The sequence below is a fragment of the Camellia sinensis genome, chromosome 9, assembly GCF_055761805.1.
Source record: "Camellia sinensis isolate YWXY chromosome 9, ASM5576180v1, whole genome shotgun sequence".
NCBI classification, from domain to species: Eukaryota; Viridiplantae; Streptophyta; class Magnoliopsida; order Ericales; family Theaceae; genus Camellia; species Camellia sinensis.
The window spans coordinates 30,087,109-30,159,197 of NC_138969.1; the positions used below are offsets into that span (position 1 = coordinate 30,087,109).

Genomic DNA, 72,089 nt, shown 5'->3' on the forward strand with positions numbered 1-72,089 from the left:
TCTTCAAAAATATAGTCAAACTTTGAGACCATGCTAGGTAGTTTTGACCATTAAATAGAGAGGTGGTGATTTTTAGACTAAGGTTGGGGTTCTCAGTCATGGTAGTAGGTATGATAGGACTCTCACTCCTCGGTGTTTGAGAAGTACGGGACACACTGGTGGAATCTTTCATGGATACTATACTACTGAACCTACAACAAAACTAGTGGCAATCACAAACTCGGAAGGTGGTGGTGAAAGAACAGGCACAATGACCACTATAAAAGCATAACAAAATTAAGAAACCATTTTGTTTTTTTTTAATTTATTTATTTAGTTATTCATTTATATGTATTGGTATGGTGTTTATACACAACATAGGTATACCGAATAGAGATGAGAGTATGCTAGAGCTAGAGAAGGAGATCAATGAACTGAGGAAGGTCGACGAGTTGAAGAGATCGACTAAGGAAGGCGGCTGAGTGACGAAGGCGATAGAGGAAGGCGGCTGAGTGACGATCGATAGAGGAAGGCGAGATAGAGACGACGGCGACTGAGTGATGAAGACGAAGCAGAGATCGACGATGAGAGACGGCTGAGTGACGATCGACAGAGGAAGGCGAAGTAGAGACGACGACGACTGAGTGATGAAGACGAAGCAGAGATCGACGAGCTGCTGATCGACGTAACAGATGATCAACCTAGGTAAGTTTTCGAACCCTAGAGTGTAGTTGGTGCAAAGGTCGACCAACAAGGGTGAGCCGAAACCCTAGAGGTTCTGCTCTGATACCATGAAGCTTGAGTAATCAGCTTAGGGTTTGATAAGATATCATCCCCTATTTATATAGATGAAGATTAGGGTTTGTAACAATTACAAGATGAGACAATTACAAGATGAGCCCTGAGGGCATAGATTACAAACCAATAACTCAGATAATAATATAATATGCTAACATGCTAACAGTATATTAAATGTTAATGGTCAGAGTTATCTATTAGTTTATGATGGAAGGGATATTTTGATATTGTTGTGTGTATTTATAGTCAGAATAATGTCCTGTTTGGATATAGGATGTGCATTTTGTTGTTGTGCTAGTTTATACATGTGGGTGTTGTTAACATCATCCATCCAATGCAGGCAACGGGGTTTTGTGTCCTGACATTAGTTATGTATGTTGGTTTAGAGTGAGATCGACAGATACGTGATTATGTTTCTTGTGTGTTGTACCAATATGTTCAATGTGGAAATATGTTGTGTATTGTAAGTGTGTGTCTTGTAGTATGGTATTTCATTTCGTAATGTTTCTGATTTATATTAGACACGTCGTAATATGCTTAGTGTGTGATGTGGTATGTCGTGATGTTTCACAGAAAAAGAAAATTGATTCTCACATTACAAGAAAACAATATCAGCAATTGAAACTCATCCACTGTATATCACTCTACAGAAATCAAACACACAAAAATGAAAAATGTAAAACGTTACCCTCGCAATCATTAGCCACAAATGAGCAAAAAAGAATCTACCAAAATCATAACAAGGGTAAATGTGTAAACTCGATCCATGTCAAATAAATAAAAAAAAATATTCCTTACCAATTAAATAGGACTAAATGGTTTATAAAAAAAAAAATATAAGACTAAATAGATCATCATTTCTTAATTTAGAATTTACCGATAATTTCCCCAATATACTATTATATATAAATAATTACATAAATATATTATTTATCTATTAAATAATATAAATAATAAAAAAATATTATCAAGAGGTGAGTTGAAGCTCAATTAATTACTGAATCGGGTTCGAGTTCAGCAAACGAGAGCAAACAAGCGAATCTCAAGCTCCGTGAAACTCGGCTCGGCCCGTTGGTAGCGGTTTTGGTTTTGGATCAACCCATAAAAAGAGTATTCCTGGTTTGGGTCGGTCCATAAGCATAGGTGAAACGGAAAAGCGGCCAAATGTCAGAACAAAACTGACAGCACCGCAAGAGTTTCATCCATCGATCGTCGTTCTTGAAATCCCTAACCTCAATAAGAGAGAGAGAGAGAGAGAGAGAGAGAGATGAGTGAAGGAGGGAAGAGCAGAGGCTTCGCCGCCGTAGTCGGCGGTCAGCAGCCGTCGGCGCCGCCGCCGCAGTATTACTACGGGACGTTTCAAGGCGTCGCGAACTACTATCCTCCGCCGCCTCACGCTGTCATGGGTTTTCCTCAGCCCGCCCCTCCTGCCGGCTCCTCCGCGATTCCTCATCCTCCTTATTATTCTCTCGGTTACCAAACCGTTCCAGGTTCTCTCTCTCTCTCTCTGAAAAATTTACATTCATATATAAATATGTATTTACTTTCCTTTGATCAGATTTTAGATTTTCATGTAAAATTTGTATCCTGTTCTTTGAAATGTTACTAGCGGATGGTTGATTTTGTGGGCAATCACTTTAAGAAGATAGTGGAATCGAATTGAATAAGATATTTCATATATGCATGTATATGGAATTATATATTTATATGACGCGTGTGTGTATAAAATATGTGAAATGAATTCGAAATCGAATAAGATATATCATATATGCATGTATATGCAATTATATATTTGTATGACGCGTGTGTATAAAATATATGAAATGAATTAGCTACCTGGATTAAATGGCAGTTTGGCAATCCAAGTGGAAGACTTGTCGTTAGTGCCTCTGAAAAAAGGGGGGAAAGGCTACATACATTTTGCCGGCGTGCGCGTTTGGGGGAGTCTTGCTTACTTGGCTTACCCTGATTGACTTATATGTGTGTTCTCTCCTTTTGTTGTTTCTTGGTTTTTACTGGGCAGTGAATTCGCTCTTTGGCCAACGATAGTGACTAATGGGTTTTGGTGATTATTTTAAGTGATATATTTTAATTTAATCTATGGAGTATTTAATGGTAACTGGCTGACTTTATATTTCAGTTAGACTGGCAGGATTTTTTGAGGGGGCAATCACTTTGCCTGATGTCGCTACTCATGGATTATCTTGTGTGCAATGTATTTGCCAGGTTTGGTCAATTCTGCATATTTTGGCTGGCCCCCTTTTGGGGAAATTTGGATTTATTTAATTATCCAACTTATTCTAACAGCCTCTGAATAGGTTGGTTTGCTCTTTTAGATTATGGGCAGAGCAAAAAATTTCCTTACAGGCTAAGTGACATCCTGTTTTACTAGAGATATGGGAACTAACACAATGAGTGGAATCTCTGTAACAATAACGAAGATAGCTGCCTAGTGGCCTGATACATACAAAATCGATGTGGCACAACTATATGACCTTTGAGGTATTTAGGAGGCATGTCTATGAGCCCAATGCCCATAATATCCTATCAACTAGCAAGGCCATTATTATGCACAAATTAGTCTTGGATACACTTTTTTTTTTTCTGTTTTTTTTTATTTTTAAATACAGGGTATCTCCGGCCCAACATAGCCCAATTGGGGCTTGAGTTACCTCGTAACTAGATAGCCGAGAACTAATCCTTGGAGGCCTTCAAGTTAACGACCAGGCAAACTTCCAATGGCTCATTGGAAGACTCGAACTCGAGACCTTGGATCTTATCCTTCAGTTTTTACCGCTCAACCAACCTCTTAGGGTTAACTAGTTTTGGATTCTAACAGAAGCACTTCATATATATATATATATATATATTTTTGTTCTTAACTTGGAAAGATTAGTATAATATTGAAAGATCAAAGAACATTACAAAGGAGCCTTTTTGTTACCTTGTACACGAGGCCCGATCTTACAATCGATGATGAAGAAGTAATTATACTTTGCATTTGGCAATCTTTTGGGCGGGGGATTTTAACTGATATCTCTCACCATATATAATGTAATTAAGTGGTCCATATTTGGAGCAACTACATTAGTGATAGACATGCTTTCATTTTTCGACATTGTTGGTGTAAGTTGTAACTACGAAGTCCCCATGTATAGGACTGATTTTTGGAAGTTTGAGAAAATGGTTTTGATTGATCTCGTCAGCCTTATTGTACACCAATTATATTCTGGACATTGGTTGTCATGACCTGAACCCGCTCCTTGAGGTTTGGATCATAACTAACTAGTAATCATGAGATTATCTACGGCCTCAGATAGAATTCAAATCATAATTAAGTATATGAGGCTAGAAGCGGAAGCAAATAATAGAACATTGTCCAATGAGCTATGTATATATGGAACAAACAAATACATTTATACGTCAATAACTCACATCCAATTATGTACATATATCCAGAAGTCATTCACAAGTACAAGTTATTGTCTTACAAAACCTAAACAATAAATATGAAGCGAGGTCAAACATGACCATCAAAAACAAAAAGATAAAAGCCTCTTCCGAGAGGTGCTCCATGGTTGACATCACAAAATCTGGGTAATCACTGGACTTCTCTAATGCTGGACATCCCGTTGCTCACCAACATATATATATACAATGAAGTGGGTTAAATCCCAGTGAATAGCATCGGAGTAAAAAGGTTACATGAATGAGTTTTGATATTTAATATAATTATGGGTAAACTTCACTTTACCCTTTTGTGGTTTGGGTTGGGTGCGGATTACCTCCCTGACATTTAGAAATTACCACTTAAACCCCATTTGGTTACTGGATTGAAGTGCACAGTTAGCATTTCCATCTAACATAACAGCCTGTGCATGACATGCGCGTAGTGTGCAAATGGGTATGAAAAGATAGTTTTCCCTCAGAAGTAAATGACTAAAATGCTCTCATCTTTATTATCATCATCAATTTTCAAAGTCTTCCATCATCTTCATCATCAATATCAAGATCTGTAAACCTCTACTCAAAAAAAAAAAAAAAAAAAAAAAAAAGAGAGGTAAAAGGAGGAGATAAAAAGGATTATTAGATCTATAAAAATTAGAAAAGAAACTACACAATCTTTTCAACTTATTTTTCATATAATTATATTTTACAAATACATACATAAACATAGATACTGTAATTTATATATATATATATCTTTGCTAATTGTCCAGTCGCTAAGGTCATGGCCGATCGTTAAAGCCTGGCCATGACCCAAAGTAGGTCTCAACAGCCCCAACTACCTTCCCACCCATATCAATTTTTCATAAAGTTGTTAAATCCTTCTGAACTACAACATCATCATCAAGGAAGAGAATTCGGTGCAACTTTGGGTACATCTTTGGCAAGTAGAACCAGAGGTGATTCAACATGGACAAGTACTTGGGTTTCTTGAATTTCATGTTATTTACATCTTTAGTAGCATTCTTTGTCCTATTCTCAAAGTAAAACTTCTGCATTTTCACAAATTCAAGTTGCCAAAGTACCGACACATAAGAGGAATTCAAGAATGTGAAATCGTCCACAAATTTCACCTCAACATAGGTATGCATATAGATACATGCAAGTAAGTTCATGTGTAGGTGTTGGCAAATCCATATATTTTGGGGGTTTGTGGTTCTGGATAGTTATTCCTTGAAGTGCTTGCAGTTCTAATTAACAATTTCCTCTTGGAAAGAGTAAGCTTTTGAACTTGTCACTATGTTTCTTTACATGTTTTGATGGAAATTATGTTGTTTAAATTAATTTGTTAAATCAAAACCCTAATTTCATACGTGGAAACCATGGTTATTAGAATCCCGATCCGAATTTTACGATTCATTTGAGTACAATCGACCCGGATCGTCTAAAAAATGCCTTATAAGTAGGATCTTTCGATCCTGGTAATGGGATCTTATAGGACTGTGGAATCCCAATCTGAATCCGATTCAATTTACAAGTCTTGTTTTGTATTGCATGATATATTTTATTGTAAATTTTATGTTTGCTGTCTAAATATCAATTTATGTGGTCAAAATAAATAATAAAAATTAAGTAGTATTGAATCAAATAGACTAAGAAAAATAAATTAGGAAACAAACCTTCAAATATTGTGGTAATTTAAGAAAATTAACCAGTCAGAAAAACAAACTTAGCTTTAGCGGAGTTTAAAGAGGGTAAGATAATTGCAACTTTATCCCAATTTTTAGAGAGATTATTTTTGTAATTCGAATCCGCTCCACCAGGGATGCCCACGACAAATCTTATCATTCGGTTAAGCTACTCGTTTGAGTTCTTGATCTATTTTCCTATTCAATTTTGTTAAATATTTTTTCTTTACTTTTTATGCATTATTGTAGATTGTAAAGTATTTTGTTATAGAATTCTTCACATTTTTTGATGAAATACAAAATTTTTATCATCGAGTTTTCTATTGTATAATATTATATGTACATTTTACATGGAGTATTATATTTTTCACAATATTTTCACTTCTTTTCAATAGAATATAGGCTCATTTTGTGTATACTTTTTAAGAAATATTAATTTAAATTAAATTATTATGTAATTTGTCTTTTTTGGTAGGATCTTACGATTCTCGATCCGATTCTACGATCCGATCCTATAAACATCTCCAACGATCCAACGTAAGATCTCGATTTTAACAACCCTGGTGGCAACCCTAAGTTCTCTCCAGATAACCTTTACTCTTCTCAAATGCACGACTGTTGAATGAGGAATGGTAAATGAGGGTTATATATATAAGGGCAAAATAGCCTTTTTACTTCTGCAATTAACGGTGTTAATTGTGCACTTCAATTTAGTGTGATTTCCAAATGTCAGGGAGGTGATCCGCACGCAGTCCAAATCATAAGGGGGTAAAGTGAAGTTTGCCTTATAATTATTCTCATACTCAATTTCTTGTCATGGCAAAATGACCTCAGGTCCAAAACTTGCTAGAACGATCTCTGGTTCAACATATATAGAAGTACATAACATAACACATTACACTTAGCGGAATGACCTTGGATCCAATCAATTATAGCTGTATAATAACCATTTGGTTAACACATAACAGATATTTCAAACTTAGTAGATGATTAAAACAACCTTGGGTTCATCTTATTAGGTACACAGAACGACCTTGGGTCCATTTCACATATTCGCACTTATTCATTCCCATTAACAGATATCATGTTGATCGAACAGGTAGAATTTCATTCATACCACAAAATCATAAGTTCAGAAAAGCTTACCACATTGGAAATATTTAGAAAATAACATATATAAAATTATTTTTACTAAGATATTACTCACAGCGATTAATTTGTTGTCACTTTTTCGTAGATCAACCTAGATAACACACAAACATATACACACATTGAAGCACATTGTCTAATCGAATCATTCCTTTCTTAATCAATTTCTTTATGTCCAATTCTTACTTATTAAGTCAATCATGAGACTTATTTCATAGCTAAGAATGCTCAGAAGGAAGTGAGGATGAAGATATGAACTGAATATAACTTTTCAAAATATGCTAAAACAGGATAGTTCGCTCGAGCAGTCTGCATAGTCTGCAAAAGTACTGGATGCTCGAATTTTAGGCTTGATGGTCGCTCGAGCCAAGTTCAATGAAAGTTGAAGTCACTCGAGCGATGTGCAATGCTTTGCAAAAATACTAGAAGCCCTCTTTGTGTGCTCAAGCAATGACTTTGATGGGGCCGAATTCGGAATTTTCAAACATGAAGAAAAATGCTTCAAACTTGATTTTAAAGCCAAAAACTCTTGCATGACATGTTCTAAACCATGAATATACCTCCAAAACATGAACACAAGACTAATTTTAAACCCTATACTCAAAACTTCATAAATTCTTCATAATTGGAACTCAAATCTTCATGCATGAATGAACTTGTTTCAAATTCTACTTCTACTACCTTAAAAACATGAAATTGACTTCGAAACTCTTTAAACCATGGGTGCATGCATGATATAACTTCTAATTCAAACATAGATAAATAAAATCATGCTCAACATGTTGAAATTACACAGAATTATTCATGTATGTATGTTCTAGCTCCCAATTCATCGACTTCTAACTCAATTCTTGAGCTTAAGCTCATTATCTTCTTGAATTCACATGTTAGGTGACTCTAATTCATGAATTAAGAGCCAAACACTTATCTAGAGTCTTGTAATTAGCTCAATTAAGCAAAATTTTGAGTTCCTCTCCTTAGTTAATCAATCTCCTAGCAAAATCTTCAAGAACAAGCTCACGCTCTCTCTAAAATGGAGTCTCTCTATCTAAAGCTCTCCTCTAGCAGATTTTGAGCTCAAGAATGTGTCTAAACTCTTCTATTATCATATATATACACGTTGATTAACTTAATATACTAATTAGGGATTAAGCTAATTAATTAGAACTTAAGGCTAACTAAACAAAACTTAATTTAATTAAATTGAATCAAATTTTAATCAAACTTCTCAAAAAGTTCTAAAAATTATGCCGTCCTAATTAAACTTGTCCATTTTGGTTTCTAAAGTCATTAAGGCCTTCAATTTTAGATCTAAAGCAGAAATCACAACAGATACTTCATCAATGAACATATATGCATACAAATTACACATCAAACACATAATTAACTTTCAAAATTAAATAGATAAAGGTATACTACGTGATGGGGCTATCACACTGGGCTTCGTTTGTTAGCAGTGTAATTTGTTTTGATTATTTGGTGTGATTGGATTAGATTGGAGTCATGTTTTCTTCTTTCTTGAATAGTATTCATAATCATAAGGGGGATGTTGGTTGTGGTTGTGAAAGATGAAATGAACATAAAATGATCAAAATTCAAACTTTCGTCCTCTGAGAAAGTAATTGTAACACAAGTCGTGGAGCTATTTTTTGCATGACACATTGAAGACTAGTTCATTTCTCCATCTACTGAAATCTTTTGAAAAGTAAACATAACAAGTGCTCTTCTTTATATGCAAAGCTGCTCTAACTAAGATGTAAAACCATTGTTTAGTAGGTCGGAGCATTCCAAATGACATAGCCTTCTTTTCCAGAAAAAGAAATAGTCACTATTAACTAGCTTCTGCTGCTTTTTTACTTTTATATTTTGAGACGTAATGTTTGAAATTTGACTATTCTTTTAAGCTTGTTATGTAATTTTCTATAGAATGGTACTAAAATACTCGTAAACCTGCCAACATGATTCATGCAGGGTGGTTCCTTTTAGCAGTCTATTGGCATTATGAAAAAAATTTATGAAAGATAGAACTTTCAGAGTTTATATTGGAAGGAATAGTATTAGAAGTTTCTAGGGTTAGGGTTTTCTACAAAAAAATTCTAGGCATTGACAGGACTTGGTGTAAGAAGCGTTTGAGAATTGGAAAAGGATTATAGTTTAAGGAATTTGATTTAGAAACATTTTAGTATGACTATTATTGTGAATGCACTACGAAAATTTTGAGGACAGAGTGAACTTGTTTTGGTGCATATGTACATGATGTATATGTGTGAACATGATGTATATGTGTATATAAAAATGTGTTCTATATGTAATGTTTTCCGTCCTCTATATTCTTTATATTGGTTTGGTGTTGCTCTAGGTTATGCTGTTGCTGATGGGAGACCCATGGGAGAGCATCGCCTTCCTTGCTGTGGGATTGGGATTGGCTGGTTCTTGTAAGTTCAAAGTGATTTAATACCAACTGATTTCATTTTTTTTTTTTTAACCAAGACTTTCCTTTGTTTGTCCACAATAATGATAATAACTATCCTCGATGTAGCAACCCCTACCAAGATGTTGAGATGGAGGAATATATACACTCTGACAATTAGCCACTGTGACATGCACTCTCTACCCTGATATTGAGATGACGGGGAATTGAATACTCTGATAATTGAACCATGTATTGCGTCAAAAGATTTGGAAATTAGATGAATCTAACACCTCACACTTGCATTTGGCCTTTGTACCCGAGTCGTCGTAGTTAGGGGTGTGCACGGGTCGGTTCGGCTCAGGTATACCCTTAGCCCGTCATCCAAACCGATGTCATCGGTTCAATAAAGCAACCATCCATCATCGACTGACTCACGTTTCGGAATCGACCGAATTAAAGACCTCGGTTTAGCGGTCGGTTCAATCGATTTCGAACACCCGGTAGAGAAAGAGATGGAAAAAAATATGAAAAATAAAATTGGGATTTCATAATAAAGAAACCTTGAACTCACATATTTATATATATATATACAGAGCTAAGAAAGTAAAAATAGAGAGGTGAAAAATACGAGAGAGGGAACTTCCATCGCCATCATCACCTTTACTCATCACTCATCGGCGCCGTTGTTGCCGCTCATGGAAGCCACCCCATCAATCATCGTCACCATTGCCACATCAAAGATGGAAGAAAAAGAGAGAAACGATATAAGGGAGAGTGAGAGATCAGTATGTGTTTAAATTTCAAAGAGAGAAAAAGAGGAGAAAAATGAAGAGACCAAATCTGAGAATAAAGAGAGATAGCAGTGTCTCTTCATTTTTCAGAGTTATTAGGGTTTATGGAAAATGGGACTTTGAATATATATATATATATATAGAGAGAGAGAGAGGCGAGTGTAAATGCTTCTGGACAATAACACACCTAGAATGAAGAGAGACATAGAGAGAGAGAGAGAGAGAGAGAGAGAGAGAGAGAGAGAGAGAGAGAGAGAGTATTACTGTGGGAAGTGGGATGAAGTGGAATAGTGTGTGTGACAGAGACAGACTGTGAACTGATAAGACCAAGGCAATAAAAAATTAATATACATCAATATTTATTCGGTCAGGTCGGATTTTTTCGGGTGTGAATTGCTTATATCCGTTTCCGACTGTGAAATCGTGAAATTGAATAGCAAAAAGCCGCAGCCGACCATACTGGTTGTTGAAATCATCCATAAGAGCTCAGGTCGGCCGGGTGGGCCAGTTTGGATGGGTTGGCGGATTACAAGCACAACCCTAGTCCTAGTTTACATTTAAATGGAAAGGTGCTAGAAAAATATTTCCATGTGCCTATGCTTCCAGCATGCATGCCATGTGTCGATTATAAGCATGGAGAGGAGGTGGGGAAAAAGAATGGATTGAAGTAATTATCCTTTAGTTACTTTTTATTTGTTGAATTATTTTTTCTAATTCCAGTAATTTAGGATACACAAGTCTACATCAGCAGTGCCGTCTTCAGTGATTGGCAGTAGCTTTCCTCTTGCTATTTTTTCCTTCATTGAATTTTTACTTTGAATTATTTTAATCAAGTCTAACCATTTAAGTTATGTAAGTCCACGTTATTGCTGTCTTTGCTGATTGGAGACAGATTATCTTCTACAATTCAAGCCTAACGAGAGCAATGTGTGATTTTTTAAGTGGTCTATATTGATTGAAACCTGGAGTTTGGTTGAATTATGTTGATGACAATGATAACGCTCTTGGAGTCATTGTTTGGTGAGCACGAGGACATGGGTTCACTCTAAGGCAGCCAGTTCGTGCAAATAATGCTAGACGGTATATTTGTATTTATTATAACGAAAGGTGGCCTATAATTTACTTAGCATGGAACAAGATTAAATTAAACATGAAATGGTAGTAATATGACTAATGATTTTTCCAGGTCAAAATGTCTAACAAAGTTTTAATATATTATTATTATAATGAGAAATATATTACTGGAGAGAGAAAAGAAAATACAGAAATTCAATCATAAAGATAAACCCTGAAACAGATACTGATTGTTGGAAATCAATCGTATGAGGTTTAGAAAATTATTCCAATTGATAAAATTTGTTAGTTTTATGTTCTGTTTAAGAATGTTTGATCTTACATGTATAGTTAGATGTGTTTGTTAATTGGTGTGATTGATTGTATTGTTTTGAATTTTTTTTTCAAGGTTTATAATTGGTTTCTTTTTGGGTGCCATTCCCTGGTACATTGGAGCTTTTATTCTACTTTGTGTCCGGGCTGATTACCGAGAAAAACCAGGACTTATCGCATGCACGTTAGCTGTAAGTGTTTCATTATCCACCAATTCGTTTATGTTATGTTAATGCTGTGCTCTGATCATACTTCTGTTTGTTTTAGTTCATAGTTCTAAGTTCTCAACGGTGATTTTGGACCTCCTTCTATAGCTCCAGTGTTTGTTATTTCCTTTCAAAAGCTGCTATTGTGTGTAGGAGACTTGGGCAATGTGTCTTCTAGAGCAATGTGTCTTGGATTTAACTTACATTGTACCATATTATCTAATTTATTGTACAATTTATGATTTAGAGATGCACTGGATGGTTGATTATCACCTTCACAGGTAAAGGGGAATAAAAAAGAAGAAAAAGAAAAAAAATGTAATAATCATTGTTGGGGGGAAAAAAAGAAGAAAAAAAAAAGACGTAATAATCATTGTTGTGTGCATGTGGCTTGCATACTTGGCAAGGCGTTCATGAGCTGAATGACTTTTTAAAAGATTTTTCAAATTAGAGTTTTGGATGTCAATAACAGTTAAATGCCTTTTAATTATAGAAATTGTTAAGGAAATTGTTGCAATTCTCATTTCTTATGCGCTTTGCAAACTATATGCAGCAATCTCTCTCTCTTGTTTTGGTTGTCCTCTTTGTTTCACCTGCAATATTCGGCCCATAAGCACCTCCAAATAATGTGGATTTACTTCCAAGTTGTATATGTAGACTTTGAAATCAAGTGGTCATTACTGGCCACCAAATGATTAAATTTTGGTGGTATGTTGTGTCCTATCCTATGAGGTAGTGCTGCCCTAGTGATTGAAATTGTATTGTATTTTTGTATATCGATAGTAATTTGATAGCTTCTGTTTTCCTTCATTAGATCTATCAATTCGATCCCTGAATTTTACCTCATGGAATTGCTTGATCTCTTCCTTGCACAAATGAAATAAATTCTTTTCTTCTTTATTTTGTTATTGAAAGTGGAAAACTTTTAAGCTTGTTCATTGAATTTTATGTTTAAATACATGCAGGCTTTTCTTGCTATGATTGCAGTTAGTCTTGGTGTGACAAAGGCAACTCATTCTTGGTGAGTTGGATCCAGACTGCTAAGGTGGTTGTATATTCCCGGTCAAAATCTCAAAAACATCTGTTTTATTGTAAATTTTAAAAAAAATTCTTGGGGAGATGTTTCATTTAACTGTGAAGGCAATCTTGAAGTTTAAGTGGTGTTCACATTGATTTCATCATCACAGTCACTATGTGTTTCTGATTAATAAATAAAATACTATGAGGTAGTGCTGCCCTGGTGATTGAAATAGTATTGTATTTTTGTATATCGATAGTAATTTGATAGCTTCTGTTTTTCCTTCATTAGATCTATCAATTCGATCCCTGATTTTTACCTCATGGAATTGCTTGATCTCTTCCTTTAACTAATGAAATAAATTCTTTTTTCTTTATTTTGTTATTAAAAGTGGAAAACTTTTAAGCGTGTTCATTGAATTTTATGTTTAAATACATGCAGGCTTTTCTTGCTATGATTGCGGTTAGTCTTGGTGTGACAAAGGCAACTCATTCCTGGTGAGTTGGATCCAGACTGCTAAGGTGGTTGTATATTCCCGGTCAAAATCTCAAAAATATCTGTTTTATTGTAAAATTTAAAAAAAAAAAATTCTTGGGGAGATGTTTCATTTAACTGTGAAGGCAATCTTGAAGTTTAAGTGGTGTTCACATTGATGCATCATCACAGTCACTGTGTTTCTGATTAATAAATAAAATAAATGCAGAACCACATTTTTTTCGTTTTTAGTCGAATATTAATCCAAATGATTGGTGTTATTGGTTGTTTCTACTATGTACTTTCGTTCCCGTGTATCGACACTCTAGGAAGGCTAGGGTTTTGTTCTATGGAAAAATTCTTGTACATGTGGGTGTAGAGGGGTATTTATTGTGTTCGTTTAGAACATCTTTACTAATTTTTATTTATTTTGGAGAAATATCTGTATTTTTTTACTTTGGACCCCTCATTTCTTTGAACTCCCACTTATGAAATTCAAATTATTTAAAATTTCTTTAAACCTCCAACTTAATACCAAAATTATCCCTATTGCAGTTACCTCTACTCCAAAGGCATGCGCCGCCCCCCCCCCCTCCCCAATTCCACCAACTGCGTTATCCCAACCCACCGACGGTCTCTTGATCAAGATTATTTTCAAAACACATTCTCCAACTACTACTTCAAATGTTCTTGGGTCTTTTTTTTTTTTTTGAGGGGGGAGGGAGGGGGAGAAATTGTTTTAGAAAGAGTAGTGCTAAATGTCCCTACATTTTTACTTTGGATCCCTCCCTATAAAATTCAAATTATTTAAAATGTCTTTAAACCCCCAACTTAATACCAAAATTATCCCTATTGCAATTATCTCTACTCCAAAGGCATGCACACCCACTGCCCCTCTCCCCCCCCCCCCTCCACTGACTGCATTATCCCAACCCACCGACGGTCTCTTGAACAAGATTAAAGTTTTACAGTGCCAACCCACCAAAGATATATATATATATTACCACATCTACATTCCGACCAACAACATCATCCCACCGATGAGATTGAAGTTGCGTGGTCCTTTTCACAAGACATGTGAAGGTTATTTTCAATTTTTTGGCTTTATTTCGATCATCATGTATTTTATGTACCAAAGCCGATAATGTCTGTTCGGTACTCCAGTATCAAACATTGTGACAAAACACAAAACCTTCTTTCCAAACAACAATCATATACCCAGTAGGGTGTTGCCGAACATTATCACCATGATGGGTTTGGTCTTGAAGGAAGTTAATGGATGAAATGTATTAAAATGGAACTGTTTTTCAACACTTGGAAACAACTAATCGAACAAATAAATTTTGTTCGGGATCCTATTGCTGAATTATTTAGTGTTTGGAACTTGGTTGCCGAACAATCTATATTTGTTCGGTAATCCAGAACCGAACTGAACACGTCAACTACGCAAAACCTGATTTCTGTTCAAAAAAACTTACCAATACATGGCAAACCTCGACGATAGTGTTGCTGTCATGCTCCATTGCTCACTTGTCACTGTCTCTTACCTCCTTCATCGCCTAGGTTACTGTCAATATGTGAAGAAGAACTAACACTATAAGCAATGATGGATTGAATGAGAATGGATTATGATTATGGTCAGGCGATAAGTTTTTTGGTGGGGAGTGGGTGTTCAATATCAGTGTGAGTGTGGTGAGAGTGGGCGTTTTAGGTAGGGGTGGGTGTTTTAAGTTGTCCTAGAAAGTAATTTTACTTAAGATCATAGTTGCCATTAAGAGAAAAATAAATAGGCGGGGGGTCCAAAGTGAAAAGGCGGGGCATTTAGCAGCACTCTTTAGAAATTTTTTAATGTAAAGAGCCACTGTAGATGCTTCAAAATGTGAACTTATTTTTTTATGATTATATCCAAACAAGTTATAAGATTTTTATATTCTATGCATAAAACATTTAAAAAAAATAAATTAGTTGTTCCTTTTAGAAGCTCCCATGTTATATGGATACAATGAAGATTGAGGCAATGGGATCAGACTTGTACTCAGCCAACTATATGCCAAAGGTTTTTGGAAGGCAAGGTCTAGAGCTCGAGTCAACGTAAGGGATCAAATCAATCTAAGGGAGTCAATCTAAGGGATCAGTGAAGTTTGTTCGATTGTTAATTTTATATTCTCGAGATTAGTCAAGATGTATGCAAATTGATTCAAACACTGAGATACAGAAGCTCTTATTCACAAATAAGCGAACTATACATAGAAATAAGCTCTTACTGGGATACCATACCAGCAACAAAATTTTGTATAACAATTATCCATTAACCAGGGAGTTAGATACTTGTTCATGAGAATTTTTTTTTTTATTTAAAAAAAGAGGTCTTAGAATGCCTTTTTTTTTTTTTGTTATTTATTAATGGCTTTTATATTAAGGGGAAAATGTTGTGATAGTCAAATGTATTTTTTGTCACATTTGGTCATTCCAAGGTGGCAAATTCAAGTATAGCTTAAAGAAAAAGCAATATTCATAATTTGAAGAGGGTTCAATTTAGATGATTTTGTGCCATTTTGAATTTATTTTGTTGATTTGAAGCATTTATTAAATATTTGAAGTGGGTTCGATTTAGATGATTTTGTGCCCATTCTGCATTTATTTTGTTGATTTGAAGCATTTATTATTTAATATCTCTCGAATAGATCATGAATAAAATAAATAAAAAGTTAATTGAATATTAATAACTACATATATGATGATCACATGTATCTTTAAAAATTTGATAATTTATATTTAAAATTATACTTGTCGTTTATTTTTTGAAAATAAATGTGAAGTAAACATGTGGTTAATGACATCAAATTAATTTGAAATGTATGAGAGGGTTGAAGAATATTGTCAGAAAATTCGAAGGCTCGTTGAAAAATTTGAATTTTTTAGAAATGATAAGAGGCTTAGATTCTTCAACGATCGCAATTAGAAACACAATAGTAAAGACATGATAGAGATAAGAGATTGGGTGAAAAAGAAGGCAAAGAGGTTAGAGAAATCTCTCATTTTCACTCTCAAGGTAGATAATGGAGAACGAAAATTAGTTTTTTCCAAAAAATTGTCTCTCAAAAATTCATCTCTTATAAAGTTATGGGTGAATGTTATTTATACGCACTTCACGATGTAAAATGGAACCCATGTGCAAGGCACGTAGGAAATATTCTCTCTAACTACTTTGTCTAAGGAGGTGACCTCTCCGAGCATGAGAAAAATCCCAAAGAGGAGATTAACCTCTCTACAAACCCTTCTTCTTAGCTATGCCTAACCAATGATCTCCAATCATCCCAAAGGGTCAGGGGTAGTCTCAGAGGACGCCCTGCCGCAGAAAGGTCAGGGTTAGTTCAAGAAAATGCCCTGTCACAAACATTGTCGAGTCTCAATGACCTCTTAGATCATGCCACTGTGACTCGGGTATAGGCTAGTTTAATCGACGAAGTGAATTTACCTTCACTCACCGTCCTCGGGATCAGGTCCTTTGTTCGGACTCCGTGACGCCCATGGTTCTGGTGCATTGATCCTAAAAAGCTTCGAGCCCTTAAGTGTTCTGAGACTTACTAATGGAGCGACTTCTAGATTACATTCGAAGTCAAGCGCTTCGGATCTTTAGGTTCATAGATTTGAACCCTTTCAAGTCCGAGCTCAAATAGGTCTCTAGATTCATGGTTCCGAACTCTTTTGAGACTAAGCAAATACCTCGGAGAATGGATCTCCTCCGAGGGTTTCATCTCTTTTGAAAGCAATGATCAATCTTTTTAGATACTCATATGATTTGGATCTCCTTGCATGGGTTTGTTGAACTTTTTCTAGAGATATAAGCCCAATGGGTCTTCCTCAGACCAATTTGTTGATTTTCTTGTAGGCTCGTTCAATAGAATTCACTTGGGCTCATTTGGCTATAACTTCTTTGGACCCATTAATTTTTGGACTTCTCAATTGTGCTCCGATTGGACCTAATTAATTTAATGGGATCAAGTTAACCCCTCTTACAATTTGATTAATTTTTATGGATGATTTATTCAAAATATACTAAAAAATAAACAATTTAAATCAATAATGTGAACCTAAAATCTCTTAAAGTAGACCCTCTAGGAAACTTGCCTCAAAGAAAAATGGACTGAACTTGTGCAATTGGAATTATAAAAAAAAGTGGAAATTAGATGAAACTTCAAAAATTAAGTATAAATTTATAAAAACACTTATAATTTTTTTTTAATATATAGTTTATTGCTAATTTGAAAATATTATTTTAAAGATGCACTGATGCGAAATTACCCTTAAGAAAAAAGCAATTACAAAATGGAAATTTTAGTAGTCCTGTTAACAAGTATATTTAAGATACAATAAAAAAAAAAATTATTTTTTAAGAACACGAGATACATTTTTTATTGAATTCAATACGATTTTTATTGGAATCAATAAATTTATTAACATTTTTCACCTATTTTCAAAATATTTTTAACTTAATCCCAATATTAGGGATAGTGTTATGGTATGCACTCTTGTTACGATTTTTTATTGTAAACATTACGTTTTTTTTTTTTTTTGTAGAGTTATGACAATATATAATTTAAAAATAAAGTTATGCATTAACATATATGACTGAGATGGAATACAGATGGAATACGAAATCAAAACATATAATTTTAAAAATAATTTAAAACAAAACATCTAATTTAAAACATTTTTATTACAGAAAATAACTTACAATTACACGAACTGCAAGGATCTTGAATGGTTACAGCACAAGGGTGTTGGTTTCACTCAGAGCTCTTAGATTACAGATTTTTCTAAGTCTGCCGAATGGATCCAACTTGAGTTCATTATATACAAAATAAAGAAAATAAAACAATAATTAACTGGAGAAAGCATCTGGCAGCGCATGAAGAAAAGCAGATGCTGTCGGTTGCTTTCGGTGGATTCATTGAATATTTGAACAGCTTTAAACAAAAGTTGATTGGGTGAATAGTGACAGTGAACAGTAAAAGTGAACAGTAACTTTCACTATTCATCACTTTCGGTGAATTATGTGAATAAGGGAATCAATATAAATACAAATTGGCAGCTTTTCTCAAAAGAGTATTGATTGAAGCTAATTTGTATTTATGTATGGAATCCAAGGTTGATTAAACAAATGGATCCTGAGCATCTTGAAACTCGGGTCCTGAATACTGATTGGTTGATTCTTCAGAGGAATGGATCTGGACTGAACCGTCTGAATTGTCTGAATCGGTGGATTGAGCTTTAGCTTGATTCAACAGTTGATGGGCTAACTGGATCATGTCTTCTTTGGATGATTGGGCTTTACCTTTGGATTTGCCTTTGGGCTGAACAGGAGGTGGAATGGGCTTTGTCTTGACTTTGGACTTTGATTTGGGCTTTGATTGGGCTGGTTGAGCAGCAACGGCTTTGGACTTTGTTTTGGATGATTTGGGCTTGGAGCCACTAGATGAGGGGCTTCCAAGGTTGACTGGAGGAAGACTGGGCTGACTTCCTTGAGTAAATGCAGCAGTTGGGTTCTGCTGGGCTTGAGCAAGAGCAGGAGTTGGAGCACATTGATCAGGTGGGAATTCTTCTTGAACAATTTCAAGAATTCTGGGAACATTGAACTTAACCCACCATTTAACTGTGTGTTGGCGGATGATGATATTGTCATCAATCCCATAATGCCATTTGAATATCCATGGAAGTTTGTATTTGGCAATAAATATGAGTAATAAGGGAAATTGCCGTTGGTGAGTAGAAAATGGGTAAACAGAAGCAAAATAATGAATTATGTGACTGAGATCATCAGGGAGAATATCTGAAATGGCGCCATAGTGAGTCCACCATCGCAGAAACCAGGTGGGTAATTCAGATTTAAATTTCTGATCAAAGGAGATGAACCAAGAATGACTAAAAGTTTCATTTTGGTACAAGAAAATCTTGAACCAAGCATCAACGTAATCATGGTAATTATATTGAATAGAATGGCCGGGTAAATCACGAAGTTGATTAGGATTGCCCCATTCAGCCATGGAAACAATGTTGTGAATATAGAGTGAATGGTATAAGACCTTATAGGCATAGGTGCGGTCGTGAATTGGTTTGATCAAAATGGAATGGTGATTGATTAGGATATCTTTGTAGTAGGCTAGGGTTTTTTCTGGATGGGAAAGGGTGAAATGGCATCCAGAGCCAAAATGGAATTTAGCGATGTCATTAATGGTTTGATTTCGTGGGTGACTGGGTTCTTTATAAAACAGGTTAGTAACGTGTGAATTGGTATATTCAGACCTAGGGGATTTAACAGGGTTGACTGGGAATGGAGTAACTGAAACTAATTGGCTAGATACAAAAGGATCAGAAGCCAATGCAGATGAATAATCAGGACGATGAATAGTACCAAGGGTTTGGTAACGGTTAATGAGGTCGAGTGAATAAGAGGGGGTAACTGACTCCAAAGGAGGAGGGACAATAAGTTGATTTGGTTTAGTGGAGGAGGAGGCCAAAGCCTTGGAAGGAGGCCTTGGACGAGACATCTGTGAAATAATAAACAGTAATTAGCAACCAGAAAGGAGATCAAGATAATCTTGATGACGATGTAAACAATTGTAGTTGTGAGCAAGTAAATTGCGGAGAGCTAGAATTTGGTGGTAATTGATGTATTGGGCTCTTTTGGTAGTGGGTCTAGCTGATTTGAGGCGGTGAATGCGATAGGTAAGTTGTTTAATGAGGGTTTTGAAATAGGTGATCCGGGATTTATGGTAAGCAGTAAATGGTGTAGTCATCCCTTACCCCCCTGTAAAAATTTCCGGGTAAGAAAATCAGGTAGGGAATTTTGACAACCAGGGATATAGGTAATATCAAAATCAAAAATACTTAAAATAGCTTGCCATCGGGCAAAAATTTGTTTACTAGCAAGATTTTGAACATCTTTTTCAAGAACATATTTAGCAGATTTGCAATCAACACGAAGTAAGAATTTTTGATTTAAAATATCATCTTGAAATTTTTGAATACATAAAACAGTAGATAGAATTTCTTTTTTAATAGTACTATAATTAACTTGTGCTTTATTCCAGACACCAGAATGATAGCGAACAATTTGTTCAGATGATTGAGGAGTAAGTTGCTGAAGTAGAATGCCACCATAACCAATATCGGAAGCATCCGTTTGAATAATTTTGAATGAATTTTCAGTGGGAATACCAAGACAAGGAAGAGACTTGACATATTGTTTGACCTGTTTAACAATAGAAGTATGAACAGAAGACCAAGGAGGAGGATTATCCTTTAACCGATCAAATAAAGGTTGACAAGTTTTCCTAAGGTCTTTATAAAATTCAGCAATATAATTAAGGGAACCTAAGAAACGTTGTAATTGATTTTTATCAAGAATTTCATCAGGAAATTTGGATGCAAATTCAATGGATCGACTAATGGGTAGGATAGTATTTTGATGAATATCATATCCTAAAAAGCGAACTTTAGTTTGGAATAACTTAATTTTAGGAGCAGAAATGACGAGACCATGACTTTTAATTGTGTAAAAGAATGCAGTTAAATGTTTCCAGTGTTCACTAATGGATTTTGAAAAAATTAATATGTCATCAATGTAAACAATTGAGAAATGACTAAATGGGTTGAATATGTCATTCATTATATGTTGAAATTCACTAGGAGCATTTTTTAAACCAAATGGCATGACATTCCATTCATATTGGCCAAAGGGTGTATTAAATGCAGTTTTATATCGATCTTTTGGATGAATTTGAATTTGCCAAAAACCACTTTTTAAATCGAATTTACTGAAAATAACAGCTTGACTAAGTCGTTTAATTAAATCTTTTTTATTAGGAATAGGATACTGAATCCATTCTAAAACATCATTCAAAGGTTTATAATTGATAACTAGGCGAGGAACACCTCGTTCTAATTCAGCATTTTTATTAACATAAAAAGCAGAGCAAGACCATGGGGATTTACTTGGACTAATGATTCGATTTTGAAGTAGGTCATTAATTTCTTTTTTGCACATTTCAAGTAATTCATGATTCATTTGAATTGGTCTAGATTTAGTAGGGATATTGCGTTCATTAAAATTTTTAATATATGGTAAGGTAACTACATGTTTTTTCCTGTGCCAAAATGCAGTAGGTAGATTGGAGCAAACAGTTGATTCAAGTTTTAATTTGAAATCACTGATTTGAGAAACAAGAACTGGATTAGCTAATTGTTGGTCAATGCGTTTATGGTTTATTTCTTCTTTAAGAAATTTTAAATGTCGAGTTAGGCGGCTAATTTGGTGAGAAATAGAACAGTCTTGTAATTGGTTTAAGTGTAATAATTCAGGAGGAGATAGAAATTTGAAAGTAACAGGTTGGCCTAAAACATGTGTAGTTATTCCTGTACTAGATGTAGTAAAAGGATACAATAAATAGATAAATGGAGATCCTAAAATAATTTTATCAGTCATATTGGTAACTAAGACAAAAGAAGTTTTAAAACATACATTGTCTTGGCAAACATGTACTTTGGGTAATTTATATTTGATATGCATTTGAGTACCATTAGCAGAAGTTAACTTTTCTTGACATTTTTCATAATATATATTAGGAAGTAATCCTTCTTGTATGCAATTTAAATCAGCACCAGTATCAATTAAACAATTAATTCTAATTCAAAATTATTAACAATTATTTTGATTTTAGAATACCACTTTTGAATGTAAAGTTTGTTGATTAAACTTAATCGTTTTTCGTCAGGATTGTTGGAGTGAGATTGGTGTGATCGATTAGCAAATATTAAATTATCGGGATTAGTAGGATCAGACTCATGTTCAGATTCATGTGGAGATTCATGCTCATTAGTTTGGAAATTATCTAAGCTTTTATCAATTTTTAAAGTAATAATTTCATCTTCGAGTTTTTTATCTTTATGTTGTAATTCTTTGATTGTTTGTTTAATCTGATTGATCTCTTGTTGTAAATCTTGTAAGGTAACGTCTTTTTGTTTATTTTTAAATCTTTCCAGAGTTTTAGATAGGCTGATTATTGGTTTATCAAACTTTGGTTTGGAGTTTGAATGGATTAATAAGGATTTTAATTTATTTGTATATTTTTGTTTTAATTTTGGATCATCTAATTTACTAATTAGATCAATAAGAGCAGATTCTTCTTGAGTAGTTTTGGTGAGAACAGTAATTTGTTTAACCGGTTTACAACAAACATCATTACATCCTATATTAATATTATTATCAGAATCATTACTAGGGGATTGGTAATCGGATGAAGTATCAGGTTGATCAGAAGAGGAAGAACTACTAACAGAGTGATTTAGTTGGAAAATTTCATATAACTGCTTTTTGGAGTTATCATCAAGTTGGAGTTGATTGACTTTATCTTTTAATTTTTGTTTTTCTTTACATTTATTAGAGTAATGACCTTTTTGACCACAATTATAACAAGTGACATCTTTGGTAGATTTAGATTTTGGATGTGATTTAGATTTATAATATTTCTTTTTAGGTTTGGTATAAAATTTATCATTGGATTTGGAAGGTGAATAATTCTTCTGAGATTGATATTTATTGGAATGTTTGTATGATGACTTATGTTTAGAATATTTGTGTGATTTTCTGCGAGAGGGTGCAACAGGAGGTAAACCATATTGTTCACAGAAATTGCCTAATTCATATTTAGCTTTATGTTTATCTTTATTAGCCTTCTGAGTAAGTTTGAGGTCAATACACATTTTTAATCCTTCTTTTTGAATAGTGCTGATGATATCACCGTACGTTAAATTATCATATTCAATAACACCAGTGGGTTGACTAAGAACATCTCTAATTTTATGGGCAAATAAGCTAGGTAATCCATTAATAAATTTTTCTTTCCAAAATGATTTAGTACAGTCTTCTCTTAACATGGCTCGAGAGGTAAATACATCTTTATACCATCTAAAATCACTTAAGGTTGGACAGTTAAGATTACTAAGTTGATCATGTATGCGAGAATAAATACTTGTAGGTGTACCAATAAAATGGCGAACTATTGTATATATGAGTTGATTAATACCATCAGGGTGACAACATCCGATAGATTCATCAAAAATAGGGAGACCATTTTCATCAGTTTGATTAGCATAGATGATTGTATCACGTTGTTCTTCATTAAGGTATTTTTCCCACCAAGATTTGAGCATACCGGTAAAACCAGAGGTGAGTAAAGAAACAATTTCAGGTTGAGAGTATTGAGGATAATTACTGAGATAACTATTGGCAACCATGGATAAATGATTTAATTTTTGAAGGATTTGATCTTCACTAAGACCATCAATATTCCATTCGTATAATCGTTTAGCAGAAACAGAAAATTGATTATTAATATTTGTTTCTTCAAATTGGAGGTCGACAGGAGTTGGTTTAGAATACCAGTTTTTGGTATGGTGAGGATTAACTTTGGGATAGTGGATTTTATTCAGATGAGAAGATTGGAATTGTTGAGCTAATTGGTTGATTTCATTATCAGTAGTGTCAGTTTCAGATTGATCAGATACAGTATTAGTAATGGGCTGTTGATTTAAAACAGTAAGACCTTTATCTTTAGATGTAGAAGTATCATTGGGAGTTAATTTAGTAAATAATTGTTCAATAGCTTTGACAGTAGATTGATCATTAGTGACTAGACTAGTTCGTTTAGAGCGATGACTAGGTAGATTAAGTAACGGTTGATCTAGAGATTTAGTTGATTTGGCAGATTGGTCATCTAAATTAGTTTCTAATTTATCTAATTGTTTACCAATTGTTTTTAGACATTGATTAGTATAATTATTTTGTTCAATAACCTTTTTTATTTCAGTATCATTACCAGGTAATTTAAAAGGAGAGGCTGAGACTTCAGAACCTTGGTGATCAATAATTATATTTTCTAATGGAGGATGATTAGAACTGACAGAAGTATTGGGAGAAGTTTTCCATTTATGTTTGGTAATTGTGTTAATCTTTTTGTAATATTGATCCATATAATCAAAGAAAGATAATTCAAAACCATATTGAACCATAAAATCATACCATTCTCTAGTTATTCGAGATTGTTGAGCAGAATTATATTGAGTACGATAAGCATGTCGTTTAGTCCTATTTTCTTTGGATCTAAAGTCAATAAGTAATTTATCTAAATCAGGAGTAAAATCTTTTTTGATTGTCATTAGTTGGGAATTGACAGGTGGTATAAATTCTTCGAAATCAGTTTGAGTGGGGGAATTATTTGAAGCAATGTCTTCTTCTGGTAACTGTGTATTAGTAGTGTAAACAGGTTTACTAATTTGGGAAGTGGTAGAATTATCAATGCCTTTTAATTTATTTTTGGAAGTTGGATTAGTTGGACCAAGATGGATTTGACTGTTTTTTCTAAATAGAGGAGTGTTAAATATTTCATCTTCAGTTGATATTTCCGAAGGGACACTAGATGTACTATGTCGAGAAGATTGACTTCGATTAAATTTAATGTTAACTGATCCATCATTATTTTGCTGGATATGTTGAATATCGTGGATTGAAGATTGTTGTTGATTATGTTTGTAATTTTCATTGACAGTAACCCATTGATCAGGTAAATTAATATCTTTCCATTCAATCATGTGAGGAATATTAATGTTTGATTCATTAGTACTACTGCTTTGGATTAGTAAAGTTTTATCTTTGGGACTTTTATGTAAAGCATGAACATTTAAATTAGTTTGCATACATTTATAATGAACACGATAGATTAAAGCAATATTATGAGAAGAATCTGACATTTCAGTATATTCACCATGTAATTGAATGTTTAGTGTTAATACTTTGAGAATATGTGGATCTCTTAAACTTAATGTAAAATCAGGAAAACAGTTAAAATGTACGGGACCTTTATTAAGACCAGTTTCCATCATGCCCATTAAACTAGCATTATAATTAAGAAAGCGAGCATCTCTTAAACATAATAAAACAGAAGTATTTTGTCCTATCATAGTTAATGGATTGACACCAATTTGAATTAAACCTATATGCATAAAATTGTAACCACGATCTAAATGTCGTTTAATTAGTTTTTTATCAAATAACTGACAAGTTTCTCTTGGTTTTTCTAAAGCATAGACTTGTTCAATAGTTTTAACATGGAGAGTAACTTTAAACACATCCTGTATAAACGAAGTTTTATAAATTTCTTTAATAGGTAGTTTTGGAATATTCCATCCAGAATTAATTTGATCATTTTGTATTTCAACATCTTCTTCATTAATTATGATGCCTGGATTAGGTATGGAAGGCAAGGTAGTTGACCTAGAACTGACTGATGAGTTACTTCTAAATAATGGATTCATTGTTTTGGTTTAATTAACCAGTTTTACAGATATCTTAATACATACCCTATTCTTGTCAAGTTTATCACATACCTAGTATACATACATACCCTATCCAAAGTCTGACTCTGCCTAAACTGAAGGACTTACAGAAGACTGGGAAGAAGTGGGTGACTTAAACTAGGTGGATAAAACAGACTGATCTTGTGGGTGATTAAGATGAACTGAAAACAGGATTAAGTAAACAAACAACAAAGACGATTAAGCAGAAGTAACGAAACAGTTAGAAACAGGACACAACGTCACGTGGCTCTGATACCAAAAGGCGGAAGCAGCACATACATATATGACTGAGATAGAATACAGATGGAATACGAAATCAAAACATATAATTTTAAAAATAATTTAAAACAAAACATCTAATTTAAAACATTTTTATTACAGAAAATAACTTACAATTACACGAACTGCAAGGATCTTGAATGGTTACAGCACAAGGGTGTTGGTTTCACTCAGAGCTCTTAGATTACAGATTTTTCTAAGTCTGCCGAATAATATTACTACAAAAATGCATAATATTATCACAAACTGCGTAATATCATTTCTAAATCACAAATTGTCGTAACTCTATTAAAAAATTATGTAACATTTATCACAAAATATATAACATACATAAAAAATATATATAACAGGTGTATATGGTACACATCTTTTTAACCATAGAGTTTCCCAGTGTTAAACAATGATCAAAGGGCATTCTTTAGTATTTGTCATTTTAGTATAGTTAGGGGTCATCAATGGGCCAGGTCAGACTTATCTGGCCTGTAACTATTATATCCACATCCTATATATTAATGAGTTTTTGGGACTTTGACCAGTAAACAAGTTGATACAAGCTGGGCTTATTTAAAAAAAAATAAATTAAATCATGTCCTATCCATAAGCTCAAATCTCACGAGTCAAAATCAAACTGAGCCGAGTTACACATTTTTTATTAGACTTATATTATTAAATTTTACACATTTATTTATTTTTTAATAATTTATATGATCAAATTAATTAATACTATTAAAACAATCAAATTAAAGTATAAATTTACCAAATTAACAAATTATGACAAGGTTATATATAAAAAGTTAATAGTATATTATCGGTCACTGTCAAATTCAATTTTAACAAATTATATTTTGTCTCCTTTTTTTTTCTAAACAAATTGTGTTTTGTGTATTTTTTTTTTAAAGCACAATTTACAAGAATAATATGGATTGTTAAATGTTTTATTATTATTTATTATAAATGAAACAATATTGATTTTAATGGATTAAAATTAAATTTAATAGTATTATTTTTTTAAATAATACTAATTTTTTTTATAGACGAGATAGTTTGAGTTAACCTAACAGAATGGTCCGACTAAATTTATCCATGTGGACTTATACGAGCTGAGTTCATAGACGGGCCAGGATTTCAAACTCTTATCCAAACTCCTTATCAGGTTTTTAACTCACGGCCCATTCGATGACCCCCTATAGTTTAAGGAAAAAGGGATGGAACTAATAAAATTGAAATAGTTGGGAAAAAAGGTAGAATTTCAAGATAAGTTGAGGGTGGAACTGTAAATTATAAAATATTTTTCTTAAGATCTAGGGCTTCCGTATCTCAGCCTCGCCTCCTATATAAGCGAAGCAACGCCATCGAGTGGCTATTCAGGCCGTGAGAGAGATAGAAATAGCTATTCCAAAACCTCTCACTCTTTAAATTATGATAATTTTTTCTTCATAATTTGTCATTGTTTTTTGAATTGTTATTTTAAATTTATAATTTTAGTATTGTCGAATATCGATGATGACAAATCGAAGGCTTGTTTCTCAAAACATTCGCGGTGGCCGACTAAGATCTTTCGCCTTCGCCAGGCTTGAGAGATATTGCTGCTTTAATCCTTCCTTGGATGTCTGAGATTTTCATTATAACTTGTTATTGATTCGTTTTAATTAATAAATTGTTATATTTTTTTTAATTGTTTTTATTTTTATATGTTTGTTTTTATTTTTTTGTGATCGATGATGACAAATTCAAGGCTTGTTTCTCAAAACATTCGCGGTGGCCGTCTAAGATCTTTCGCCTTCGCCAGGCTTGAGAGATACTGCTGCTTTAATCCTTCCTTGGATGTCTGAGATCTAAATTAGAACTTTTATTAATTTGTTTTAATAAATTATTATAATTTTATTATATTTGTTTTTTTTTTTTAAATTGTTTTTGTTTATAATCCTCCTGATGATATCCGAATCTATCCCTGTATTTTGCTTTTCCTTTTTGAAAGCGTCTCCAACTCTTCACATTTATTATCTCCAATTCTGTTATCAAATATTGGACAACTTTTTCATCAAATGTGAAGTTGATGGAAATTTAAAAAGTTGCATTGGGGATAGTGTTTTTTTAATTTTTATTTTTATCAATTTTGACGATACATAACTTTTTAGGAGATTTTTATGAAAATTTGATAAAATAATTGGAATAGTTCATGTTAAATTAAGTTTGTAACTTAAATTTGAAATCAAATTAGATGGAAATTTTGATAAATGATTCGGGATGGTTCAACTTGGTGTGGGCTTTAGCATGGCTTAAAGCTTGAGGGTCTGTTTGATTGGAAGGAAAAATTGTTGAGATGTGAAAGAGAAAAAGAAGTGAAAGGAAAGAGAGTATTTTCTTGTAAACATTTGATTATGATAAAAAATTTGTAAGAAAAAGGTAGAAATTTGAAATTTTAGTTATAAATAATTCCTTGTATGTTGACACATTTATTTAATTTTTTGGTGTGTTTTCTTGTGCTTTTTTCAAGAAATTTCTTATTTGCAAGAAATTCAGAAAGTTAGTTAATATGCGTAGTACAATTAAATCAACCTCCTCCTATTTGCTATCACTTTCATGCCTTCCTTGGTTTGAGATCTTCATTAGGTCTTGTTATTGATTTGTATTAGGAAATGTTCGACAATTTTTAGGACTCAGTAAGGAATTCGTGAAATTCGTAATTTGATCTAATACAATTCAATTCAGTAGGTTTGGATTGATTTTTTGAATCTGTGGTTCGGTTTTGGATTAAAAAATTAAAAATTCGTAGTTTACGGATTGGTTTCGGATTGAACCTTACGGTTTCGGATTGGAATCGATTCGGACCGTATACAAATAGTTTATATTTTTATTATACACTTTTCTGCATAGTATCTTCTCTTATTTTATATAAAATTTAAATTCAAACCTAAACTTGTATAGTATCTCTTTTTATTACTTTTGTTTGTTAGTTTTTAATGTTAATTTGTAATGGTCTAAATACTTATGGTGAAATTAGTTTTCTTATAATTATTTAAATTCTAGAACAGTATGTCACTATTATGAAAAGACATGTTATTGTGAAACTAATATGGTGCTATATTTATATTTTTATGAAATTAAAGTGTTAAATATTTTTTTTTTGTTATTTAATTATGTAAATTCGTGGTCCTAAACCGATCCAATCCGTGTTTAAATGGATTGGTTCGAATTGATTTCATGATTTAAACGGATTGGATTGGTTTCAATTTTTTAGGAACCGTAAGTAACGGATTGGTCCTGGTTTTATCCCAATTCAGTTCAATTCGGACCATGCTCACCCTTAACAATTTTCACTCTATTTGGGAAATTAAAGAAATGAGAGAAATCGTTTGATTACAAAAATTAAAAAATAAAATAAAATAAAATAAAATAAAATAATAGATTCTTATTTTTTTATAAAAATAAAAATAAAATTTCATAAAAATAAATAAATAAAATAAAAAGTAAATTAAATACTTATTTTGTGTTTATATTCTTTTTCACAAGAAAATAAAATAGCAAAATGCAGAGAGAATCGTAGTAGAATTGAGAACGAAAAATTCAATTGAAAATCTAAGTGAGGGACTGTTTATTTATAGATAGAATAATGGCTTTTTAGTTTGAATTGAACAGGTAGTTACCTTGTTTGAACATATACCAGACCTGTTCGATTTGAATGAACAGATACAAACTTGTTGGGTTTAAATTTTGAACAGATATGGGTTTGAACTGAATCTGTTCGGACAAATAGAAACCTGCCAAAATTGAATTTATTCCAATTGAAATGTGAAATCAAAACTGGACAAATTTAATTTTTCAAAAAATAAAATTGAAGTCAAATATTTTTTGTCCAAAAAGAATTAGTGTTGGGTCGGACAAGCCCAACCTAACACCGGATAGACGGCGGTAGCGGCACGCGCGTGTGTTTAGCCCATTTTGTTTATAATCTCTCCCTCTACAAAACTTGAGTGCCCTTTGGACCTAAGTTCTAAACTCAAGCTTTATAAATTCATTTAAAGTTTGCCTACTAAACTAATGTGGGACAAGCTTTAAACCTTAATAGAAATTTCACCAAAACATTATTTTCATGGAATTCACTTTGGCTTCAATTTTCGATTCACCCGATAATAATTTTGAGCAACTAAATATATTATGTGATCACAATGTGACATAGAATGTATTACCACTTCGACCCGCCAATTTTGGTGCATGAGTCCCAAAACCATTTCTTATAGTAAAAATTGTTTTAAATTTCTTTGTAATTGGTCTTTGTTTTTTACCAAATATATTAGAACATTTTTGAATTGTAAATGTGGTGTAGTCGTGGATTATGAATATGTGGTATTTTATGCTATTGTGATTAGTGAAAAATGTAGGTAGATGTGATATTGTATTCAGTTATTGAGAAACATAAAAAATATGATTAATGATAATTAGTGAGTGAATATAGACATGAGATGCTCTAGAATATGTTATCATTTTCGACGAATCAGTCATAAGTGTGGTGTGAAGTTTATGGGGTTAATGATGACAAATTCAAAGGCTTGTTTCTCAAAACATTGGCAGGGACTGTTGAGGGGATATTTGTAAAATGCTTTTAGGTTTCGAATGTAATTTTCCGTTACAGAATTATTGATCACAAGGAAATTTGATACTTTGCATTTATTTATAAAAGCAGCAATTTTGTCAATCACAAAATCTGAAGTTTGTAGCCCATATACTGGGTTGAATATGTGGGTTTTTTAATTTTTAGATATCCATCTGGAATTATTTGATTTGATTTGATTGTGTTTATATATAGTGCTTCTTGGCTCTGTTTGTCAACTCAGTGACATGCAATCACTTGAAATGAAAGCAAATGTTTGTTGGTGAATTCGGTGGTGAATGAGTTTGTGTAGGGAGGCTATTGTATGGGTTGTGGGGATGGGCATGGGAGGGGTTAGGGCATCTCCAACGGTGAATTTCTTTTTTCACTAAATTTGAGTAAAAAATGACTTATTTCACAAAATCTGATATCACTAGTGTCAACGGTGCATCAAATCCCATAGGGCAACCGGTTGGTCGACCGGTGGGTCGACCGATAAGTGTAATTTTTTTTATTTACCCTTTTCAACTGTTTGAACCCATCTTTGTGAACCGGGGAAAGGGGCGACCGGTTGGTCGACTGGTCAGCCAATATTTTTTTTTTCTTTTTCTTTTTGTTTCCCTCCATTTCTGTTCCCAATTCTTTTTCCTATTTCTGTTTCCCTCCATTACATATATGTCTGGCATATGGATTATGTTCTCATATAAACCCATTATCCATATGCCAGACAACTCCACACAACTGATACGATCACAGCTTAAACAAAACAGAGCATAATGAATACCTTCAAATTCAAATCCATGATATTGACTTCATGTTCATCCTCTTCTTCTTCCTCTTCCTCTGATGATGAGTCTGATGATGATGAATATATCGTCACACTTTTAGGAGCTTATGAGCAGAATAATACTAGTATGCTTCAGATTCTTAAGTCAAGTGATAGCTCAAAGAAAATAGGTGGTTCTGTTGTAGGTCATAAATATATACAGAGAGATAGAAGGCAGGGTCATGACAGATTGTTTGCAGATTATTTTGCTGCAAATCCAGTGTATTCACCTACAATATTTCGGAGACATTTTCGAATGCATCATCCTTTGTATCTACGCATTTTGAATGCAATCCAAGCACACAATTCATATTTTGTTCAAAAATAAGATACAGCTTATGTACTTGGATTATCTCCCCTACAAAAAATGACTTCAGCGATGAGAATATTATCATATGGTGTCGCAGCAGATGCAGTTGATGATTACATTTGTATTGGGGAAAGCACTGTAATTTAAAGTTTGTAACAATTTTGTAATTCAGTGATTGGAATTTTTTGAGAAGAATATCTGAGATCTCCGGCATGGCAAGGTCAATATGTAGGCCATCAAAAAAAGCCAACCACTATTCTTGAAGCAGTAGCATCTTATGACTTATGGATTTGGCATGCATTTTTTGGAATGCCTGGCTCGCACAATGACTTGAATGTGTTGGACCGATCGCCTTTGTTTTCTGATCTTGCGCAAGGTAAAGCTCCTCCTGCCCATTACACAATTAATGGACATAGTTACGATATGGGTTATTACGTTGCTAATGGTATATACCGTCAATGGGCAACATTGGTTCAAACAATTTTTTCTCCCCAAGGAGCAAAGAGACAACATTTTGCAATGATGCAAGAGTTTGCTAGGAAATATGTAGAGCGGGCATTCGGAGCCCTTCAATCTCAATTCGCAATTATTGGGATTCGAAAATGCTTGCCAACATAATGAAGAGTAGCATCATATTACATAATATGATTGTCGAAGATGAGAGGGAGGAGCACCTTGATTTCAATTATGATATTTCATTAACCAACACACCAGTGCAACTTTCCTCTACTCCTACCAATGACTTCCAATCATTTTTGTCTCGTCATTTAGGTATTAGAGATAAGGATGCATATCATGCCCTCCGTAATGATTTAGTAGAACATATGTGGCATCTTCATGGTGAACACTAAATTCACCACATCAATACATGTAATTTTGTTTTTAGTTTTGGAATGGAAGATTCTCTTGTTTGTAATCTTCATTATGATGCACTATATTAACTAAGTAATTCAGAAGTTATGTGATGATGTGCTGTTGTAATATTCAATCTTTAATATTTAGAATTGTGCAGCGTTCAGTTCATGACAATTACAAATGATAATATACATAACTTAATCAGTTACAAATGATAATTTCACATAAAATTAATATGATTTTCTTAAATTCTGTGTTGATGTGCCACAAATGATAATACCACATCCATTTATGCACATTTCATAATCATGTCTTAAATGATAATTTAATAATAATATATTAAATTACCGATGTTCATGTGCATAATCATAATGTCTTCAATTACTGATGTTGAAGTGCATAATCATAATGTCTTCTTTTACTGATGTTGATCTGCATAATCATAATTTAATAATAATGTCTTAAATTAGTATTCTTAATTCAAGGTCAATTCTTAAATTACTGCATAATCATTATTTTTGCATATAAAAATTTACACAAATTTATTGATGTGGCATTGATTTACTGATGTTGATCTTGCCATTCATTTATTACCTCACTTAAAATGCATTCAACATACATAGTTAAAAAATACATAATAAGCCATTTATTTAGTCAGTAGATAAATGCATTCCACCTACAAATCATAATGTCTTCAATTATTTATGCACACACTGCATACATTTGAACCACCTACCATTCATTTTACACACACCATCTACCATTCATTGAATGCATTTCATCTACCATGCCTCATTTTACACACTGCATACGGTTGTTGAGTATTAATTTCCTCACCACCTACCTCACGAATGGAGCCTCTATATTAGCTCAAAACTATATACAAGCCTGCCATCAAAAAATTAACAACCTTCACTGAATACCTCTGCCCACAGATTGCTTATCTGTCCACAGATTGCCTCTAGGAACACAGTTAGTGTATTCCCTCCACCACTACCTTCAAATTCGGCTTAACCAAAATCTAATCCCAAACTCTGCATATTCAGTGTAGTGTAAGTGTGAATCCACAGACTAAGGAAGGGAAACCATTTGAATCAAGAAAGGCAGGAACAGAAACAAGAAGGCAGCATCCAAGAGGTAGTATGTTGCATGGTGAAAGGCACGGGTCAACCGGTTGGTCAACCGGCCCTGTTTTTTTTTTTTTTTTCCAGTGTGTATGCTGTATTTGTTCAATTTTATGTTTTATTTGTTCAAGTTTAACTTTCTCAAGAGCATGAAATTCATGTTTGAATCAAACTTTATGTTCAATATTTTAAAACATAAAATTGTTCAATATTTTAAAAATTAACAGAACTGTATGTTCAATTACTGATGTTGTTCAACTTTAACTTTCTCAATATTTTAATCAAACTTTCTGTGGTACTGGCATATGATGATTTTTAGGATTATTCATACAGAACTGTAATTCATACAGAATAGAGAATATGTTGAAAGTCAACATAGAATATGAAAATGAACTCCCTATTGATTTTAAGGCAACACAGAACTGTAATACAACAAATGAATAGCAAATGAATAGAGAATGTGCTGTATGAATTTTCAACTCCCTATTGACATTCATAGCATATTAAGGCAACACATTCATACAGAATTGTATTTCATACAGCATATTCACTATTGACTTTTAGGGTAATTAAAATAACATGTAATTAGTATGCATACTGAAATATGGTAATGTTTTTCCATTTTAATATGCATTGTAATATTAAAACTATATTCATTTGAAATTCAACAGATTTTGACATTATGCCTAGAACTATAAGAGTGAGAGCACAAGTTGGTGAAAGTTCCAACCCTCCACGATGCGAAGAACAACAGCCTCAAATTCAGTCATAACTTACTGATGATTTTCTCAGTGAAAGTCATGCACTAGCCTTTCCAAACTTCTCTAGCTGACCGATTGTAACAGGGAGGAGGGTAAATCTTCCATCTCAATATGATGCACTATTAATTAGTAAACTTAAAGCAATGGAATGACTAAACTTAATTAATTTGCCCCAAAAGGTACATCTATGGCTGGTATCTCTATTTTATGTTCACCTAAGAGGTACTCAGGAAGAAGATGAAAATTTTACTCTTTTGTCATATGTGAAAGGAAAGGGTATACAGTTTGATATTCCTACTTTGGCAAGCATTATTGGAGTTGAGTTAGGTGATGAAAATATTCATTTTCAGACTGAGGCTGAGTTAGCTAATATCATTGGTAATGCTACTGATGTCTATACTACTATTTGTCGGAATAGATTTACTGAGACTAGTTTACAAGCAAGACATTTAAAACCTTATCTTCGGATTCTCCACCGGCGGATTGTAGAAAATGTCACTCCAAAAAAAGGACATCATGATGCAGTCCCATATTTTAATGCCTATTTGTTATACTATTTTGAAGTTGGTCAGAAGTTAGATTTGTGTTACATAATTATGAAAGAAATGATACTGGCAAATCAAGGTCAATTCACGGGTCGGTCATTACTGTTTGGGGCACTCTTAACAAAAATTTTCAAACATTTTAAGGTTCACCTTGTAGATAAAATGGATATCAAAATCCGTTCACCAATTAATCAGTATACAGTGACCCGTGCTGGTGCAGCCTCCAATTTAATGAGAAGTGTTAATGCTCCAAAAGATTTAGAAGATGAAGTCCCAGAAGATGATGCTCCAGAAAATCCTCATGCCAATATGATGCCATCAATTGAACAACCTCAATATTGGACTGAGTTTTTGGCCATGGAAGAACAACGTTATAATCAACGCGTTCAATGGAAACATCAAATGGCTAATCAGGTCAATTCGTTGGGTACTCAGTTTGATACATTTGCCACTGCACAGAACTTATTAATGCAACAATTTGGTGATTTTCGTGTGGACATTGAGCATCACGTAGATACGATTGAGCATCGTGTAAATGACATATACCATCACTATTACCCTTCTCCACCACCACCACCAGATAATGACTGTTGATGTGTTTCACATCATGTATTTGTATTGTTTTGTATTTTGTTATTTTAACAACCTTTTGTTGGGTCAATTTGTTAAAGAGGACGACATTAATTAAAACCTATTCAGTTATGACCATTGGCCTATGCAGTTATTATCACTTTATATTGTAGTTTTTCATTTTAATGCCTAGTTGACAAAGGACATGATTATGTACATCCTGAAAATGCTACAAAAAGGTCATTATCCAGTTATGATTCCTCTGGTACAAATCATGTTATAGTAGTCAATGACTTCACTTTAAATATCATTTTAAAGAAGACGAGGTTAATTAAAAAAAAACACATTGAACTACAGGCCAAAGATCTCCCTATGCAAAAAAACATGGCAACAATTAGATATTGAACTTGAAATATGGCAAAAATACATATCGGGGGAAATTCATAAAACCAATAAAACTAACCAATACAAGTTAGACGTAATATTTTTAAATAATAAAATCAATAGATGAAACCTACAAATACAGAACCTTTCAAGGCAATCTATTAGTTGATCGAAATAAAATCTGTCGTTGAAGATCTTCGTAGTACGCCCTTTGTATGGGATTTAAAATTGTCATGTCCATTGACATAATTTTATGATTTTCATTTCGTTGTTCTCTTTCATTCATCATAGATAGGAGTTTTAGTTGTTCCTTCCTATCTTCGGTCTTTCTTCGACGCTCTGCAGCCTTCTGCTCACGATTTATCGCCTTTTGTTCATCTCGCTGAATAGTTCTAGCGGAGATAGTTGATAACACTTAAACAATTTTGGATTGGTTGGCAGCCATTTCATCAAATCTACTATCGTGCGTTGTTTGATTCTTCAACTTCTCTTTCGCTGCCTTAGTACCAATTGGTCGTGTTGATGTATTAGATGGTTGTTCGTGCACCGCATTATTCTGGTTGAATTGAGAAGCCTCATATTCACTTGGTGGATTCGAACATGGATTAGCATGTTGCGTGCTTTTTTTTTGTCGAAATTCATCCCACTTACAACTTTGGCACAAAATCTCCCAACATGTATCAAATGTGAAGTGTTTTTTCTGTATTGCATGATACATCTGCTTCGCTTCAGTGACCTATAAAAAAAAATTACAAAGATTTCAATAACAAGTATACATTTAAAAAAGAAAATTGATATTTAATAACACAAATAAATTTTACCATATCTGCCTCAGTTGTTCCACTTTGTTGCCTCAGTTGAATTTGTTCAAGAAAACCACAGAATTTATGAATTGCCTTTTGCATGGCAGACCAACGGTGAGTCAAAAAAATACGATTTTGATTTGATTCACTGCTCAATTGTGAATTAAAATAAACAAGTACTCATCCCCAAAATATAGCCATAGTCTGACTATTACCAATAATGGGATCTTGAGAGACTGCTAACCAAGATCTACATAAAGTTTCATCTTTTATAATTGTGAATGCTTTACCACGAGAAACATGAGAAGTTTCTAAAATAAAATGATTATCATTGTTCTGCGTGTTCTGTTCCCGTGAAGATTCCGAAATAAAATTAATATGAGTGTTGTGCTCAAACATTTGTGATTCCTCAAACATTTCGAAATCTTCCGTAGTTTAGAAAAAATACAATACACTTACTGAAAAATATTGTAATGATATAAAGCTCAAACTCAGAATCAGATAATTTAATCAGATAATATTAATTAAAATTTCAAGGGAAACAAATATCTAATGACACAAAAGAAAAAAAATTCACAACATATAAATGCTATTCTGAAAATGAAATACTCTGTCAGCTTGATATAGAAATCATATCTATTTTATAGAGCACATCATCAACGGTAAATTTTCAAAATACTCTGTTCGTCCAACGGTAAATTATTGTAACGGCTAGTTGTGAAATATGTATGTCAAATATATAGGGAATTTAAATTTATATCACCCTTCAAATTATTCATAATCCACAAATTAACCTATGTCCAAATAAACCAGCTCAAACAAGTTGAAACCAACCAGTTCAAACCTGTTCTTGCTAGTTGTGCACTATAGCCGAATTGCCCAACCCGGTCGACCGGTTGGTCAGCCGGCCGGTCAACTGGGTGGTTAACCGGTTGCTCTCCAACGGTCACGCGAGGCAGCAGTTCAAACCAACCAGTTCAAACCAACCAGCTGAGGATTCAAACGAACCAGTGGCTTAAATGGTGCACCGGTCGACCGGTTGGTCAACCGGCCGGGCAACCGGCTGGTTGACCGGTTCCTCCCTCCAACGGTCACACACAGTGTTTTGGTGAAATCTGTATGTTGTCCTCAGTTTGATGAATTGTTTGGTGAAATCTCAATTTGATATCGATTTGGTGCAACCGTTGGAGCACCAAACAGTAGCTTTTTCATTAAAATTTAAATTTGATGTCAACTTTGGTGAACCGTTGGAGATGGTCTTAGGTTAGGTGCAGAGTAGAGGCCACAGCACCAGGTGTTAAACTTCGTCTTAGGGATCATTGGGCAATTGAATGTTGTAGTTTCAACTATCCCTGTTGTGGCTATGGTGTTGGAATCTTGGAACATTTTTTTTTGATTGTCCTGATTCCACAGAATTTGGAGAGTTTCTGTTGGACAATCTTTACTGTATTTGGAAAATAAATTATGTTTGTGTACTTAACAACAAACGAAATACAGAAGAAATAGAAAAAATGAGAGAGATTGTTTGATTACAAAAATCAAACCAGAATATAAAATAAATAAATAAAATAGATTTTTATTTTGTTACAAAAACAAAATCAAAATCTGAAATAGAAAAAATAAAAAAATAAATTAATTACTTAATTAATTTGTTGAACAAATTTTCTGATCAAGTCTAGTGTTTAACATTGTGTCCTTAAGACAGATTCGTCCTCTCCACAGTGCTTTCAGATTATGGACGTCTATCTCTTAGGATAAAATGATCAATAACAAACAATAGCAGCACTACAAATTGTTTGCACAACGAACACATTTTGTGTTTGCACTGTCACGACCGAAACCCGTCCCTATGGGTTTAGCACCGTAACCGGCCAGTAATCCGAGATTACCGAAGGCCTACTTAACAGTAAAATAGTAATATAGAGTACATGGGCTGGCGGAAGCCAAAACAGTAATAAAAGATGTCTAATGAGCTGTGACAGTCTGTATGCAAAAAGACTTTTCGTAACGTATTCACATTCAGAACAAAAACAGTATATACATACATCATTTACGGGCATTCAGGTTAGGGACCAAATCCCTACCATAACAGTACAGTACAAATGTCATTCAGTCTATACATAACAGAGACAGATAGGGTGAATCTAAGACACCCCAAAAGCAGCCTTAGCTTGAACAGATCTGGAACCTCGAAGTGAGGCACAAAGGTTGACTTGACAAAAAAAAGGCTTAGCCTAACCCTTCTAGCAACGGTCCGGTGCCTGGACACCTACATATATACATATATAAACAATGAGCTAAAGCCCAGTGAATAACATATGCGTAAAGAGGTTAAGAATGAATGTCCTTTCAGTATTGAAAATAGACATTTATCAGTATATCAGTCATTCAGTTTGTGGCTCATATTTCATGCCATAACAGTCATTCAGAAACTATAATTGTCATATGTGGTACAGTAAAACAGTATAGTAGGTCTTAACAGACCGAACAGTCAGTTGATGGCCATCATATCAGTAAACAGTAGTGGTTCCAAACATGAGAACCGATAGAGATCTCTGTAATAGTGGCAGTAACTGTTCAGTAACAGTAAATTGCTATGGATGCCACGAATACAGTTCACAAATAGGACATACATTCATTCAGTAAACAGTGTCATTTCATAAAGCAGTACAGTCATTTGTTCAGAAAATAATCTCAATTGAACATATCTTTACAACATTGTTACTCACAGAGCACTGGGCTATAAGCAGCTAGAGCATCCTCGGATGCCAACCCTACAGTTACAGAATGAACACACACTAAGCTACACAGTTGGAAAACAATAACTTAATCCCTAATTTGTCTCGGTGTGGTTCTACATCAATATCCTCATTAAGATGCCTTAAACTAGGCCTAAGAATGCCTAGGATGGAATGAGGATGCAAAAATGCACTTTAAAAACACTTTTCAAAATTTGCTGAAACAGGGGTCCCGCTCGAGCATGGGTTTCCCCGCTCGAGCGGACATGCAGACAAAAGGGCTCTGCTCGAGCGTGGATTCCCCGCTCAAGCGGACTGTAAAAGTACTGGATGCACGAAATTCACGCTCGACGGGCGCTCGACCCCCGCTCGAGGGTGAGACACAAGTCATTGCTCGAGCGTGCATTCCCCCGCTCGAGCGGACTGTAAACACATGCAAAATACTAGATACACGCATTTCCCGCTCGAGCGTCATTTTTCCCGCTCGAGCGGACTGCATGAACTCAGTGTGTACGCTCCAGCGTGGAGTTCCCCGCTCGAGCGAGAGTCCAAAATCTGGAATTTCCAAATTTGAACCTCAAGCTCAAAACCAACTTTAAAGCATCAAGATCGATCCTTTTGGGCTAATTTTCTAGAAAACATTTGTAAACTCATAATATGACATGTTTCAAAGATCAATTTGAGAAATCAAAGCCCAAAGGTAGTTCAATTGAACCCAATTTCAAAGAAGTTTTCATGAACATGAAGAACAATGCAAATTCAACACATACATGGGTTCCTAGGAACACCAATGCTACAAAACAAGATCAAATGCAATGTTTAACTACAAAACATGGTGAGTTCATGGATCAAGACCAAAAATATGAACATGCATGAAGAAATCCTCGTAAAACAACTTCAAAACTCAGCAATATGAACATGCATGCATGATACAAGCTTCGATTTAACAATCTTAACAAATTCTAGACTTTAAACTCTAAACTTCCATGAATCGTGCAATATATGACTTAATTTAACAATGAAGTAGGTGATTCTCCTACCTTATGCCTTGAATTCAAGAATGGAAGCTCAAAATGCAATCTACTCTTCAATCTTCTAAGTCTCCAAGCCAAATTCTTGATGAAATCAAACTATCTCCTATCTCTCTCTCTCTATTCGGTTTATTGCTCTCAAAATGGCTGAAGAAATGTTGTATCAAAAGTGTATGAAGTGGAGAGGGGTTGGTCTAGATTAATCCACTAGATGGCAAATTTGTAGATAAGTCCAACTTTTGTAATTTATCAATAAATAACCTAATTTAATCATACCAAATCAATTTTTAATTAAATATATCATAAAATCACATTAATTCTAATTAACACAAAGCATTAATCAATTTCAGATTCGGCCATCGTTAAGGCCTTCAATTTATAGTTCGAAACTTAAAACACGAACAGATAATTCAATGACAAACAGATAGAAATATATTTAACTAACACACTCAATCAATCAGTTCAGGATTTCAGTCAATCAGTCAGTTAACATGCTTAATCATAGATTAGCACTAATCAGTGGTGAGGGTTGTCACAGTCTCCCCTTCTTACAAAGAGTTTGGTCCTCCAAACTCGAATTACCTTCATTTTGGAAGAACACTGGATCGAGAGGGAATAGTTCAAGATATCTCTTGATCATATCGTCTTCCCTTTCCTAAGTGGCATACACACCACCATGGTTTTGCCAATCAACTTTCACTAACCGAATCTCTTTGTTCCTCAACTTCTTGGTCCGTCTGTTCATAATCTGAATAGGCCGTTCTTCATAAGTATAGTCATCACTTAGCACTACACGGGTAGGCTCAATCACATGGAAAGGATCCCGGAGGTAATCCTTCAACATTGAAATATGGAACATGTTGTGCATATGCTCCATTTCAGAAGGAAGTGCTACTTGATACGCCACCGGATTAATCTTTTCAATAATCTCATATAGTCCGACATATCTCGGCGTTAGCTTACCCTTGACTCCAAAACGAGTCTGGCCCTTCATCGGTGTCACCTTTACAACTTCATACTCTCTGTCTCGCCTTCGGACATCCGCATAACTTTTCTGTCGGCTTTGTGCGGTTTTCAGTCTCTATTAGATTAGTTTCACTTTTTCTGTGGTTTCCTGTATAATCTCGGGCCCAAGCAAAGGCTTATCTCCAACTTCTACCCAGCAGATAGGAGATCGACATTTCCTGCCATATAAAGCCTTGAAAGGCGCCATACCAATACTCGAGTGAAAACTGTTGTTGTAGGTAAACTCAGCCAACGGTAAATGGCTTTCCCAATTTCCTTAGAAATCAAGAACACACATTCTCAGTAAATCCTCCAGAGTCTGAATGGTTCTTTCTGACTGACCATCTGTCTGAGGATGGTATGCACTACTCAATCTCAGTTCAGTACCTAATGCTGTTTGTAGGCTTTGCCAAAATCTCGATGTAAACTTCGAGTCCCTATCAGAAACAATGGACACAGGCACTCCATGCAATCTAACCATCTCATCAATATAGATTATAGCAAATTTGGTCGCATTATAAATTGTTTTGACAGGTAAGAAGTGAGCAGATTTAGTCAATCTATCAACAATAACCCAAATTGAATCCATACCTTTACTGGAGTGAGGTAAACCAACAATGAAATCCATAGTGATATGTTCTTATTTCCACTCCAGTATCGGTAAGGGTTGTAGTAAACCCACGGGTCGTTGATGTTCGGCTTTAACTTGTTGGCAATGAAGACATTTCGACACAAAGTTAGCAATCTCTTTCTTTATTCCCGGCCACCAGAAATTCAGTTTCAAGTCTTGGTACATTTTCGTATTTCCTAGATAGATAGACAATTTCGAATTGTGGCCGTCTTGCAGAATTCTTTTTTTCAGTTCAGAGTCACTCGGTACTCATAATCTCCATGAAATTTCAGTACATTGTTTTCAAATTTGAAATCTGGCCTCGGTTTGGATTCCCGTTCTTCGATGATCTTCCTCAAGAAGTCATCCTGTTGTTGTTTCTCTTTAATCTCTTCAATCAGTGCCAGTTGAGTAGAAATAGCGGCTATTGTTCCACCTCGTTCACGCAAAACAATCTCAATTTCAAGTCTTTCAAGGTCACATAGCAATTCTTTCTACCCAATGAGTAAACAGGCTAAATTTCCAACTGATTTCTGACTCAATACATCGACAACGGTGTTAGCTTTCTCCAGATGGTACAAAATTTGCAAATCATAATCCTTTATCAGTTCTAACCATCTTCGCTGATTCATGTTCAGTTCTTTCTGTGTGAAGAAGTATTTCAAACTCTTGTGGTCTGTATACACCTCACATGTTGCCCCATAAAGGTAGTGACGCAAAATTTTCAGTGCAAACACTACTACAGTAAGTTCTAAATCATGGGTCGGGTAGTTCTTTTCATGCAGTCTCAGTTGTCGGGAAGCATATGCAATAACTTTACCATTCTGCATTAAAACACATCCCAAACTCTTATAAGAAGCATCACTATATACAGTATAACCATCCGTACCTGAGGGTAAGGGGAGAATCAGTGTAGTCAGTAGTCGAGTTTTCAACTCTTGAAAAGCTGATTCCCTCTGATCGGTCCAGTCAAATGATATCCCCTTCTGAGTCAGCTGTGTCAGTGGTAGGGCAATTTTGGAGAAATTTTTGACAAACCTTCTGTAATACCCGGCTAAGCCTAGAAAACTTCGAACTTCGGTAACATTTGTCAGTCTAGGCCAATTCACTACTGCTTCAATTTTCTATGAGTTAACTGTAATACCATCTTTACTGATCACATGTCCCAAAAACATCACACTGTCTAGCCAAAATTCACATTTAGTTAGTTTTGCATAAAGTTTCTGTTCTCTTAGGGTCTGTAGGGCAATGTTCAAATGACGTTCATGTTCTTCCGTGCTTTTGGAATAAATCAAAATGTCATCTATGAATACAACAATAAAGTCATCGAGGAATGGTTTAAAAATTCGGTTCATAAGGTCCATAAATGCAGCTGGTGCATTAGTAACTCCGAAAGGCATAACTAAGAATTCATAGTGTCCATACCTCGTTCGAAAGGCAGGCTTTTCAATGTCCCCTGTCTTGACTTTCAACTGGTGATATCCAGATCTAAGATCAATTTTGGAGAACACTTAGGCACCCTGTAACTGGTCAAATAAATCATCAATACGAGGCAATGGATATTTATTTTTCACTGTTACCTTGTTCAGTTCACGGTAGTCAATGAAGAGTCTTAGTGAGCCGTCTTTCTTTTTCACAAACAAGGCTGGCGCGCCCCACAGTGAAGTATTGGGCCTGATGAACTTCTTATTTAACAGTTCCTGCAGCTGAACTTTCAACTCTTTCAATTCGGTAGGTGTCATTCTGTAAGGAGCTTTAGATACAGGCTGTGTACCCGGAATCACATTAATGGTGAACTCAATCTCCCTATCAATCAAATCCCCTGGCAGATCATCTGGGAAAACATCTGGGAATTCTTTGACTATAGGAATACTGTTCACATTAGTTTTATCGTCAGTAGGTATAGTCAATACAGAACATAGATACCCTTTACACCCCTTTCTAATCAGTTTTAAAGCTTTCATGGATGAAATTAGGTATGGGGGAGGTACTACTCCAACTCCGTTAAACACAAATTCAGGCAGTCCGGGTGGACGAAAAATAACTTGTTTTGTTACACAGTTTATGGTAGCATGATATTTTGTTAACCAGTCCATTCCCAATATCACATCAAAGTGATCAATATTCAAAGGCAGTAAATCAATATACAAATGAACATCTCCAACAATAATTTCACATGCAGGGTACATATAAGCACAAGTCATGGATCCCCCAACAGGTGAAGATACAACTAACATATAGTTCATGGGTTCTAATGGTCTATTCAATTTTTGCGAAAAAGCATGCGATACATATGAATGTGTAGACACCGAATCAATCAGAACATATGCATTTTGAGCATAAATTGAGAGTATACCTGACACAACGGTCTCGGTATTCTGTACATCTCTCGGTATGAGCGTGAACACTCGGCCTTGCCTCATAGGCTCTTTTCCGGTAGCTTTGGGATTGGGTTTCGGTGGGGCAGTTGATGCTGCTGCGGTTGGTGCAGCTTTACTATTGCCTTGAGATGTGGTAGGGCAATCTTTCACCATATGGCCTACCTTGCCACACCTGTAACAAGCACCAGAGATTTTATAACAAACCCCCTTATGATTCTTACCACATTCAGAGTAGGGCGGTATAGAACGGTTCCCTTGACTAGAACTGTTTGTTGACCCTGTGTTCTGCTTTTTGTTCAACGAACTGTTCCGGCCTTTCTTAAACTTGAAGCCTCGCCTCTTACCACGCCACTCGGTTCCCGGTGTGTCAGTTCGTTTCAGTGCCTCGATGTTTGACTCAGCCATTATTGCTCGGTCAAGAACATCCACATACTTAAGCAGTTTCAAAACATTAATTCTGTCAAGTATTTCCACATTAAGTCCGCCTTCAAACTTCCTGGCCTTCTTGTAGTCAGTGTCCACCATGTGTGGTGCATATCGGGCAAGTTCAATAAACTTTGATTCATACGCAGCCACGGACATGGTACCTTGTCTCAACTGTTCAAACTCGGTTACCTTGCGGTCTCTGACACACTGTGGGAAGTATTTCTCAAAGAAGGCCCCCTTAAACTGAGCCCAATTCATAACAGTGTCGGTGTTACGGACAAGCATCCACCACCTTCTGGCCTCTTCTTGTAAGGTGAAGGTAGCCAGTAGCACTTTGTGTGCCTCAGAACACGGAAAGACTTCAAATAATTTTTCAGTTTCTAGCACCCGCACTTCGGCCTTCAATGGTTCAAGGCCTCTCTGAAATGATGGCGGTTTCATCTTACTGAACTTCTGTGTTAGAGCAATGATGTCATCATTCACATTCTGTTCCGGCCGTGCCGGAGGAGGTGGAGGATGTTGGTTCTGTTGTTGCTGTTGCCTTAAGGCTTCGGTCAACATTTCAACTGTTCTTTCTAGACTTGCCATTTTGGCCTCAGATGATTCATTTTCATCGGCAGTTCTTGCATTATCCATTTCACTATAGGCAACTATGACAATAATAAACATAGGCCGTTGGATACTTAAACACATTAACACGTACATTCATGTCATGTCCACACACATTTTTCATGCTCATGTAATGTCCTAATTACTTCTCTAGGACATCCTATAGCTCATTTGGACACGTGTGTGCGGTATAACTCGTGGTTTACTATTGCTCTAATACCGCTCTGTCACGACCCAAACCCGCCCCTATGGGTTTAGCACCGTAACCGGCTAGTAATCCGAGATTACCAAAGGCCTGCTTAACAGTAAAACAGTAATACAGAGTACATGGGCTGGCGGAAGCCAAAACAGTAATAAAAGATGTCCAATGAGCTGTGACAGTCTGTATGCAAAAAAACTTTTCATAACGTATTCACATTCAGAACAAAAATAGTATATACATACATCATTTACGGGCATTCAGGTTAGGGGCCAAATCCCTACCATAACAGTACAGTACAAATGTCAATCAGTTTATACATAACAGAGCCAGATAGGGTGAATCTGAGACACCCCAAAAGCAGCCTTAGCTTGAACAGATCTGGAACCTCGAAGTGAGGCACAAAGGTTGGCTTGACAAAACAAGGGCATAGCCTGGCGCTTCTAGCAACGGTTCGGTGCCTGGACACCTACATATATATATATATATATAAACAGTGAGCTAAAGCCCAGTGAATAACATATGCGTAAAGAGGTTAAGAATGAATGTCCTTTCAGTATTGAAAATAGTCATTTATCAGTATATCAGTCATTCAGTTTGTGGCTCATATTTCATGCCATAACAGTCATTCAGAAACTATAATTGTCATATGTGGTACATCAAATAGCAAAACAGTACAGTAGGCCTTAACAGATTGAACAGTCAGTTGATGGTCATCATATCAGTAAACAGTAGTGGTTCCAAACATGGGAACCAACAGAGATCTCTGTAATAGTAGCAGTAACAGTTCAGTAACAGTAAATTGCTATGGATGCCACGAATACAGTTAACAAATAGGACAAACATTCATTTAGTAAACAGTGTCATTTCATAAAGCGGTACAGTCATTTGTTCAGAAAATAATCTCAATTGAACATATCTTTACAACATTGTTACTCACAGAGCACTGGGCTATAAGCAGCTAGAGCGTCCTCGGATGCCAACCCTATAGTTACAAAATGAACACACACTAAACTACACAGTTGGAAAATAACAACTTAATCCCTAATTTGCCTCGGTGTAGTTCTACATCAATATCCTCATTAAGATGCCATAAACTAGGCCTAAGAATGCCTAGGATGGAATGAGGATGCAAAAATGCACTTTAAAAACACTTTTCAAAATTTGCTGAAACAAGGGTCCGCTTGAGCGTGGGTTTCCCCGCTCGAGCGGACATGCAGACAAAAGGGCTCCGCTCGAGCGTGGATTCCCCGCTCGAGCGGACTGTAAAAGTACTGGATGCACGAAATTCACGCTCGACGGGCGCTCGACCCCCGCTTGAGCGTGAGACACAAGTCCTCGCTCGAGCGTGCATTCCCCCGCTCGAGCAGACTGTAAACACATGCAAAGTACTGGATACACGCATTTCCCGTTCGAGCGTCACTTTCCCCGCTCGAGCGGATTGCATGAACTCAGTGTGTACGCTCGAGCGTGGAGTTCCCCGCTCGAGCGTGAGTCCAAAATCTGGAATTTTCAGATTTGAACCTCAAGCTCAAAACCAACTTTAAAGCATCAAGATCGATCCTTTTGGGCTAATTTTCTGAAAAACATTTTTAAACTCATAATATGACATGTTTAAATGATCAATTTGAGAAATCAAAGCCCAAAGGTAGTTCAATTGAACCCAATTTCAAAGAAGTTTTCATGAACATGAAGAACAATGCAAATTCAACACATGCATGGGTTCCTAGGAACACCAATGCTACGAAACAAGATCAAATGCAATGTTTAACTTCAAAACATGGTGAGTTCATGGATCAAGACCAAAAATATGAACATGCATGAAGAAATCCTCATGAAACAACTTCAAAACTCAACAATATGAACATGCATGCATGATACAAGCTTCGATTCAACAATCTTAACCAATTCTAGACTTTAAACTCTAAACTTCCATGAATCATGCAATATTTGACTTAATTTAACAATCAAGTAGGTGATTCTCCTACCTTATGCCTTGAATTCAAGAATGGAAGCTCAAAATGCAATCTACTCTTCAATCTTCTAAGTCTCCAAGCCAAATTCTTGATGAAATCAAACTATCTCCTATCTCTCTCTCTCTCTATTCGGTTTATTGCTCTCAAAATGGCTGAAGAAATGTTGTATCAAAAGTGTATGAAGTGGAAAGGGGTTGGTCTAGATTAATCCACTAGATGGCAAATTTGTAGATAAGTCCAACTTTTGTAATTTATCAATAAATAACCTAATTTAATCATACCAAATTAATTTTCAATTAAATATACCATAAAATCACATTAATTCTAATTAACACAAAGCATTAATCAATTTCAGATTCGGCTGCCGATAAGGCCTTCAATTTACAGTTCGAAACTTAAAACATGAACAAATAATTCAATGACAAACAGATAGAATTGCATTTAACTAACACACTCAATCAATCAGTTCAGGATTTCAGTCAATCAGTCAGTTAATATGCTTAATCATAGATTAGCACTAATCAGTGGTGAGGGTTGTCACATGCACTCTTTCTCACAGAAAATTGTATGCAGTAAAATACAAAGAGTATTGACAGAATTAAGGACGAAAATTTAGTTTGTCAGAATCAAATGAGAGACCTGTCTATTTATAGATGCAGTGGTACCCTTTCAGTTTGAATTAAACAGGTAGCATACCTGTTTGAACAGGTACTAAACCTATTGGGTTTGAATTTGAACAGATATGGAACTATTTTGGTTCAAATTTGAATTCGGACAGATATAAACCTGTATAGAATTCCAACCGAATTTTTGAAACCAAAAACCAAATAGATTTTTGAATTTAATTTTCGAAATTGACATTCCAAAAAATTAGGATTTAATTTTAGAAGAATAAAATTCAAATGTTTTTGGCTCTAAAAGATAAATATTGGGTCAGATAAGCCCAACCCAACCTCACACCACGCACCCGTGCCCAAGCCCAAGCCTAGCCCTACCAATCGGACGGACGACGGCGGTGTGCATGAGTGTTTATTTTTGGGTCCAATGGGTCTATCTCATTTTGCCCATAACCTCTCCCTTCTACAAACTTGGGGTGCCCTTTGGGGCCCTCCCCAAGTTACAAACCCATGCCTTATAAACCCACAAAATTCTTCCCACCAAACCAATGTGGGACAAGCTTTTATTCAAACCTTAAAGAACTTCCACCAAAAACTCCATTTCCATGGAGCTCACTTTGACTTTAATTTCCCATTCACCCGATAATGGTTTTGAGTAACCAAATATGCCACGTGAATCACAATGCGATATTGAACGCGGTACCACTTAGACTCGCCAACTTTGGTGTATGGGTCCCACCTAAAAAATATACCAAAGTTAAGGAAAAATCATATTTTCCAAAACCATTTCTAACAATCCCCACATGAATAAAATTTGATGACAATGAAAATGCAACATTATGCAGAATTTGTCGAAAGAGTATAAATAAAAAATATCTTGCATCAGGATAGGTAGTTTTCGGCTTTGAACCTTCCCTAGTGGTAACCTATCAGACTTACTAGCTAACCAATGGACGCGATGCCTTGAATTGTTCAGCCGTTTGTGCAAGCCAAGACAATAGATTTCACATAAAATATCTTCTGACACATCGTGGTTCTCCTGGTTGTGTTCATTTTGGCCTTGAATGCTCCTGGTTTTCATGAGTGCTTCTAGAGAATTTAGCCTCTTTATTCTCATAGAACCAGCCCCAATTCGACACTTATATAGGTGATTCTTATTGTGAGTATCTCCTTTACTCGTCTTGATTTTATGCCTAAATCAAGATATAAGTAATCATTAAAAGCAAAAGCTTATCCTTAAACCCTTGCATACAACATATGTTGCAGATATCACCCTTACCATGGGAATGGGTAGGGAAATTTAATCCCTTGGTGATTTCTGGTGAGCCACACATAACTTAGTTATCCCTTTGAACTTAGTTCTTGGGATCTCCAATCATTTAAGTAGGGTTACCATCATGATGACTCCTGTGTAATAGGTTTTAATTTCATCCATTTTGATGAACTATACACTTGCTCTTTTGTCAAACCTTTTGTTAACGGATTTGCAATATTCTCTTTAGATTTTATATAATCTATTGAGATTATTCCATTTGAGAGAAATTGTCTTACGGTATTATGTCGACGATGAATGTGTCATGACTTACCATTATACATATGATTCTGTGCCCTGCCTATTGCAGATTGACTATCACAATGAATGCAAATAGCTAGCACAGGTTTTGGCCACATTGGAATGACTTCTAAGAAGTGACAAAGCCATTCTACTTCTTCTCCTGCTTTGTCTAAAGTAATGAACTCAGATTCCATTGTGGATCGTGCGATGCGTGTTTGTTTCGTGGATTTCCAAGAAACAGTAGCGCCTCCCAGAGTAAAGACATATCCACTAGTGAATTTTGAATCTTTAGTATCTGATATCCAATTGGCATCACAATAACCTTCGAGTACTGCTGGATATCGAGTAAAGTTCAAACCATGATCACGGGTAAATCTTAGATACCTAAGAACCCGAATAATTGCTTTCCAATGGTCTTCTCCGGGATTACTAGTGTACCTACTCAATTTACTGACAGCATAAGCTATATCAGACGAGTATAATTCATTAGGTACATTGGGCTTCCAATGATTTGGGAGTATTTTAACTAAGACATCGCATCACCTTTGTTTTTTGATAAATAAAGACTGATGTCTACAGGTGTTCTAGCTACATTCATATCATCCTTGATAAATTTACCAAAAATTTTCTCAATATAATGTGATTAAGATAATACATATCCGTTAGATGTTTTCGTAATTTTCATTCCTAATATTACATCTGCGACCCCCATATCTTTCATATCAAATCTTTTGTTCAGCATTTGCTTAGTTGATTTGATTATGTTTTGACTGCTTCTAATAATAAGCATGTCACCCACATAAAGACAAACTATGACATATCCTTGGTCAGTGTTTTTAACATAGACGCATTTGTCACATTCGTTTATCTAAAACCCATTAGTAAGCATAGAATGATCAAATTTTGCATGCCATTGCTTAGGCGCTCGTTTTAATCCATAAAGACATTTTACAAGCCGACAAACTTTATTTTCTTGCCCTGGCACTACAACCCCTTCGGGTTGCTCCATATAGATCTCTTCATTTAGGTCACTGTTCAAAAAAGTTGTCTTAACATCCATTTGATGTATGTTTAAATCATACAACGCTGTTATAGCAATAAGCATGTAGATAGATGTTATTCTTGTTAGAGGAGAATATGTGTCAAAATAGTCCAGACCTTCCTTTTGTCTGTAACCTTTTACCACAAGTCTTGCTTTATACTTGTCTATTGAACTATTTGCTTTTATTTTTCTCTTGAATATCCATTTATATCTAAGAGGTTTAGAACCGAGTGGAAGATCTATCAATTCCTAAGTATGATTTTGCATAATGGATTCAATTTCATTATTAATAGCCTCTTTCCACAAAGGTGCTTTAGGACCTGTCATTGCTTCCTTAAAGCTTTGAGGTTCATTTTCTGACAGGTATGTCAAAAAATCTGGACCAAAGCATTTTGATGTTCTTGCTCTCTTACTTCATCTTGGTTCATCATTAATTAAATCCTATTGGTTGAGACCATTACTAGTCTCTTGTGTTTGATTGTCATTAGTCTCTTGACTTTGTGAACTTAATTCTTGTCCTTTCTTGTAAGGAAAGACATGTTTAAAAAGCACAACATTCCTTGACTCTATAATAGTGTTCACATTTATATCAGGTATTTCTGATTTATAAGTCAGAAACTAATATGCACTACTATTCTGAGCATAACCAATAAACACACAATCCACTGTTTTTTGTTCTGTCTTAGTCTTTTTAGGAACATGAACTTCTACCTTTGCCAAACACCTCCATACTTTTAAGTATTTGTAGAAAAGTGGTCGACCTTTCCACAATTCATAAGGAGTGCTGTTGGTTTTCTTGTGGGGTATTCTGTTAAGAACATAATTAGCAGATAATATTGTTTCCCCCCACAAGTTTTGCGATAAGCTTGAACTTAGTAACATGGCATTCATAATTTCTTTAAGGGTTCTATTCTTCCTTTCAGCAATTCCATTTTGCTATGGAGAATAGGGTGCTGTAGTTTGGTGAATAATGCCATGTTGTGCACAAAATTCATTTAAAGGTGCATCATATTTACCACCCCTATCACTTCTAACCATTTTAATGGTTTTACCAAGGTGATTTTCAACTTCAGTTTTGTAGTGTTTAAATATTTCTAAGACTTCATCTTTACTTCTAAGTAAATATACATAACAATATCTTGTGCAATCATTGATAAATGTTATGAAATACTTTTTGCCTGCTCTAGTTTGAAAAAATTTAAGATCACATACATCTGTATGAACTAATTCTAGAGATTTGGTTTTTTTTCCCCAACCGATTTAAATGGAGCCTTAGTTTTGCTTCTACACAAATCTCACATTTGTGATTAGGATCAATTTCAAACTTTGGTATATAATCCAAACCAATTAATCTATGGAAAGTATCAAAATTTACATGTCCTAATCTACTATGCCATAAATTCGACTCAAGAATATAAGCAAAAGATGTGTTATTCTTATTAATAGCAAGTTTTGGTACAACCATCATTACATTCAACTTGAAGAGACCATCATTCATGTATCCCTTATCAACATACATACCACTATTTGCTAACACAAATTTATCAGACTTAAATACAAGCCAAAAACCATTTTTACTTAACAAAGAACCAGAAACTAAATTCTTTCAGATGTTTGGTACATGCAGTACGTTGTTGAGGGTAAGTTCTTTCCCTGATGTCATCTTCAAGATCACCTTTTCTTGTCCAGCCACAGTAGAAGTAGAAGAATTTCCCATGAAAAGTTGTTCACCATTTGCAACCTCATTATAAGTTGTGAACATCTTCTTGTGTGCACAAATGTAATGAGCTGCCCCAGTGTCAACCCACCATTCCTTGGGATTTCCAATCAAATTAGCCTCAAACACCACAGCAGAGAGGTTGATGTCATTTACCTCGTTAGAGACCCAATCAAGTTCTGTCACATTGGCTTGATTGGTGGTCTTCTTGCTTGTACTTTCGCGATCCTTCTTAGGGCAGCAACAATCAGAAACTCGATGTATGGTCTTGCCACAATTATAGCATTTACCTTTGAACTTTTTATTGTCATTGTTGTCACCTTATTTAGGACCATCTCTAGTAAACTTCCTCTTTTTGTTATGTAGTTTGTGCACTTGTTCAACCACATTAGCCTTGGACTCAATAAGATTTTTACCATTTATTTTTTCAGCCTTTCGGTTATCTTCCTCTTAGTCTTACAATCAATTCATCCATGGTCATCTCCTTACGTTTATGTTTTAAATAATTTTTGAAATCTTTCCAAGCCGGTGGTAACTTTTCCACTAAAGCAGCGATTTGGAAAGACTCGCTAAGAGACATACCTTCAGAATGAGTATCATGCAAAATTAATTGAAAATTTTGAACTTCAGAAATTACCGTATGGGAGTATACCATAACGAAGTCTAGAAATTTACTGATAACAAATTTCATTGTGCCGGCATCCTCTGTCTTGTATTTTTTCTCCAAAGAATCCCACAATTCTTTTTGCTATTTTCAGAGGGTTGTAAACATTATACAACATGTTGTCAAGGCCATTGAGGATATAGTTTTTGCACAAAAAATCAGAATGTTTTCAGGCGTCTATAGCGGCAACAACTTGCCGATCACTGTTATCCTCTTTAAGTACTGGAGCTTCTTCACAAAGAAATCTGGCCAAATTTAGAGTTGTAAGATAGAATATCATTTTCTGCTGCCATCTCTTAAACTCAGTGCCATTAAATTTTTCTCGTTTTTCTCCATGATTTATCGGAACTTGAACATGGTTCTGGATAGAGATTGGAGTCGTTGTACCGATCGGATTTGGAATACTACTTTCAATAGCCATAATATTTGAGTACAAAAATCAGAAAAAACCAAAACACAAATTAATTTTTTAGTTAGTAAAACCAGAAAATAAATTATAACACAAAATAATTTTATTTTTCTTGTTACTAAAACTAGAAAAATAAAATAGCACAATAATTTTCTGTAACGTAAATTAATATTCTACAATTGTTAATGACACCAGTATATTACTACTAGTTGTCAAAGAAAATAAACAGTATATTACTACTATTTGTATTTTCCAACCAGAATATCACTTTGTGAAAGCACAAAAAAATAAATATAATAAAGACATCAAAAAATAATATGTCTTAAGATTGTTGGACAATTTTCACTGTATTTGAAAAATAAATATATTTGTGTACTTAACAACAAACGGAATACAGAAGAAATAGAGGAAATGAGAGAGATTGTTTGATTACAAAAATCAAACAAGAATATAAAATAAATAAATAAAGTAGATTTTTATTTTGTTACAAAAACAAAATCAAAATCTGAAACAAAAAAAATAATAAAACAAAAAAATAAATTAATTACTTACCAAATTAATTTGTTGAACAAATTTTTTGATCAAGTCCAGTGTTTAACACTGTATCCTTAAGATAGATTCGTCCTCTCTACGGTGCTTTCAGATTGTGGACGTCTATCTCCTAGGATAAAATGATCAACATCAAACAATAGCAGCACTACAAATTGTTTTCACAACGAACACACTTTGTGTTTGCACTATTTCTCACAGAAAATTGTATGCAGCAAAATGCAGAGAGTATTGACAGAATTAGGGACGAAAATTTAGTGTGTCAGAATCAAATATGAGACTTGCCTATTTATAGATGTAGTGGTACCCTTTTAGTTTGAATTAAACATGTAGCATATCTATTTGAACAGGTACTGAACCTGTTGGGTTTGAATTTGAACAGATACGGAACTATTTAGGTTCAAATTTGAATTCAGACAGATATAAACCTGTATAGAATTCCAACAGATTTTTTTTTGAATTTAATTTCTGAAATTGAAATTACAAAAAATTAGAATTTAATTTTAGAATAATAAAATTCAAATGTTTTTGGCCCAAAAAGATAAGTATTGGGCTGGACAAGCCCAACCCAACCTCACACCACGGACCTGAGCCCAGGCCCAGTCTGCCAAACAGACGGTGGCGCGCGTGCATGTGTTTATTTTTGGGTCCAATGGGTCTAGCCTAATTTGTTCACAACCTCTCCCTTCTACAAACTTTGGGTGCCCCTTGGGGCCCTCCCCAAGTTACAAACCCATGACTTATAAACCCACAAAATTCTTCCCACTAAACCAATATGGGACAAGCTTTTATTCAAACCGTAAGGAATTTCCACCAAAAACTCCATTTGCATGGAGCTCACTTTGGCTTCAATTTCCCATTCACCCGATAATGGTTTTGAGCAACCAAATATACCACGTGAATCAAAACGCAGCATAGAACGTGTTACCACTTAGACCTGCCAACTTTGGTGTATGAGTCCCATCTAAAAAATAGACCAAAGTTAAGAAAAAAAATCAAATTTTCCAAAACCATTTCTAACAGTTTCTTCCTTAGGATTGGACCTCGCCTGTGTTTAACCAGTTGGGCTTAGTGTCTATTTTAACAAGTGGTTGGAATAGATGAGTAGAAGGATATCGTTGTTCAATCCATTGCTTTGCTTTGGTTGATTTGTAGGCAGTGCAATAGGTCAGTTTTTTTAATACGAAACTACCTGCAATAGAGGCTATTGATGTCACGCAAACTGTTTGCTGATTTGTCCAAAACTCATTCCCGGAATCTGGATATTTGTAGCTCTGATTTATTACCTGATGATATGAATCGCTATAATTGTGTGTTGGTGAATTCTCTTACTACTAATGCTCAATTTCAGGTGTAGACTTTGTGTTAGCAGATATTTTAATATTATAATATGTTATAGATTATATTGTATGATTGGACTCCAAATAACTTGTTCTCCTAGTTAATCCTTTCTTTTCCTCCAAGAAAACTTGCCCACCAAGTCTTCAAGTCAAGTCTTCATTCTTATCCACCAAGCCTCCAAGGAAATTTCTCACCAAGTTCCTCATCTCCAAGGAAATTTCCCACCAATTTCCTCTCCTATACTTTTCCTCCAAGTTAACCCCTTTCTTGGTGACCAAGCTTTCCTCTCCTATAAATTGAGCCTTTCACCTCTCTTATTGTAGCTCAAGTTTCTTATTTGTGAGATTATCAGGCAAATAAAAAAGGGTGTACGTGATAAAGTTTTGGGTTCAACCAATTGTGCAGTATTGGTTAACTATACGACTTAGTCGGGTTGTTGTATCCTGGGGGGGATAAGTCAATATTTTTTTTCTGCTGCACCGGTGTGAGGCTTTGCCTAACTGCAGAGGGCTTGAATCTCCTTAAACAGAGCGAATTTCCCGTGCCTCAACCCTTTCAATAATTATTGTAATTTTTTTTATTTGTATTTTCTGGCATTTTATTTGTAATTATCACCAACAATTTTAAGGAGATTCAAGCAGCAAAATTCATGGAGCCAGTATTGGAGAAGCCCAACGAGAATACCGGTGATCTCAACAAGCCCTTCTGATTCAATGGAGCCTATTTCAAGAGATGGAAATGTAAGGTGCTTTTCTACCTTAATCTCCTCAAGGTGGCCTATATCTTGCCCGAAAAAAATCCGAACAAAGTCCCCACTGAAGAGATGACTGACGATGAGTATGCCGCTCATCTTGAAAAAATTGAGAAATACAACACAGATGAGTATAAATGTTGGTATTATCTTTTAAATTGTCTTTCGAATCAAATTTATGATTATTATGATACTACTTGCACCACTGCCAAGAAAATTTGGAAAGCCTCGCAGAATAAATATGACACTGAAGAGGCAGGCGCTAAAAAATATGCTACAAGCCGTTTTTTCCACTATCAGATGATAGATGGAAAATCAGTGGTGGAGCAAGTTCAAGATTTTCAGATGCTAGTGGCTGAAGTTAGATCCAAATGCATCAAAATTGGAGACAATCTTGTTGTAGCAGGTATTATTGACAAACTACCGTCATCTTGGAGGGAGTTCCAGAAGTGAATGCGTCACAAGCAAAAAGAGATGTCCTTGGAGACTCTAATCACACAGATTCTGGTGGAGGAGGAAACACAAAGACAAGATGCGCTTATGACACAAGAGCATTCCACTGCAAAGGTAACTTTAACTTCTGAAAATACTTTAACTAAAGGTCGATTTCATAAAAATAGTCACTTGAAGCTAGTTAAGAAAATCTGAAAAAATACTGAAAGACCACAAAATAAAAATTACCCGAGGCAAAAGAAATGGAACCAAGAACCCCCTTCACAAGATCTGACAAACGTGACATGTTTTGTGTATGGCAAAAGTGGGCATATTGCTCAAACTTGCAAATTTCAGAAACAACAGTCTCAACCACAGGCTAATGTTACCGAGGAACCATTTGTGGCTATGATCACAGATATTTTTATGGTTCAATCTGTGGAAGGGTGGTGGGCAGACTCTGGTGCCAATAGGCATGTTTGCTATGATAATGTAATAACCCGACCCTCATATCTGTTTCTAGTATATTTTCGATCTGTTATTCTGTGTATTTACTTGCTTTCTGTGAAAAGTGATTTACATCTATGGAATTTTTATTAGTGTATTTGGAACCTCCCTATTTTATTTTGGGGTATTGATTGTGGTGGTAATATGATGGTGAGGTAAGATTGGACCAAAAACTTTAATTCGACCAAATGGCCCACGATCAGCTGTTACTCTTTTGCCCTTTTCTTTTTCCACATTTAGAATTTGGATGTGAGGTTAGAACCATTGGAAAGTTTATTTTCGGGGCTACAATTTGGACACAAGAATGACCTTAAACGGAGTCCGGATGAGAGAGTTACGCCTGTTTGAAGTTTTCATATCTGTGCTGGAAGCAGGACCGCACGTGCGGGAAATGCGGCGCATGTGCGGCGATGTGCGGGGTAGCAGCTCAAAAACATGATTTTTGAGTCATTTCTTAGATTTTCTTTTCCTCTCTTCTTCTTCCCTTTTCCATGTCCGAAACCCTAGCTCCCAAAACCTTGATTTCCTCCACTTTTCTCAACAAATCAACCATGGATCTTGCATCAAGGATGGAGAATAAGAGGAGATCACCACTTTCTACCGAATGGAATTTCGAAATTTTTGAGGTATGTTGGGATTCTATTATGGGGTTTAGAGTATGGTTTATGGGTTATGGACCTAGGGTGCCTCATAAATGGGAAGATTTGAAATAAAAAGTAATGGGTTAAGAAAATTTAAAATTTGATTTGAAATTTGTGGATTTCTTAGAAACCCTAGGTTGATTTTTTATGATAATCCATGATTTGGCCCAAATTGATAATTGAATCATGAAAGTGGTAGGTTGAATTAGATGTGTTCAAATTTAATTGGAGTTGGGTTATGTTTGAAGATTATGTTTAAACTTTGCGATTGAGCTTTGTTAAATGCATTGTGAATTATGTTTTAATAAAGGGGAAATTTGGGGGAAAAGATTTATTGATAATGTGGATGATATAAATTCGATTATGGAATGTTGAAATGGAATTTAAGAATTCCTTTTGAGATATGTTGAATTGTGATGATTATGTGGGATGGTATTGACTATGTTGATATTAATTTTTGTGGCCTAAAATGTGAAGTTTTCAAGAATGGGTTTAATCTCAAATCATTTTACTAAATATTTGTGGGCTTGCTTAATTATTAAATCAAGAGAATGATTTAATAGGATTTCTTATGGGGATGGGGAAATGTTTGGTTTTTAGTGGAAACACTAGAAATTTAAGGAGTTTTGGGGAACATGGAAATGTTCATAAAAATCCTTTCTTTCTTTGAATAGAAGAGGGATGGGTATAAATTCCATAATGTATTTTGTAAGACTAGTAATCTTTTATATATATATATATATTGAGTTGGAGAAGTAGGTTTGAAACTTCATGCTGCAAAATATTGTTTGCTCTGTTTTACGTACTTAACCCTCTAGTATTTCTGGAATTTGTGTTTGATGCCCTTAATGTATAAGTTGTTTACATGTGTAGGGCATAACCTGAGAAGGACAAGCACTCCGTTATAGCACTGTGAGTAGTAGTATCAATATCTGCTTTACATATGGCTAATGATTTTCATTAGCATTTCGTTTACGCAACCATGTTAATGTTTCAAGTAAGCAACTATGTTAATGTTTCAAGTATGTATGTTAATGTTCAAGGATGTTCCAAGTATGTAAAGAAAGAAATGGGAAAGATAAAATACCTTCATTCTATAAGACTCTGGGCCTACGGCCATTCAATATAAGTTGTTATGATATGAAACAAAGTGCTACACGGAACTAAGTGCTACGACGTGAGCCACCTCTAGAATCCGTGTGAGACACCTCTTGAGTTCATACAAGAATTTACAAGGGCATTCTTAATGCCAATTTACAAGGGCTTAACGCCAATTTACAAGGGCATTCTTAATGCCAATTTGCAAGGGCTTTATGCCACCTTCCAAGGGCTTTATGCCAATGTTTAAGGGCTTTATGCCACCTTTCAAGGGCTTTATGCCAATGTTTAAGGGCTTATGCCACACCATTCAAGGGCTTTAAGCCAACCATTATGTTCAAGCTGATATGTATCAAGAAAGGGCCTATAAAGTGAAACAGACTCAGACAAATCATGTGGACTTTGCATTGTATGCTTAAGTATATGTTTTAAAGTTTGATAAGCATATGTTTTAAAGATTGATAAGTATATGTTTTAAAGTTTGGTAAGCATATGTTTAAAGATTGATAGGTATATGTTCTGAAACTTAGAAAGTATGTGTTTTGAAGCTTGGTAAGTATCTAAGGGCCTTGCGCCACTATGTTAATGGGCTTCGTGCCACCATGATTAAGGGTTTGTGCCACATTATACAAGGATATTAATCCAAACCATTATATTCAAGCCAATATGTTTCATGATAAGATCTAAGTCTATAATGAATAAGAACAGATTCAGACTCACATTGTGAATGCTGCATTAGTATACGAAAGTACATGTTTGAAGCTTTGAATACCAGGTTGGAACTTTACTTGGCATTGTAGAATTTCAGAAATTGCATGGTCCGCTCGAGCGGAGACCCATTTTCAGGAACATTTGAAAAGTTGCATTTAGTTCGTATGTCTATCCCCACTTATTTCCAAAGCATATTAGACACAATTTATGGTTCAATAAATATTGAGATGTTACGAATCCATGTGTATTTCTATTATACAATGTTTCAAGTTAAGCAGTATTTTATTTATGTATTACTATTCACTGAGCTTGGCTCACCCTCCGTATGTCTGTTCCTGTAGGTAACCAACCAGGACGTTCGTCCCCTTTTGTCAACCTTTACGAGTCCAGGCACTAAGCGAGATCACTCAGTTTTGTGAAGCTTTGTTAAGACATTGTCTTGTTTTTTTTTTATTACTCATTTAAGGTTAAATGTACATGACTTCAATGTTTTTGCATATGCCCAATCTTAGGGCTGGGGCTGTATATGTATATCTATATGACTGATGCTCACAGTATAATTTTGGCCTGTGACTGGTTATTATAATGTATATGATGCATGTGATCCTGGCATATTAGAGGTAGCTCAATGGAGTTTGTTATTATGTTAAATTTTAGTGCTTCCGCCAAAGCCCCATATATTACGTATAGCAGGTTAAGTGTCCGTTTCTGTATGGGTCATGCCCGAACTTTTAGGGGCGAGCTTGGGGCATGACAGATAAAGATTGGTTCAAAGATTTCACTCATTTTAATGAGGAGAGGACTGTTATGCTTGGTGACTCCAGTTTAACCGGTGTGGGGATGTTGAGCTGAAATTTACCTCTGGATGTGTGCTTGTTTTAAAAGATGTGTTGCACACACCGTCCATGAGTAAAAATTTGATGTCGAGTTCTTTGCTCAGCAAAGCTGGTTTCGAGCACACTATTGAATCTGACCAATATGTAATCACTAAAAAAGGCATATTTGCGGGGAAATGGTATGCATGTGATGGAATGTTTAAATTAAATGTTGAGAATAAGAAAGCACATGTTTCTGTTTACATATTGTCTTCTATGAATTTTTGGCATGCTCGTCTGTGTCATATTAATAGCCGATATGTGGAAGTCATGAGCAGTTTAGGATTAATTTCCAGACTAACAAATAAGTTTGAGAAATGTGAAGTTTGCAGTTAAGCAAAAATAACTAAAAGGCCTCATAAAAGTGTGGTGAGAAATAATAAATTGTCATAATTAATTCACACTAATTTATGTGAATGTGAAGGGATTTTAACACGTAGTGGAAATAGATATTTTATCACTTTTATTGATGATTTTTCAAAATACACTTATGTATACTTGTTGAAAAATAAAAGTGATGCTTTTGAAAAATTTAAAGAATTCTTTCTTGAAGTTGAAAATCAATTCGGTAAAAAGATTAAAAGATATAGAAGTGATAGAGGCCGGGAGTATGAATCTTTTGGATTCAACTCATTTGCTCAGTCTTTGGGAATAATCCATGAAACTACTCCATCATATTCACCTGCATCTAATGGTGTAGCAGAAAGGAAAAATAAAACTTTAACGAATTTAACAAATGCTATGCTAATTGAAGTAGGTGCTCCTTCAAATTTGTGGGGAGAAACAATTTTAACTGCATGTTATGTTATGAATAGAGTGCCACATAAAAAAACAAAAGTTACACCTTTTGAGTTATGGAAAGGGCATAAGCCAAATTTGAGATATTTGAGGGTTTGGGATTGTCTAGCTTTTGTTAGACTTGTGGACCCTAAAAGACCTAAATTATGTGTGAAAACTGCCGCTTGTGCTTTTCTTGGATATGCAACAAATAGTACAGCCTATAGATTTTTTGACATTGAAAACAAAATAATTTTTGAATCAGGTGATGCAATTTTTCATGAAGAAAAATTTCCTTCTAAATCTAAAAATGGTAGAGGTCAAAATTATCAAGAAAATATTTTATCTGAAATCGGTTCCTTTACTCTTCTTTTACAAAACCAAGATACTGTAGTTTTTGAACCTAGAAGGAGTAAAAGAGCCAGATTAGAAAAAGATTTTGGCCCTGATTATTATGTTTTTAATGTGGAGGAAACTCCATTAACTTTACAAGAAGCTTTGGTATCTCCTGACTCTGTTTTTTGGAACGAGATTATAAATGATGAGGTAAAATCATTATTATCCAATAAAACTTGAGTATTAGTAGATTTACCACCAGGTTGTAAAGCTATTGGCTGTAAATAGGTTTTGAGAAAAAAGCTTAAATCGGATGGAACTATTGATAAATATAAAGCAAAGCTTGTTGCAAAAGGTTTTAAACAACAAGCAGATCTTGACTTTTTTTATACATTTTCTCCGGTTACTAAAATTACATCAATTAGATTATTAATTGCAGTGGCTGCAATTCATGATCTAAAAATTCATCAAATGGATGTTAAAACAACCTTTCTAAATAGAGACCTGGGTGAAGAAATCTATATGGATCAACCTGAGAATTTTGTGGAACCCGGTTAAGAAAGCAAAGTGTGCAAGTTAGTTAAATCCCTATATGGCTTAAAACAGGCCCCTAAACAGTGGCATGAGAAATTTGATTCCTGCATGATTGAGAATGACTATAAAACAAATGAATGTGATAAATGTATCTACTATAAATCTGAAGAAAATTCACATGTCATTATTAGCCTCTATGTGGATGATTTACTTATATTTGGTTCTAATTTGCATATCATCGTGAAAACTAAAAATATGCTTAGTAGCCATTTTGATATGAAAGATCTTGGTAAGGCTAATTATATTTTGGGAATGAAAATTATCAAAACCTGTGATGGTATATTTCTTGATCAGTCGCATTATGCTGAGAAAATTTTAAGAAAATATAATTTTTATAAGTGCAAGCATGTTCTTACTCCTTTTGATCTTCATGTGCGTTTATTTCCTATTGAAAATGATGATGATGTAATTAATCAAAAGGAATATGCTAGTTGGATTGGTAGCTTGCGTTATGCGACTGACTGTACTAGAATTGACATTGCCCATGCAGTTGGAGAACTTAACAGGTTTACTAACAAGCCTGGTAGTGATCACTGGCTAGCCATTGAGCGTATTATGAAATATTTATCTAGTACCATAAAATATGGCTTGTTTTATAATAAATATCCTGTAGTACTTGAAGGTTACAGTGATGCCGATTGAAATACCTTGTCAGGTGATTCATTATCAACCATTGGTTACTTATTTACATTGGGAGGTGGTGCTATAAGTTGGAAATCGAAAAAACGAACCATTATTGTTAATTCAACAATGGAGGCTGAGCTTATTGCTTTAGCTACAGCCAGTAAAGAAGCAAATTAGTTAAGAGATTTGTTAAATGAAATCTCTTGTTGGGAAAAACCGATTCCATCTATATTGATTCATTGTGATAGCATCGCAGCAATTGGTTGAGTTAATAACCGTTATTATAACGGTAAATCTAGACCTATCAGAAGAAAACACAGTATTGTAAGATCTTATATAAATAATGGCATCATAAATGTGGGTTATATTAAATCTGGTGATAATCTTGCAAATCCATTAACTAAGGCCTTAGCAAGAGATAAAGTCTGGAATACATCGAGGAGGATGTGGTTGAAGCCCATTGAATATAGCAGGAGCCATGTATGAAGATACTCAACCCAGGGACCGGAGATCCTGTAACTGGGTTCAATGAGAAAAACGATCATATGATGGCTGTGAGAAATGCACTAAATTACTGTTTACCTATCTCTATGATATAAGTGCATTTATCTTGTAACGTTATATAGGTTGAGTTATTAAAAAAACTCTTAATAAATTTCTGTAGCTCTTATTCAGTTGGGTGTCATAGTTACAGGAGCACCCTTGCTAAAATTCACCTATGTGAGTGTGGTAGTGGGGACCTATGAGATTTGGGCTAATTCTCAAACACACTCATGAATCTTCGGATCGCACAAGGCCGTAATGTGCTGGCTCTTAAAGCTTATGTGAACACCTGGAATATTATGTGTGTGCAATAATTATTTATTTCCTTTAAGCAGTCATAGTTCAATGCTGAGCATACTATTGACTCTGGAGTATATATTATTGTTTCACTAATGGAGGTTCAATGCAGAGCACACCTACTATGACGCATAATATCCTTCTTTACCTACCATGACACATAATATCCTTCTTTGCCTAATAATCTCATATTTGCTACCTATAATATTAAAATAGATGGGGGAATGTTAGCAGATATTTTAATATTGCAATGTGTTATAGATTATATTGTATGATTAGACTCCAAATAACTTGTTCTCCTAGCTAATCCTTTCTTTTCCTCCAAGAAAACTTGCCCACCAAGTCTCCAAGTCAAGTCTTCATTCTTATCCACCAAGCCTCCAAGAAGTTTCCTCACCTCCAAGGAAATTTCTCACCAATTTCCTCACCTATACTTATTCTTCAAGTTAACCCCTTTCTTTGTGACCAAGATTTCCTCTCCTATAAATTGAGCCTTTCACCTCTCTCATTGTAGCTCAAGTTTCTTATTTGTGAGATTATCAGGCAAATAAAAAAGGGTGTATGTGATAAAGTTTTGGGTTCAACCAATTGTGCAGTATTGGTTAACCATACGACTTAGTCGGGCTGTTGTATCCTGGGGGAAACAAGTCAAGGTTTTTTCTGCTGCACCGGTGTGAGGCTTTGCCTAACCGCAGAGGGCTTGAATTTCCTTAAAGAGAGCGAATTTCCCGCGCCTCAGTGCTTTCAATAATTATTGTAATTTTTTTTATTTGTATTTTCTGGTATTTTATTTGTAATTATCACCAACACTTTGGTCATTGATGGATCATGACGAGCAGAAGGGTGTAGAGCTAGTATAGCGTCAATGTGCTTTGATGAATGTGAGGAAAGATTGAGTTGTGGGCACGTAGTCTTGACTTCCTTCTCATCTGGTTGCGAAAGCTCGTGCATGCTTGGACGCATCATAATATTGCATGTATTTTTATTTTTGTGTTTGGTTGGGAGATTTGAGGAGAAATTTAGAAATAGAAAAGAAAAATGTGTGTGAAACTGATGAAATATAGATATATTTTATTCATATTTTATCTATTTTTTTTCTTTTTCATTTCAAATCTTTTCTAAACTCTCTCAATTAAACACAGCGTTAGAGATTCCCAAGTTTTGGTTTGGGTTGATATCTTGAAGGGCAAGTGTGCTTCTGAATTGGAGAACCATGACTACCATCTTGGATATTAGAATAGGGTTTTTTAGTTTTATTGCTATTTCAAAGTAGATCGTTCTATAATCAAGTTAGCTCACAAGTTGGCTAACGTTGTAAACCAAATCTTGATGTAGTAATATATATGTTTTTAGTTTCTCCAAAAAAAAAAAAAAAAAAAAAAGGAAAAGATTTTATCTCCCAACTTTAGCAAACCCAAAAAAAAAAAAACAGATAGTGTAATTCAACTTGAGTGTGTATATCTATTGCAGAAGCCTCAGTCAGACCATCTTGTTATCATTTTTTGTCTCGTAAACATGTGTAAATTTTTTTTTCTTTTCTTTTTTGAGGTAGTGTAATTTTTTTATTATGACCTGTTGGTGACAATACCAGAAAAAATTATATTTTATTAATAAATAATGTAAAGAAAATGAGATATAAATAGATCAAGCTGAGGCATGAATATCTCGTTTTCTTTAAAGAGATCAAGCCCACTGCGGTAGGAAGAACCCCAATACCGATGTAGCAATCACAAAACTATGACTTGTCCCCTCCAGGATACAACAGCCCAACCACTTGTCGTATGGTTTAGGCCAACTCTGCACAAGATGGTGAACCCAAAGCTCCACCAAGAAAAACACCATTCTTTGCTAGTAATCTCTCTTGTATAGAAAATAGTTGGTGTGTGTTGGTGTAGAAAAAAGTAGATGAGAGGGACTATTTATAGGCCACTAGGACCTTATAGTTACACCAAAAATAAAGATGATCATTAAACTAGAGAAAATGGAGAAACTCCAAAATTAACTCACCACCAAGGTCATAAATTCTAATTAATCTCTATTCATGACCAAGATAAGAGGTTACCAAAGTAATGAAACTCCATTTATGTCCATTTATGAAGAAGATATATAAATAAATAAATAAAAGATATTAAAATGGTCCAACAATCCCCTACTCATTTTAATATCAACAAGGACAAAAGAGATTACCAAACAGAGATAGACTAGTATGCATCATGATGGTATGCTCTGCATTGAACCGTCATTAGTAAAATAACAACCTCTACTCCAGAGTCAGTAGTGGTCTCAGACTTGAACTATGACTGCTTAGGGGAAATAAAGAATTACTGCTTACACATAATAATCCAAGTGTTAACATGAGCTTTTAATAGCCAGCACATTACGGCCTTGTGCTTATCCCAGTTTTCATGAGCATATTTGAGAATAAGCCTTGTTCTCATAGAAAGCGGCCCCACTTTCATGCTCACATAGGTGAAATCTGTCAAGGACGTTCCTATAATTTACACACCCCACTCAACAAGAGCTACAGAATTTCATTAAGAGTATAAAAACTCAACCCTCCAACATTACAAGACAAATGCACTTACATCATAGGGATGGATAACAAAATATTAAAGAGTACATTTTTTACAACCACCATATGATTCGTTCTTCCCATTGAACCTAGTTACAGGATCTCTGGTCACTAGGTTGGGTATCCTCATACATGATTTTTGATTTTATAGGCTTCAAACCCATCCCCCTCGATGTATTCCAGACCCTATCTCTCGCCAAGGCCTTGGTTAACGGATCCGCAAGATTATCACAATATCTTACATAATTCACAGTTATGATGCTATTACTCAAATAGGATCTCACATTACTGTGTTTCCTTCGAATGGGTCTGGATTTACCATTATAAAAATGATTGTTCACTCTACCAATAGCAGCCGTGCTTTCACAACGAATTAACACAAGAGGAATTAGTTTTTCCCAAAAAGGAACTTCATGTAACAAATCTCTCAGAGGAATTGGTTTTTCCCAAAAAGGAATTTCATGTAACAAATCTCTCAACCAATTCGCTTCCTCACATGCTGAAGCTACCGCTATAAGCTCAGCTTCCATTGTAGAATTAGCAATTATCGTCTGTTTTTTAGACTTCCAACATATAGCACCACCACCCAAGGTAAAAATAAAACCCGAGGTAGAGAGAGAATCACCTGACAAAATGTTCCAATCATCATCACTATATCCCTCAAGTACCGCAAGATAATTGTTATAAAACAAACCATAATTTTTGGTTCCAGATAAATATCTCATAATTCTTCCCATGGCTAGCCAATGATCTCGACTTGGCTTTCTAGTAAACCTGCTAAGTACTCCAACAGCATATGCAATGTCAAGTCTAGTACAATCAGTAGCATATCTCAAACTACCAATCATGCTAGCATATTCCTTTTGATTAATTACTTCATTTTCATTTGCTACAACAGATAAATGTATGCTTGCATCAAAAGGAGTAGCAACATGTTTACAGTTTAGAAAGTTATATTTCTTTAAAAATTTCTCAACATAATGCGACTGATCATGAAAAATACCATCATTAGTCTTGGTAATTTTAATTCCCAAAATAAAATTGGCTTCACCAAGATCTTTCATATCAAATTGGCTATTAAGTATATTTTTAGTCTCATTTATGATATGCAAATTAGAGCTAAAGATAAGTAGATCATCCACATATAGGCTAATAATCACATGTGCATTTTCACAAGTTTTATAATATATGCACTTATCACATTCATTCGTCTTACAGCCATTCTCAAGCATGCAGGAATCAAATTTTTCATGCCACTATTTAGGAGCTTGTTTTAAACCATAAAGGGATTTAGTTAGCTTACACATCTTGCTTTCTTGGCCAGGCTCCACAAAGCCTTCGGGTTGGTCCATATAAATCTCCTCATCTAGATCTCCATTTAAAAATGTTGTTTTTACATCTATTTGATGAATTTTTAAACCATGAATTGCAGCCACTATAATCAACTTAACCGGAGAAAAAGTATCAAAGAAATCAAGATCAACTTGTTGCTTAAAACCTTTAGCGACAAGCCTCGCTTTATATTTATGTATAGTTCCATCCGGTTTAAGTTTTTTACGAATGACCCATTTACACCCAATAGTTTTACAACCTGGAGGTAAATCCACTAGCTTCCATGTTTTATTTGAAAGTAGTGAGTCTATCTCATCATTTACAGCCTCTCCCCAGAAAATAGCATCAGGTGATGATAAAGCTTCTTGCACCGTAAGGGAATTTCTTCCACGTTGTAAAGATAATAGTCAGGGCCAAAATCTTTTTCAACTCTAGCTCGTTTAATCCTCCTTGGTTGGATTTGAGAATTTTCTTGTTCTTGAAAAACTTGAGAATGAGTAGAAGAGCTAGGCATGGAAAAATATTTTCAAGAATTATTTGACCCCCACTATTTCTAGATTTGAAAGGAAATTTATTTTCATGAAAAATAGCATCACTTGACTAAAAAATAATATTATTTTCCATATCACAAAATATATAAGTTGTACTATGCAAAGCATATCTAAGAAAAGCACATGTGGTAGCTCGTTCACCCAATTTAAGTCATTAGGATCTGCAAGCCTCATAAAAGCTAAACAACCCCAAACCCTCAAATAACCTAGATTTGGTTTATATTCCCGCCATAACTCATAAGGTACAATTTTAGTTTTTTTTTTATTTTATTTTATGTGGCACTCTATTTTTCACATGGCAAGCTGTCAAAATAGCCTCGTCCCAAAGATTTGAGGGGGCACTTATCTGTATTGTAGGAAGCCACTTTTGCTTTATGTGCCTTGTAGTCTTCATCATTTATCTCCTCGGTTGGGATTTTGTTTGGGTTCTTTTCGGTAAAACATATACTACTTTCAAAAGGCTAAGGTAAAAAAGAACTTTTCCTTTCCACCTCTTAAAATGAACTCCTTTGAACTTGAAAGGCTTGTTGAGATCTCCAATTCCATCAATGGTTTTTTCTGGTACTTATTCCATGTTTGATCTCCTTAAAATTGTTAGTGACAATACCAGAAAAAATTATATTTTAGTGATAAATAATGTAAAAAAAAATGAGATACAAATAGATCAGGCTGAGGCACGGATATCTCGTTTTCTTTAAGGAGATCAAGTCCACTGCGGTAGGAAGAACCCCAATACCGATGCAGCAGTCACAAAACTATGACTTGTCCCCTCCAAGATATAACAGCCCGACCACTTGTCGTATGGTTCAGGCCAACTTTGCACAAGATGATGAACCCAAAGCTCCACCAAGAAAAACATCATTCTTTGCTAGTAATCTCTCTTGTATAGAAAATAGTTGGTGTGTATTGGTGTAGAAAAAAGTAGATGAGATGGACTATTTATAAATCACTAGGACCTTACAGTTACACCAAAAATAAAGATGATCATTAAACTAGAGAAAATGGAGAAACTCCAAAATTAATTCACCACCAAGGTCATGAATTCTAATTAATCTCTATTCATGACCAAGATAAGAGGTTACCAAAGAAATGAAACTCCATTTATGTCCATTTATGACGAGGATATATAAATAAATAAATAAAAGATATTAAAATGGTCCAACATGACCCAAGGCATAAATTGATCCAATTAATTAACTGATAAATAGGCTTATGTAATTTGTTGCATTTTAGTTCTTATCATTTTAAATTTTTTTAATTAAGTCTCCAAATTACAAGTTATGAATTAAAATGGTCACCAACATGTACATTGTTTAAATTGATTAATAAGAACAAGGTATTTTCAAATTATTACAATATATATACATGAGAGGGTAATTTTTGGTAAAAATTGGGCCGAGCTATGAGATGGTCATAGTGGCCCACAATACAAAGGGCTGAGTAAAAAAGGCCGTAAAAGTTACTCCGGCCCAAAAGAGGTATGGAATTACTCTGGCCCAAGATACGTATAAAAGTTACTTCGGTTCGGAAGCAACTTGAAGTTAGACCGGTTTTGGAGTTATACCGGTCTTGGAATTATACCGGTCGCGAATCGTTAGTTCGGTCTAAACACACCATGGTTCATACAAGGGAGAACCGAGATAAGGTGTAATGAAAGGAAGAACCGAACTAAGGATAGTTCGGTCTACTCTGTGGCTCAGCATAGCCAAGTTTATCTCGGTCGTATGGTAGTTCGGCCATGGCAAAAACCATCCCACTTGGTTTAAGCGGTGGGGGGGGGGGTGTAAAAGGATAAGCATTATCCTTTGGGAGTATGAATCCTAGGAGGACTTTGCATGGAGTAATAAAAGTCCTATTAGGATTGTGTCACTCGAAACCTATAAGAAGCTCACAAACATCACCTTGGGGGAGGTAACACAACACACAATTTTGCTTTCTGAGTACATTGAGCTTTGTCTATTTGTCAAGTTTGCTGACTTAGGCATCAGAGAGGTTTCCGGCACACACCCGCCGGCTAGCTTACGATTGTGTTTTCAAGTGACAAAGCGACGTCGTACGGAGGAGCGCGGACTTAGTCAACAGGATTATACGAGAAGGTGTATTTCTTTCTTGTACAATCGGCGCCGTCTGTGGGAATAACAGACAGAACAAAACCTCTTGATTAAAACTTCTCCTCTTTACAATCAATGGCACACATTGAAGAATTGCCGCAGTCCGCCGTCGACGGGCTAACTCCAGATGGAGGCGCAAGGCGTGAAGGACCTTCTGTCCCTCCCATGGCGGACTTGGAGTCCCAACGACATAACTCCAGGAGAGATACTAGGGGAAGACGGACTCACAGCCCCCATCAATCTCATTCTCAAATTCCCGACAGGCAAAGGCGGAGGATTGACCCTCAAGCTCTGGAAGATCGCGTGAAAGAACAAGATGAATTGATAAGAAAGATGGTGGCGGACATGGAGGCCTTGAAACGCCAGATGAAGAAAAAAGAAGTGGCGACAGGAGAGGGGCGCAAAAACAAGACGCCCCCTCGCCACTCTGAAAATCGTAGTAGGAATACTACACCCTCGCAAGGAGAGAGCAGAAGCCTCAGGACAGGCGACACTCAATCCTGGTCTTCCAGAACTCGTCACTCCAGGTCTGAGAGGACGGGATCTGAAAGATCATACACTGAAGGAAGCACGTATTGGCCCTCGCATTTGCACCAAACCAGATGTAGACAGACGGAATTACCCAGATCATCCGACTTACGGACCGTGCTCGAAGAGAAAGCATGATGCAAGGAGGATGCCAGGGTGCGGGATCCGCACAGAGTTTCTGCCTTACAGCGGTTGGCTCCTCGGACGCATGGAAGCGTCGAGGTTGGAATGCCAATACCGCGCCCTGCCTACGAACCAACAGACAAGGCATTAGCAAGGCTACAAACTTCACTGTTTGTTCCGGCGATTGAAAACGCGCCCCTGCCATCAGGCTTCCTTCAGCCAAAATTCACTATATATGAAGGGAAGACGGATCCCTACTCACACTTGAGCCACTTTCGCCAAGTCATGGCTGTATACAGGCGAAACGAGGCCTTAATGTGCATACTCTTCCCATCAAGTCTAGGCGACCTAGGCTTGACGTGGTTCGAGAAACTACCAGAAGGCAGCATAGCCTCTTGGGCACAATTGGCAGAAGCCTTCGTGACAAGGTTCCGAACAAACACTGAAACCTCAGTGGAGATAGACCAGCTACTCTCCATCGACATGGGCGATAAAGAGACCCTAAGATCCTACAACAGTCGCTACTGGGAGACATTCAATCAGATTGGGGACTGCCCCACCAATCTCGCCATCGCACAGTATAAAAGAGGCCTTCCAGTTGGGAATAGACTAAGGGACTCGATCACCATGACGCCACCCCTCACTATGGAAGCCCTGATGGAAAGAGTGCATCAGCACATCAGGGTAGAAGAGGATGACGCACGTGCCAAAGCAAAATCTAGTGCGACTGCAATACCAGAAAAGAAGACCTCAGCAAAGGTCAATGCGGTAGATCGTCAGAGCAGAAACGGACGTGGCAGATGAGATAACGGAGAAGACCCGGATAAAAGATGGTTGAGAATCCGCACTGCCATAACCACGGTGTTCAAGAAACCAATATATCGGATTCTGAGTGAAATAAGAGATGAGCCTTTCGTCAAGTGGCCAGCCAAACTAGGAGAAGCTCAGAAGGACTATGACGAAAGATCGCGGTGCACCTTCCACAAAGAAAAGGGGCACCGCA

General features: G+C 35.3%; 1 protein-coding gene, 1 long non-coding RNA gene and 2 other non-coding genes across 7 annotated transcripts; all 4 read left to right on the forward strand.

Moving 5' to 3' along the window:
• Positions 1 to 1,748: 1,748 nt before the first annotated feature.
• Positions 1,749 to 13,592, forward strand: LOC114281039 (large ribosomal subunit protein eL20z). Of its 4 annotated transcripts, XM_082886419.1 has the most exons (6): positions 1,913 to 2,267; positions 2,630 to 3,003; positions 9,421 to 9,496; positions 11,728 to 11,842; positions 12,823 to 12,878; positions 13,317 to 13,592. In XM_082886419.1, exons 2-6 carry the CDS (start codon positions 2,991 to 2,993, stop codon positions 13,330 to 13,332), a joined length of 276 nt encoding a protein of 91 aa, XP_082742545.1. In that variant the 5' UTR covers positions 1,913 to 2,267; positions 2,630 to 2,990; the 3' UTR covers positions 13,333 to 13,592. The 4 variants fall into 4 exon arrangements, with proteins under 4 accessions (XP_028079278.1, XP_028079283.1, XP_028079289.1 ...); XM_028223477.2 differs by lacking the exon at positions 2,630 to 3,003 and having other exon boundaries at positions 1,749 to 2,267; XM_028223482.2 differs by lacking the exon at positions 2,630 to 3,003 and having other exon boundaries at positions 1,751 to 2,267; positions 12,823 to 12,902.
• Positions 13,593 to 27,540: 13,948 nt separating this feature from the next.
• Positions 27,541 to 27,663, forward strand: LOC114281280 (small nucleolar RNA SNORD14). The gene has a single exon (XR_003635859.2). It is a non-coding gene; the product is annotated as a small nucleolar RNA SNORD14 (small nucleolar RNA).
• A 95-nt stretch (positions 27,664 to 27,758) lies between these two features.
• Positions 27,759 to 27,881, forward strand: LOC114281274 (small nucleolar RNA SNORD14). Its single transcript, XR_003635857.1, has one exon. It is a non-coding gene; the product is annotated as a small nucleolar RNA SNORD14 (small nucleolar RNA).
• Positions 27,882 to 57,868: 29,987 nt separating this feature from the next.
• Positions 57,869 to 60,435, forward strand: LOC145798527 (uncharacterized). Its single transcript, XR_014339499.1, has 3 exons — positions 57,869 to 57,999; positions 58,888 to 58,926; positions 60,165 to 60,435. It is a non-coding gene; the product is annotated as an uncharacterized LOC145798527 (long non-coding RNA).
• The last annotated feature ends 11,654 nt before the right edge of the window (positions 60,436 to 72,089 follow it).

Excerpts from the sequence above, each read along its gene's own strand:
- LOC114281039 (XM_028223477.2), top strand. The coding sequence starts at position 2,045 with ATGAGTGAAGGAGGGAAGAGCAGAGGCTTCGCCGCCGTAGTCGGCGGT. Across the intron at positions 9,497-11,727 it reads ATTGGGATTGGCTGGTTCTT|GTTTATAATTGGTTTCTTTT; the intron begins GTAAGTTCAAAG and ends TTTTTTTTCAAG. Across the intron at positions 11,843-12,822 it reads TTATCGCATGCACGTTAGCT|GCTTTTCTTGCTATGATTGC; the intron begins GTAAGTGTTTCA and ends AAATACATGCAG.